The sequence below is a fragment of the Elephas maximus genome, chromosome 6 (genome assembly GCF_024166365.1).
Source record: "Elephas maximus indicus isolate mEleMax1 chromosome 6, mEleMax1 primary haplotype, whole genome shotgun sequence".
NCBI classification, from domain to species: Eukaryota; Metazoa; Chordata; class Mammalia; order Proboscidea; family Elephantidae; genus Elephas; species Elephas maximus.
This window is the reverse complement of record NC_064824.1, coordinates 119,517,257-119,589,345: the sequence shown is the minus strand read 5'-3', so window position 1 is coordinate 119,589,345 and position 72,089 is coordinate 119,517,257.

Below are 72,089 nucleotides of genomic sequence, written 5' to 3'. Positions count from 1 at the left end.
GCATGTTATTTATTTACTCATTCATTATTTTTACTCATTGATTTGACAAATATTTATTCAACACCTACAGTGACTGGGCATTTTTTAGAAACTGGGGATGTCAATGATACACAGACTTTGTCCCTGCCCTCTTGGATCTTATAAGAGCACTTGTTTGAGCAACTGAGTTCGTGTCAAAATTATTTCATGTAATAGAGATTTGAGCATGATTGAAAGCAGGGAGAAGACGCCTAAAGAGGAAATCCAAACATTGAAGATGAAAGAGGAAGAAGTAATAGTGGAGTACAAAGGTCGTTTTGAAAGTGGGAATGGGGTGGGGAGAGGAAATAGACAGAGGGTTTGGCCCAAAAGAGAGATGGCCTGCTCTTCCCCTGAGACAGGGAAGAAGGAAGAAATAACATGTTAGAAACAGAGTTGAGGTAAAGAAGAGATAAGATATAGCAGTCATCTCAAATATACATTTTTTTAATTTGTTGAACACAGGTTTAGAGACATTATAAAAGCCATTATAAAAGATGAACAGTGCTCAGATACATACATGATGCTACCAAAGTCCATTGTATCTAAATACATTAATACTTAATTATTATATAAATAACAAACAAATCAAGATCTGCCCAATTTTTTACTTCTGTTGCTTATTAAACAATACACATTTAACTCATCATTGCCAATCACTGCCATTCTTACTGGTGGCTTTTATATCAAAATGGGGTTTGATGAACCTCCCCTAGTGACAAATCATGATTTGATAACCCAGGCTAATTAAAAAAATCCACGGAAAACTCATGGTATAGGCTTCAGGCTTAGCATATCACTTGTTTTGTTTGGGACCTATATGTATCGCATCAATCATCCAGGCCTGAGAACTGCTGAGATGTTTAAACCGATACATGAGAATGACATTTTGTGGCAATTGGGGAGGCAGGCTCATTATTCAGGGAGACATCTGACTTAGATGGCCCCTAAGACCTAGCCTAATCCTGGGAGTCTAAAGTTCAGGGCATCTCTACCTGTTTTCATACCATCCAGTCATGCTTGGTCAAACCAAACTGGTTGTCAAGGTCTCTGAAATAACTGATTGATCCAAGAGACAATAAGTTCAACACTACCACAATCCATTTGTTGGTTTAACAGACATTATAACCTTTTAAACCCCAATCTATGCTCTCAAAAAAAAAAAAAAAAAAAAGGCAAATTAATTTCAGTAGCTATAGCTTGCCTCTGTCCTTGTAACTCTGGTATTTGAAAAGACGGCTGTATTGTAGCTGCAAGCTATTACAACACACTGACTTCCAGATTTACAACTGCATGCTTGTCATTTCCAGATGTAGTTTTACAAAGACAGTTGTACAAGAAACATTGTGAGAAGCAGCAGATTTCCAGTAAAACATGCCTATAAACACTATGGTTTCTGGCAAAGAGGGAGAAAAAAAAGGTTTACTTGCAGATGCTTTAGAAAAATATAGTCTATCCTTTGTTCATGTTTACTCTGAGGGTTTAAGCGTGATTTGCAGGTTTTGTGTTGGTTGAGTTTTTCCATTCCTGACACTGGAATACCCTATCTAGACCCCTGTGTGCTGTAAATGGTTTGAGCACTGAGATGTGTAGTTTCTGCCTCCTGTTCTGGTGATGCATGCATTTAGAAATTTCCCAATGGAAAGTCAAAATCTCAGCTATAAAAGCAATTGTGTGGGTATTTTGGCTTGATCATCATAGTCTATAAGTCTCTGAGCATTACCTGGACAGGTTAATTTGAAAACAGAAACCAAAACTTCCTGTGGGAAGTCATACAGCCATGAATTCATGAATATTTCTCTTCATCTCATTGAACATGCTGCCTGATTTTTCCCTTTGCACAAGCCTACTGACTCAAAAGGTATGTTTTGGCGGGAAACAAATGATCACGTATGCGTGTGGGTCCCAGTGTTCTCAGCAGTGGCTGTATCTATATAATACCAAGTCAAGAGAGAAATCGGTTGTGATGCACTCATCCCTCAGCTATGTTGAGAAGTAGGTGAAGTGTATTCCTGGCTCCATGTCTGTGAGTCTTTCCTACTTTTTTCTAAAGCCAAACTCTTTTATTTAGGGACCCAATATCATATATACATATGCATTGATCCATCCATCACACACCTACCCATCTCTATATAACCATATTAATTGCAAGGAATACCCTCTAATTGTAAGGAATTGTAGAAGGGGCAATTCTACATTCAATAATTCAATGTTGCAATTTTTTAAGTTTCAAGCTTCCCCCGTGGGAGAGCCTTAAGTTTCCATAGAATAATGTTGGGACCCATGTAGAATGTGAGAAGTTGGGGGATGGAAAGGTCTAGCAAAAAAAAAGTTCTGGTTTGCCCAACTGCAACAGTTTCATTTTTATGCAGAATGTATTTTTGGATTCATGTAAGATTTGTGGCTATAAAGGGGTTGCAAGAGAAAAAAAAAAGTCACTGTCACTACCTTAACCCAAAGAAATAAACCTGTTTAAGACTGTGTTACATCAGTGGTAAAGATACATTGGTGTGTCTTATACAAGGCTCTTAGTATCCCATGTACGTGACTCATGTTGTTCCCCAAAACACGTCATCCTTACTCTTTAAACCTAGGTTCCTTAAGTGCAACCCAACTGCCATGCCTCCTTGGTAGTCCTGCTCAGAGGCCATGTTCCATCAAGCCAAAAATTGCAGGAAGAGGATAGAAGGCTGGTGAGCAAGAGTATCCTTTCAAGGGGGCAGGACAGACTCTGGATAATGGTCTCAGACCTACGAGCAACTATCTATCTGTGCAGCTTCAGTGTGTAACTAACTGAGCACTGCACTCAGAGTGATGGACCATTCTGATTATCCTAGCCTGTGTTGCTTACCCACCGTATAAATAAGCAGAATTACCGTGGAGCGAGGGAGCAGTGTTTTCCCAAATCAAGGGATGCTGGGTAGGCCTGCATACACATCCAGTATAGTGATAGAGCAAGACACACATCCATGGTGGATGGCTCTGACTTCTAACGGAAGCATGATATTCACTTCCAAAATACGCTTTCATAAACTAGCTCAAAATGTGTCATGCATATGGTAACTTTTCTCTGGGTTTGTAAATAACATGGTAAATGAAAGATTTCTGTATAGAACACATTCTTTCAAGAAAGGGTTTCATTTCTCATACCATGACTGCTGTCTCTCAGTTCAACGACTTCAAATCAATGGGCCAGCAACACCAAAAGAGAATGGGCCGAATAGCCATTTTTGGCTTGGAGTTGGAATTCCTACTTTTTAAGGCTTTGTGGAAGAAAAAGACTGTCCATTAGGCAAAACAAATTAAAAAGAGTTATTAGTAGAGTTTTCATTTGCATTTCCTAAGCCTGTAAAGTAAAATGATGCAAATATATTGACTAGAGTTGGCAGTTTTTATGGAGAATTATTGCCCTGTGGATTGAAAAGTGATTGACAGTGACTGACAATATTCAACATAATAGGCTCAGAGCAGTGTCATTTGTTAACGGTGACATTCCTTTCCCTAAAACTGAGGGGAAGAAGACATTGATTTAGCAGCCTATGGTTAAGCAGCTTCTTTATTTCTCTTTTTCTCTCTTCCTAGAACCAGCTTTTCATTCTGGGTTCTATAGTTTCCATCGTTGGAATTATTTCCTCTTTACTTATTATTTATAAAACAATGAATTCCTCGAGAAAAAAAAAAGGGTCATAAGGTCAGCATAAATCAGTTGAGCTGAGTAATACTTAATTCAAGATGAGAAACAACAAGAAAATAAACCTTAACCCACTCGTGTAATCTCATAGGGGCTTTAACCAACAAGATTGCCTTCAGAATACAAAAGCGAATGGCTCGTTTGGGGAGTCATTGGTGGGCTGGGAGAGGAGGAGGAAGAGAAGGCAAAAACAGAAGAAGGGTAAGAGGAGGAAACCCAAAAGGGGGGTGGGGGAAGGGAGAAACAAAGGGTTTCTGTGTTTTAAACGCACGGAGAGAGAAAATAATACAATCTGCATGCTTTATTTCCATGTGTTCAAGTTATGACATCACACAGGAGAGGTATAATAAAGCGTACAAGTGAGCGGTTAGGTCACCCTAATGAATACAAATAAAATATCTCTTTCTCCTAAAGAGGTGGAACATTTTATTAACTAGCATTCGGAGAGTGTTATTATTTTTTATGTCTAAGATTTTTATGGATCCTGTTTTCCTGGGAGCCTGTGGAAGCAGTGACGAATGTTGCAGAGACTAGCTTCCTATTTTGTGTTTCTAAAACCAAGTGAGGAATTCACAGAAGAGGGGGAAAAAAAAAGGAAAGAAAGAAAGAAACAATCTGTTAACCTCTGGCTTTATCCGTGGAGTTCGGGTGTCGGCATACTCTGTGAAATCTGCCACCTCTATCATGGCTAAAATAGCACCAAGGAACACAGGGATGACGTGTTAGCATACGATGGCACAGACACACCACGGCTCATTGGAATCATAAGAATCTCTGGGATATTATATTTTGAGCATAAGTGAAGTGATATGCGTATACATTTGGAACTCTTTGGTGAGGTGATACATCAACAGAGGCAGTGCTAGAGAAAAAGTTAGAATTCATTAGAGTTGAAAACGCCTAAAGGACTGTCTTTTCAATGAAAACGGAAATTGATATTCCAAGAACAATGTTGGAAACATGAAAAATATTTGGCTTTGTATATATATAATAGTGGGAGATAAAACAAAGCATCTTATACTTTCTTTTATTAATCAGAATATACAACCATTCAAGGAAATCATTTAAAAGTGTATTATGATATTTCATTTAATGAATAATAATATATAATATTATGTAAGAGATGCAACCATATAACGTGTATATATGATTTATATTTTCTTTTCCAGTTGATTGTTTCCCATTTGTGTAAAAACACTACCCAGTCCTAGAAATGAGAGTACTGAGTTCTCATTTTTAGTAATAATGACGTTTGAAATATTCAATACAAACCTTCTAAAAAATAATGACGTTTGAAATATTCAATACAAACCTTCTAAAAGGTCTACATAACATAAAATCTCCATCTATTGCCATAACAGAAGAAACTTCAGTTACACCCCCGTAGATTTCTAACATACCTATCAAACCTTTAGACAAAGGGAAACCAAGCCTATTTTTCCAGTCATTCCTTTTTTAATTTCCTATTAGAAAATTAATGGAAAAGGACTTGTCAGCCTGGATCAGGGTACCGTCAGGCTGTGGAGAGTGCTTGCATTGAGTTGAACTGCCTGTGGCTCCACCTTGTAAATATAACACCATATTTCATTGTTGACTGAATTATTTCAATTCACCACGGCACTACTTTTCTGAAACTATCTGTGGACTCATGTAGGTCAAGGGGAAGGAAAATTAAGGGTCATCCTAAGTTTATAGCATAGAGTGTTTTCATTTTCTATTCAGCTAGGTACACCCAGGCTACCTATTGGGCAAGCCTGTTTTTTTTCCTTGTCTGTTATTTTCAGAGAAAAGACTGTCTATGACAGTCTCAGAATCTTACCAGCCTGAACACAGATGGTAAAGATTACAGCATGCTGAGTAACGACCTTTAGAAGCTGCCTTTCTTCTCAAGGTTCTTCTCTTTTGACAGTTCGACTGGCATTTTCTCAATTAATTTCATTTACCCAAACTTGTTTTGCCTTTAGTTATCCCTCTGATGAGTCTTACCAAGACTTCTCAACAAAGTTCAGTCACATTGTAAACATTCTCAGACCAAACACTCCAAATAGTTATTTTCCATTCCTTTGACATGTTGGTATCCAGAGCCTGGAGATAATGTAGACATTGTTTAAGCTCTGGCTTTTCTTTTTCAACAGGTACCTAAGCTAATGAATTTCAACTGGTTGCCTGAGATGAGCAATGAGGGGGGACCTGGGAGAAGGAGGTTATGGACGGCCAGTAGGGGGCCCACCATAAATCACAGGAAGAGGCACATTTATAAGCTGGTTGTAAATTGTCAGCATAAGGCTACAAAGTGAGCCTACACTTTGATCATAAATGAAGAAGAGAGCTAAAACAATATAAACTGGGGTGTCCCAATTAAATGCAAGATCTGACTGCTCTGTTCATGAAGCCAAAAATGCCATTTCAGGTCTTAAATGTAAGAGAGATTGTTGAAAATTTGGGAAGAGAGATTAGAGTACAAATATTTTCTTTATCCCTGAGCTAAAAAGTAATAACACTATTAATATGGCAAACTAGACACATGCCCTAGATTTTTACAATTCCCCAAATGTAACAGTGGTACCATTTTACCTCTTAAAACTCAGGGAAGATGGGAGAGTGGCTGCCTTTTTTATTATGGAAAAGTTATGAGGTAGATTCTTTCCTGATGGCAAGTTTAGACCTATTAAGTCTCCAAGTTCAGAATCTGCTTCCTACTAGACTTCAAACTGCGATAAAATCACTATTATAATATCTTAGTGCTATAAAACATGCTGAAATATAGCGCTAAACCATTATCTGCATTGTTTTATTTTGCTCAAATAAATGAAAGCTCAACCATGGATCAGAAATAAAAATTACCATTTTAATATGCCGTTAAAATTTGGAATAATTTTAGAAGGCAGGACAGTTAGACTTTTGATTTCAAATGAGCAGGTGATAAAAGTGTCATGTAAGATTTGCTTGTATTTTACATTTTCATTAAAAGGGGATTAACTTTTCAGAGAAAATATGAGAAAAAAACTAATTAAAATTGAGAGTCTCCATAAATTTACCTTTGCAATGTCACATAACGTTTTGCGAATGCAACAGCATCGTGGTAGAAATGTGACTCGTTCTACGAAGTCTTAAAACAAATATAAGAAAATCCATTCTTACACAAGTCAGAGCAATTGCTCTGATTTACCAGTCACCCAGGGAAGCAGGGGAAGAGAAACAAGGCACTGTTTCTATCAGCACAGGATATAAAGACCAGAGGTGCCTATGTTACCAAAGAAAAGTGGAAACATTCTTCTAATTCCCTCTGACAATTTTGCCTAAAGCCATAGATCAGATTTATTCCTTTAAATACTCCTGAAAAAATAGGATTGAAAGCCAGTAGCTCAGGTTCAAAATATTTTACAGATATAAACTTACAGGATTTTAGATTTAAACGGGATCTTAGAAATCATTTTGCCTTGTCAAAAGCAGTCGTTTTAGAATGGAAGTGATTTGTCCAACCAAGGTCACAAAACCAGTTGGCAGAATTGAAATTAATCCACGAATTGAAACTAGAACCCAGATTAATTGGTTCCCTGTTAGAAATTTCTGTTGTGCTTATGTTTGTTGCCTGTACAGCCTCCTTCTTTCCCCTTTTTCTTTTTTTGTTTATTTTACGTCTGGGGCTCATATGATCCTAAAAAGACTGACTGTACTCCGGATTCAGAAGTGGGTCCTGACTTGGTCAATCCATTCCGTCCATTTCATTCCACGAGTAATAGTGATTGGTTTCAGGATAAACATGTAGTCCAGTTTGAACCTATGAGCTGTTTGCTGGGGACAGAAGTCAAAGCACAGGAGGAACTTTTCCTATTACGAGAGAATGACCAGAATATAAGATTTCTTCCTGTTGCTAATGAAAAAGGGCAACCAAGTAGATTCCTCTAGCTTCTGGCTGCCATTTTGCTACCACAAAGGAAGCTAGCCTGAGGAAATGGCCAATACAAAAACGGAGAGAGAGAACTGAAGAGAAATTAAGTTGGAATCTCATTCTAAAGCTAAAACTTCCCTTACCTCTAGACATTTTCATTATCTATCTCATTATATCTATTATGCATATTATATTTCCAATAAATCTCCATTGTTTAGGCCAGTTTAAGATTTTTTTTTCTGCCACCCAGAACGATATTAACATGTGCAGAGTTCCTTCCTCCCATCATGTTTCCTAAGTGTATATTTATTTCTTGATCATAAGGGCCAGCTCCTATCTGGAAGGTCAGTAAAAAGTTTTATGAAAAAATTTGTTCTGATGAATCCTGACTTCCGTTAATTATTATGGACAGTCTTCCAAGAAACAGTTTTCCGTCTTTACAATTCTGTCAATCAAACCCCCATTTTGTTGAGGAAAATGATAATGATAAATTAAGTTAGGGGAAATTTATGTCTTGGAATAAAATAAAAAAGACTAGTAGGAAGGCCCTCAAGCATTTGGAAAAATCTGATTGTAGTGAAACCCTCCGTTCACCACTTGAAGTTGGAGTTCAAAAGTAGATGTTGTTGTTAGATGCCGTCGAGTCAGTTCCAACTCATAGCCACCCCATTGTACAGAGTAGAACTGCCCTATAAGGTTTCCAAGGAGCAGATGGTGGATTTGAACTGCCGACGTTTTGGTTAGCAGCCCAGCTCTTAACCACTACATCACCAGGGCTCCTTAAAAAAGTAGATGGCAGTCAAAATTAGTAAGAAGTGGAGTCTGTGGAGCAAAGAAATAAAAGGTTCTTTTACATGGTTTGCTATCATTTACCACATCAGTTGTCTTGTCTTTCTCTTGATTCTAAGTTGCACAAGCTCTCGTTGGTCACCGCATCATTTGCAGCTATCTAGGCTCATGGCCTAGCTTAGTTTTCTTCAATCTTGCCTGCCCATTAGAATCACCTGTTGTTCTTAGTGGTCCTCAAGTCAATTGCGACTCATGGCAACTCCACATGTGCAGAGTAGAACTGGTCCATAGGGTTTTCAAAGCTGTGACCTTTTGGGACCAGATCTTCATGCCTGTCTTTTGAGGCATCTCTGGGTGGGTTCAAACCATCCACCTTCAGCTAGAAGCCAAGTGCTTAACTCTTTGTGCCACCCAGGGACTCCAGAATCACCTGAGGAACCTTTAAATAGTCTCATGCCCAGGCCATAAACTCAGGTCAATTAAATCAGAATCTCTGGAGGTGGGGCCTAGGCATCAGCAGTTTTTGAATCTCTCCAGGTGATTCTAATTAACAGCTAAGTTTGAGAACAAGTGGTGTCTAAGAAGGCCAAGAGGGAATCATGGAAAGATTCATGGGAAAAGATCAATGGAGAGGCCACCTTTTCCATGTCTCCTTTCCCAGTCATGGTTCAAAGGTCCAGAGGGTCCATATTCAGGTGTCATCTAGGTAAAAGGAGCAATGAAGACAGGCCACTGACACCATTCTCTGGACAGGAAATTGCAGTAAATAGGCAGAGGGAGCCTTGGGGGCTAACTAGATTCATCACAGCTCCTCAGGGGTAGGCTGTCCTAGAGTGCCTTGAACATGAAATGCTATCTAATGATAGAGAATGTTCTATTTTTTCCTCAGAATCCTCTCGTATCTATCCTCCAGGATCTAGTCTGGGATCAGGAACAGGATTTGGGTATCTGGTCCTAATTCTCTCCATTCCCTATGACATGCCTTCCCTTGGGGGAACCCAGCCACATTCTTCCAGAAGACACATTACAAGCACTGCTCTTCTCTCCCAGTGCACGCCTCACCACCAACCATGTCTACACACCAGTTTAAGCTTTCAAATTTCTCTGTACCTATGTGCAAAGTGATTTTGATTGTTACTAATATAGTATGAGTATGCTTCCTTTTATGCCTTCCTATCAGGTTTTTTTTTGTTTTTTCAATAACAAGTATCGTAATGATATGCTATGGACCGAATTGTGTCCCCCCCAAAATATGTGTTGGAATCCTAACACTTAAACCTGTGGATGTAATCCTGCTTGAAAATAGGGTTTTCTTTGTTAGGTTAATGAGGTCATACTTGATCACTTTTGAGCTGTAAAAAAAGCAGCTTAGATGTTTAGACACAGACGCAGCACCTAGTGGGGAAGACACTATCAGCTGAGGAGGGAGGCAGATGAAATCGCAAGTTCAGGAACTCTCAGGATTGCCAGCTGCTTAAAGCTGAAATAAAGAAGGACCTCCTTCTAGAACTACACCCTGAATCTGGACTTCCAACTTCCTGAACTTTCAGAAAATAAATTCCTGTTCTTTAAAGCCACCCACTTGTGTCATTTCTGTTACAACAGCACTAGGTAACTAAGACAGGACCCCTGTTTATTTTTTTTTATTTTTACTTTTGCTCACTGCAAATGTTTACCCCTGACCCAGATTAGTTAGACCTTTGTTGGTCTACGTCTTAGTTATTTTCCATAATCACTGCTGTGTTCTGCATATTAAAATCCCAGACCATTCAACGCTGACGCCATAATGTTGAAATACATCTCTGTATGTCGATATAGCCAACTGAGTAAACATTAGAGCATAATTGAATTTTTCAGCAATGACATTTTAATTAAGAAATGTTCTTGGGTTTTTAAGAGTTCAATGTATTTCTTTATAAGAATTTGTCCCTCAGAATTTGTTTGAAAAATACAATAGGACCTGCTTCTGAAATAACTATTCAGACTTGCCATTGTTTTGCCCTAATTGTGTGGGCAAAACTTATCATTTGGGAGTCAATGTAATCTGTATAATTGTGTTGAGGCCTGGCAGTGCAGTGGTTAAGTGCTCAGCTGCTAACCAAAAGGTCAGCTGTTGGAACCCACCAGCCACTCTGCAGGAGAAAGATGTGGCTGTCTGCTTCCATAAAGATTTACAGCCTAAGAAACCCTATGGGGCAGTTCCATTCTGTCCTACGGTATCCGTATGAGTTGGAATTGCCTTGATGGCAGTGGGTTTGGTCTTGGTATACAAATTAGCACAAAATTACAAGCACAGATATAGAGGCCATGAAAGAAGCCAATACAAGATATTTTACAAGATTATTTTAGTTTCTTTTGATGTCTAAATTTAAAAGTTAAACTCATAAGTATCTAACAGCAGGTCAATCTAGTTTTAGCTTTGGGTAAAATAGCATCTCTTTTTTCCTTTAGTTATGCTCTTTGGGGGAAAATTGCATGTTATTAAGATAGTCAAATATGGTATTATCATGAGTAGATATAGTATTTGCATTGAGTATGCTTTTAAAAGAAATGGAACATCTTGGTTCAATTCTCAGTCTCTAATAGTTATGATTTTCATTTATGTTTTCCTTGGATTTCGAAGAACAAAATCCAGGAGTCTTTTTCATGTCTACTGGGTTCAATGCAACCCTCGCTGAATTTGCCCATAGCTGCTTAGCCATAGTTTTCTTCACAGCGGCAGGTTATTTCTGACATCTCATCTGTTCTTTTTGCTCATGAATCTATTGGTGCTCGAGGGAGATATTAACATAAAGGATCAATAAATCAATAGGTACTTATCAGGATATATTCTGAACAACTTCTGTTTGGAGTTGTAGAGGACGCTAGATTTATAAGACATATTCTCATTCCTCTTGGGATTTACAGTGTTGTCAGGACTAGATGAAGAGCATAAACAACTTAAGCCAGATAAATATAAGGTGAATATATCCCTTCTAGGGTCCCTCTCTGAAAGTTTGAATGATCTTCCTGTGTGCGTGTTTGTGTATCTTCTACTGTAAAACCTCCTAGCATAAAATCTTGTGTAGGTAGTCTAGTAGCAATGTGTCTTTTTTCCCCCTGACATGATCTGAAAGTTCTTCCTGGTGTTTGTGGGGTATTCCTATGTGCCTTCAACTTACCCAGATCCCTGACAATTGGAACACAAAATCTAAGATCTAAGCTTAGCCATTCTAAGGCTGCCACCTGAGCTTTGAGTATAAAGTGAATGAGGCACAGACGCAATGACAGCAAACCACGCATTCTGTACCCAGTGGTTTTGTGGAAGTGGTGCTAGTGGCAGTGACCAGCATCTAGCAATGGCAGTAGCACTGATAGTGGTGGTGTCACACGTAGTGTGGGCAGCTTCCTGGAGCAGTGGCAGGGCGTCTTAACCAGGCTGTTCTTGTTATGGGGTCTTATCAGCAGCTCTGGCTGCCTTTGTTTTCCATCCAATTCTAGAGCTATGTTCTCCTGGTTCCTGTTGAGTTTGTGAAGTACCAACCAATATCTGTCCAGTATATTGTTTTCCTGCTTATATTAGTCAGAGTGAGTTGTTTGCAACCAAAGCCCCTAATTGCTCGAGAATTTGGAACTAGGAGTGGACAGTAGGCAAAAAAGCAAAACCACAAAGAAATGGAGGAAAGCTGGGATTGGTTCTCTGACATAATGAAAGCTGATGTCACTGAAAATTGAGCTCTTCAAGGATTGGAATGCCCATGGCTTGAGGTGGTGAAACAGCTGGTTATTTACTTGGCCATCTGGAATGAAGTTCGTATTGAAGGCAAGTTTTTGGAAGAATGAGTTCCTACGCCCATGTGAAAACGCAAGGATAACTTCTTCCTAAGAACTTTGAATCAAAGTTTATGATCAGGATAATAGCCTTCTATTTTCTCTCTTTTATTTTCCTAGTTGCTTACTATATTCTTTCTTTTGTGGTGCTTCAATATATTAAACAGTTAATATGATGACATAACCTGTTACATTGCAACAATTCCCAGTCTTTGGAGTTTGTCATCTGACACCAGAACTCTCTAGTAAGAAGCTTATTGTTGTTGTTAAGTGCCGTCAAGTAGGTTCTGACTTGTAGTGACCCTATGTATGACAGAAGGAAACACTGCCTAGTCCTGTGCCATCCTTACAATCAGTGTTATGCTTGAGCCCATTGTTCTAGCCACAGTGTCAATCCATCTCGTTGACGGCCTTCCTCTTTCTCGCTGACCCTCTGCTTTACCAAGCATGATGTCTTTCTCCAGGAACTGGTTCTTCCTGATAATATGTCCAAAGTATGTGAGACCAAGTCTCGCCATCCTTGCTTCTAGTGAGCATTCTGGCTGTACTTCTTCCAAGACAGATTTGTTTGTTCTTCTGGCAGTCCGTGGCATACTGAATATTCTTTGCCAACACCATAATTCAAAGTCATCAATTCTTTTTTCACCTTCCTTATTCGATGTCCAGCTTTTACATGCGTCTGAGGCAATTGAAAACACCATGGCTTGGGTCAGGTGCACCTTAGTCCTTAAAGTGACACCTTTTTTGTTTTGTTTTAACACTTGAAAGAGGTCTTTTGCAGCAGATTTGCCCAGTGCTACGCCTTGTTTGATTTCTTGACTCCTGCTTCCATGGGTGTTGATTGTGGGTCCAAGTAAAATGAAACCCTTGACAACTTCAATCTTTTCTCCATTTATCATGAATCTTACAGCTACCTAGACTCATAAGCTCAAAGGTAGCCCCACACAAATAATCACGTCTCCTATTATAGCCAATGGAAGAATAAATAACATTAACTCCTATACTTCTACATATCTGAACTGGACTTGAGGCCCCAATAATTAACTACTATTACTGGTATCGCCAGATACTCAAAGGAAATAGGGGACATCAAGGTTAGAAAAAGCCTTGGGACTAAAGAGACAAACTATGGTTATTTTCTCCTAAAATTTTGTAGAAGCCTTACAGAATTTAACTTGATCCAAAGTGTTAGTCCTCTGCAATGAGACCAAGTTAAATCCAGAAAGTAATGTGTACCAACCAGTTACCATAAACAACATGTTTTTATGCCCTTATTTGCACCCATGAGGCTATTCTTCTTGTGAAATCAGATGCTTTCCCATGCTCATCACATCAAAATTAGACCTGTGCTATAAACATGGCCATCTGGGATTTTTACTTTTTTTTAAGAATTCAATACAAACTTCAAGTTACTTCTATTTTATTAAGATAAGTTTATGTCCATTTTTTAGAAAGGATCTGATGCACTGGATCTCACAGGTTTACACACAAATTTCTACTTTGGCTAGGTATTCCCAAAATAAACCAGGTGCTTTGCAATATATCCATGACTACGGGCCAGGTAAGTATTGTTGCAGGAGAGAATGGGGATGGATCAGTTTGGAATACTGAGTGTTACAAGCTTAATTGTTGTTGTTGTTAGTTGCCATCAAGTCGACTTATGGTGACCCCATGTGTATACCAATATAAATTAATCAGCTAAAACATTCCTAGCTAATAGAACTGCCCTGAATCGTTCATTGGCCAGCAAAAGCAGAGTCTATGTAATTACTGATATATCTCGTTGCATCTGGGAAAATAATTCAAGAAAATTTAAAAAATCAATTTTGGTGAAAGATCACCTGATTATCTAAATAATCAATTAATCCATTAAGGTAAAAGGTCACCTGGTTTTCTCAGGTGAGCCAAACTGATTTATGGGCTTGCTCTTTATAAGGTCACTTATAAAACTGGAAGCTAAGTGAGTTCCAAACGTTTTTTATGATATTTGTGATATTCCTTATATTTCTCTCTGTTCCCTGATATGCAGATGCTTCAAGATACTGCAGAGCCGTTATCCCAAACTGACATCTAGCTGATGATGCCTTGTCAAAAAGAAATGGAAGTCCTCATGGTCAACTTAGTTCCTCCAGAGGCTGAGATTGACTAGAAGTGAGGGGCAGAGAATCATAATGAGACAGACACTGCAGGCCTGGCCTAACTAGGCTGACCAGACTTATAGTCACCCTATAGGACAAAGTAAGAACTGCCCCACAGGGCTTCCAAGGAGCAGCTAGGGGATTCAAACTGCCAACGTTTTCGTTAGGAGTAGGGTGGGGAAAAAATTTTAAAAAACCATTGCTATCGAGTGGATTCTGACCCATAATGACCTTAAAGGACATAGTAGAGCTGCACCATACGGTTTCCAAGTAGTGCCTGGTGGATTTAAATTGCCGACCTTTTGATTACCAGCCATATCTCTTAATCACTACGCTGCCAGGGTTTCTGCAGTAGGGTGGAGGTGCCCACAAAAGGACTGTAGTGCCCTTGCTACCAGACAGCACAGAGTTCTTGAAAAATCCACAAGGAACTACACTTCCCTCCTCATTATCTCTGCTGGTCTTCTCAAGGAAAACTGCCCTTTTTTACAGCTCTAGGTCAATCAGCTTACCTTAAACCCAAAAAAACCAAACCCATTGCCATCGAGTCGATTCCGACTCATAGCGACCCTATAGGACAGAGTATAACTGCCCCATAGAGTTTCCAAGGAGCGTCTGGTGGATTCAAACTGCAGATTTTTTTTGTTAGCAGCCGTAGCACTTAACTACTACGCCCCCAGGGTTTCCCAACTTACCTTACTAAAAAACTCAGTGCCCTTGAGTCAACTCTGACTCATACTTACCTTAAAAAAAAAAAAACCCTAAAACAAGACCCTCTGCTTCACAGACCATCTGTAGATTTTGCTTTTTTTAAAGCCCACTTCAGAAAGACAGTTCATATACACGATTGGGCTTCCTCTTTTCTGAGTAATTTTTAGCTGCATTCTAGCTAAATGTATCTCTGAGCCATTCTTTGGCAACCTCTAAATGAGTGGTTACTTTGTGTTGGGCACTGTTTTGAGTGTTTTAAACGCATTAAGTCCTCTAATCCTCACAAAAATCTTTTGAAACTAAGTCTTATCATCCTTGCTTGTAAGGAGCAGTCTGGTTGTACTTCTTCTAAGAGAGATTTGTTCATTCTTCTGGAAGTCTGCGGTATATTCAATATTCCTTACCAACCCCATAACTCCAATGCAACAATTCTTCTTTGGCCTTCCTTATTCATTGTCCAGCTTTTGCATATATATGAAGCGATTGAAAATACCATGGCTTGGGGCAGGCACACCTTGGTCTTCAAAGTAACATCTTTGCTTTTAACACTTTAAGAGGTCCTTTGCGGCAGCTTTGCCCAATGCGATATGTCCTTCGATTCCTTGACTGCTGTTTCCATGGGTGTTGATTGTGGATCCAAGTAAAATGAAATCCTTGACGTCAGTCTTTTCTCTGTTTATCATGTTGTTGCTTATTGGTCCAGTTGTGAGGATTTTTGCTTTCTCTATGTTAAGGTGTAATTCATAATGAAGTCTTTACTATTCGATCATCATCAGTAAGTGCTTCAAGTCCTCTTCACTCTCAGCAACCAAGGCTGTGTCATTTGCATAACACAGGTTGTTAACGAGTCTTCCTCCAATCCTGATGCCACAGTCTTCTTCATATAGTCCAGCTCCTTGCATTATGTGTTCGACATACAAATTGAATCAGCATGGTGAAAGGATACAACCCTTATCCACACCTTTCCTGATTTTAAACCCTGAAGTGTCCCCTTGTTCTGTTTAAACCGCTGCCTCTTGGTCTATGTACAGGTTCCACACGAACAAAACTAAGTGTTCTGGAATTTCCATTCTTTAAAATGTTATCTGTAATTTGTTATGATCCACATAGTCTAATGTCTTTGCATAGTCAATAAAACACAGGTAAACATATTTCTGGCATTCACTGCTTTCATTCAAGAACCATCCAACACCGGCAATGATATCCCTCTTTCCACATCTTCTTCTGAATCTGGCTTGAATTTCTGGCAGTTCTCCATTAATGCACTGCTGCAACTGTTTTTGAATTATCTTCAACAAAATTTTACTCGTATGTGGTATTAACGATATTGTTCAATAATATCTGCATTCTGTTGGATCACCTTTCTTTAGAATGGGCACAAGTATGAATTTCTTTCAGTTGGCTGGCCAGGTAGCTGTCTTCCAAATATCTTGGCACAGATACGTGCTTCCAGCCTTGCATCCATTTGTTGAAACATCTCAGTTGGTATCCCATCAATTCTTGGAGTTTTTTTTTTTTTTTTTTTTTTTGGCCAATGCCTTCAATGTAGCTTGGACATTTTCTTCTCTACCCTTGGTTCTTGATCATATGCTGCCTCTTGAATTGGTCGAACTTTGACCAATTTTTTTTGGTACAGTGACTCCGTGTATTCCTTCCATCTCCTTTTGTTGCTCCCTGTGTCCTTCAATATTTGGCCCAGAGAATCCTTCAAAATTGCATCTCTAGGCTTGAATTTTTTTCTTTAGTTCCTTCAGCTTGAGAAATGCTCAGCTTGTTCTTCCCTTTTGGTTTTCCAATGCCAGGTTTTTGCACATGTCATTGCTTTGTCTTCTCGAGCCACCCTTTGAAATCTTCTGTTCAGCTCTTTTATTTCATCATTCTTCCATTCTATTTAGCTACTCTACATTCAAGAGTAAGTTTCAGAGTCTCTTCTGACATCCCTGTTTGTCTTTTCTTTCTTTTCTGTCCTTTTAATGATCCTTTGCTTTCTTCATATATAATGTCATTGATGTCATTTCATAACTCATCTGCTCCACAGTCATTAGTGTCCAATGCAACAAGTTTATTCTTGGGATGGTCTCTAAATTCAGGTGGGATGTACTCAAGGTCAAGCCTTGAGAGCTAATTGAGTTGTTCTGATTGGGTTTGGACTTGCTTTGTGTCAGTTTTCCCTTCCTTCCCTCCAATTTCTCCCATTTGTAATGGAAATGTCTATCTTGTGCCTGTTCCACTAGTGTACTTTGGAAACAGATAACTTATATTTACATTTCACAGGTTCACATATAAAGAAGAAGTTTGCCCCTGGATGGAATACACCTAAAAGTCTCACCCATGTTTGATTTAGATGATTCAGGAGATGAGATTTTGGACTTGAAGTTGACTTAAGACTTTTGGGATGATGTCATGGAATGGATATGTTTTGCATGTGGCAAGGACATGAATTTTTTGGGGGGTGCAAAGTGTGAATTGTTATGGATTGAATTATGTCCCCAAAATATATATTATAAAACCTAACCTCTATGCCTGTGGTTATAATACCATTTGGAAATGGGTTGTCTTTATTATGCTAATGGGCCAGGATTAGTGTAGGGTGTATCTTGATTCAATCTCTTTTGAGGTATAAAAGAGGTTAAACAAATGAGCAGAGCAGAGACGGGGGAAGAGAGGTTCCAAGCCACACGAAAATTGTGCAGGAGCAGAAGCTTAGAAGAGACAAGGACCTTCCTCCAGAGTCGATGTAGAGGAAGGCTTCCCTCAGAGCCGGCACCCTGAATTTGGACTTCTATCTTCCTAAACTGAGAGAAAATAAATATCTACTTGTTAAAGCCACCCTCTTCTGGTATTTCTGTTACAGCAGCACTAGATAACTAAGAAAAGTACCAACATAGATTTGAATCAGCTTTGTTTCCCTTGTGATTAGTTAGGTAAATTTTTGACATAGTGACATGTTACAAAATTTGAAAATAGGTACATTTTATTAAATTTACCTTAAAGAAATCAATCATATTCTAGGTACCCAGAACACTATAAACGTTATCATAAAAATCAATTTAAGTTTCATCAAAAAATGTATTAATTTTACTTGGTTTTCACTCAGTAGATATTAGTCACTTTCTTCAATTCTTATTTGTTGAAAATCCTCAGGAAATTGAATTAGCAGTTAACCACTTTCTGTTTTATGTTAACAAGGGCTACTGAATTGCAAGAATGTCCTCCAAACCAGTTTTCTTTTTCTTTAAAACTCTGATCAAAACTTACCTCTGATCATTTCTAACTAATGACCCCCTCCCTTCAACACACAAGCACACACACCTAACTTAGATCACTCTGTGTCCTCTGATCGTTGAAGTGTGTTTTTGTGTTTCTTTTCAAGTGCATTTATGTCTGTTTTCACATGTGTTCATTCTCTTAATGCTCAGTTGTAAATTAGGTACTTTTGAATGTTCCGTTAGCTTTTTAAATACCCCAAGGCAGTGTCTAATACACCAAAGTGGTTACATACTGAATAGCTCCCTAGTGGTTTTAAACAGTTAATGCAGCGTCATAAGAAACCTAATTTATTATTAGGGAGTAGTTTAGGCACAGGGGAAATGTACTATGTCAAGTTTTTCATAACCATAAATCAAAATCTCAAAATGTCTTTCATTGTAGTTGTTGGTGTGCTTCCTTAAATTGCATGATAATTTATCTTTATACTTGGACACCAGGGTTTCTCAGTTATGGCACTATAGACGTTTTGGACAGACACTTCTTTGTTGTATGTGGCAGGAAGGGGTTCTGTCCTATCTATTGTAAGATGTTTAGCCAGATCCCTAGTGGCCATGGATTGAGTAGTATCACCAAAACTTATGTGTCAACTTGGGTAGGCCATGATTCCCAGTATTACGTGGTTTTCCTCCATTTTGTGATCTGATGTGCATTTTGTATGTGTTGTAAATCCTAATCTCTGCCTGTGGTTAATGAGGTAAGGTTAGGTTATGTTAAGAGGATTAGGGTGGCATACAACATCCTTAACCAGGTCACAGCCCTGATCCCATTTAAGAGGAGTTTCCCTGGGGTGTGGCCTGCATCACCTATTATTTTATAAGAGATAAAAGGAGAGAGATGCAAGCCAAGAGGGGAACCTGATATCACCAAGAAAGTAGCGCCAGGAGCAGAGCATTCCCTTTGGACCCAGAGTCCCTGTGCTGAGAAGCTCCTAGACCAGGGTAAGATTGATGACAAGGACCTTTCCCAGAACTGTCAGAGAGCACAAACCTTCCTCTGGAAATGACTCCCTGAATTTGGACTTCAAGCCTCATAGACTGTGAGAGAATGAATTCCTCTTTGTTAAAGCCACCCACTTATGGTACATCTCTTACAGCACCATTAGATAACTAAGACACTAGCCTTAATCCACTAGATACCAGTAGCAACTTCCTCCCCATTATGTCAACCAAAAAGATCTCCAGATATTGCCACACGTCCCCTGAGGGAAGGGGACAGATTGACTTTGAGTGAGAATCACTGGTGTACACCTTACAGCACTATCCTTAGGAAATTAACCATTAATGTTTTACAGGAAAAATTTCATTAAATATTAATGCCATTAGGATCAATTAAGTCAAATTTCTTAGCACTTAGAAGTTATCTGCTAAAAGGTCTTGAAATCATTCAAGGACACTAATTTGAATAATCCATGTACTTATTGGTTTAATATCATTAATACAGTCAAAGCTACAACTTCAGGCCAAACCAAAATCTCTCAGGCACTGCTCTGACGCGGCTTCAATAGAGGCAGCTGGGGAAGGCTTGGCAGTGTGAATGAGAGACTTGAAATAAAAGAGCTAATTTTCCTTCCTATCTTCTAGAAAATGCTATCTGACCTCCATAATAAAGCCCTCTCAGTTTATTTCCAAATAATCTTTCAGAGGAGGATTTAAATTTAAACCTACTGAAAATAATATTTAAAAATTCTAGTTCCATCAAGAAATACCAGAACTACTACTATAATTAATGACTTAGTCCTTGACTATGCTTGAATTTCCTTGTTATATACAAGGGGAAGGGGATGATTTTTGCCTTTAGAACATTTTTACTTTTTTCATTTATTTAGAAGTTATTTTTGATATTTAACACTTGTTGCAACTCCTTTTATTTTGTTACTTAGTTCATCTGACAAATCTTTATGGAACATTCCTTATGTAATATGGTAGTGCTCATTGTCACATTAATACAAGTAGTTAATAAAATAAAGTCATATTATTTGTGGCATGGATGGCTGTATGTACTCTAGATACCAAAGAAGCTCAAAGAGTAAATATGAAAACAATTTTTTTTATATTTTTTAAGAGCTGTAATATATATTAAAAAAAAAAAAAAAACCCATTGCCGTCAAATTGATTCTGACTCATAAAAAAAAAAATAGCTATCATATAAAATAGAATAACTATAAGGGGTTTTTTAAGGGGTAGAAATAGGTTAAAGCTATAATTCCAACAAATACTTTTGCCATGATTATTTGATTTTAACATATTTTACTGGGTTATTTGACCAATGCTATGTTAAAATGTCTATTTTATCCATTCAACTTTCTTGATGGTTATTAATTTATATTTTCACCTTTTTCTAGAAAGCGATTTAGGTAAGGTTGTCAAGATATACAGAATACATTAGTGAAGGTAGTGGTGAGTCCCCCTCATTCTGAGAGATTTTGGTAGTGTGACCAGGAAGAGAGTGAATGGTATTTTGAGAATGTTATTTTCGTAGGCCTTTAGGAAAACAATGAGAATTAATTTTCCATTTCCTTTGAGACTATCGATGAGTTTTGTCACTTCCCTTCCCCTTGCCCTGCTTGGACAAGTTTGCATGTGTCACCACCTGAAATGGCTGAGAAAAAAGCTTCACTGTGTTATTCCAACCTACTGTGCCTCTCTTCCATCATCAGCATTGTGTACATCAGCTCTGCCAAAAGCTCTATCCACCTGTGATCCAGCTCCACCTTCCATCTCTCACTCTTTCTTCTACAGCTTCCAGCATTATATCACCAGTTACTCTGCCCTTATCGTCCCTTTTCTTAGCAACTATCTTCTCATTGTTTCAACCATCTTCTTCATTCTAAGGTGTCTTACACATCAGGCTTACGTGGACATGGGTCACTGATTGATGGACCTTCTCCAACTCAACGCTATTTCTCACAGCTTTTATACAGCTCTAAACCAGTATCTGTTGCTATCAATTCGATTCCAACTCATGGCATCCCCGTATGTGTCAGAGTAGAACTGTGCACCATAGTGTTTTCCACAACTTATTTTTCAGAAGTAGATCATCAGGCCTTTCTTCTAAGGCACAACTGGATAGGCTCAAACCACCAACCTTTCAGTTAGCAGCCAAGCATGTAAACTGTTTGCACCGCCGGAGGAAGATAGGCAACTCTCCCTGACTGAAACCAAAAGGCAGGGTGAAAGATAGAGATAACTGGAGATTGTTTACATGGAATCATTGATCCCTACCCCAGATGACTCCAAACTAGAATCTGAGCCACAAATTACCTTCTGGACTCAGCAGACAAAGATTCGAAGAGAATGAGTATTCATGGCCTCCAGTCTCTCTAAGAGATACGGAGATTCAAGAAGAGGAATGAGAGTTAATTCATTACACCCTATGATTACAAATCTGTTAAAGATTTTTTTTTTTTTTAATTTTTGTACTCAGAATCCACCCTAGTGTCATCTTATTGTACATATTTCAACCTTATGGACTAAAAGAGGTAAGTCAAGCAAGCAAATTATTCTTCAGCCTAGGATGTCCCCTTAAGACTCCTGTTTTCTGTGAAAGGCTGAGGAATCCTCTTTTAAACATTCCTGGGGAGTATTATATGGTTTCCCCTTCCTGTTAGATCCATTTCTTCACCCAGTAGAGTAGGTAAACAGATGTGCCTGTCACTTATGGATGGGGACAATTTGTATCCAAGAGAGAAAATAGGGAAATAAAGCACAGAAAACAGTTCCCCCTATTAATTTGCACGCATGCAGGTCTTGTCCGGATACCTTGAAAGCAATAGTTTCCCTTCCTGAAATCTCCAAGGCTATTGTGGTTGACCATGAGGTCAGGGGACGGGCTAATTGCAAGAGCAGCTGTCATCGACCCAAAGAGTTAGCTAAAGAGTCAAGTACAAAGGCTCCCTGATTCTCAAAACATTCCTAGGGGCACTCAGAGGAGTTCCATGACTTAGTGTTAGGGAAATTAGTAATGGGTGAACCACAAACATATTTAAGTGCCTTTTCCCTTCTTATATTTAACCATCTTGATGGTTAATTACGATGAATTTTCATATCATCTTCAATATATCTAATATTATTACTATCTACCAGAAAGTTATGCCTAAATTCATATTTAGCACCACAAAAATAAAATCAATTTTAAAAACTACTCATGCTGTCAAAGGAAGAACTGAACCTTGGTTATAGTGACATAGCTAAGAATCTCTATTATTTCAACATGACCTTTACAATGGATATCTACAGCTACACTATAGCTATATTTATTCTCTCTGTATAAGTAAATACTACAATCTCTTTGCCTTAAATCAGGTAGGGAGAAATTGTCAGCTTTAAAATATTAACTGCTAGTTATTGAAATTATAAATCCGAAAACTATGTGAAAACACAGGAAAATATTATGACGTAATATGGGAAAGAAGAGGAAAACATGACGGTAGTTGTTGTTGTTGGGTGCCATTGAGTCAGTTCCAACTTACAGTGATCCTATGTACAACAGAATGAAGCACTGCCCAGTCCTGCGCCATCCTTACGATCATTGTTATGCATGAGCTCCTTGTTGCAGCCACTGTGTCAATCCATCTCATTGAGGGTCTTCCTCTTTTTCGATGACTCTTCCTTTTACCAAGCATGATGTCCTTCTCCAGGGACTGGTTCCTCCTGATAACTATAAAAATGTAATCACATGGATAATGTTGAAGATATATTATAAAAAAAAAAAAAAAAAACTTGGTTTTTTAGGTATCAGGAACTCTGAGCTTGTATGTCCAGAAATTCCCTTAATATGTTTGGCACATTGTGATTTGATTTTAAAAATAAATAAATAAATGGTGACTGCTAGAAATGTTGGCATTCAGGATCTGCTCCTTCATTTAAAGGGGATGTGGAGAAATTAACAGGGGTAGTGGATTAAAACCAATCTTTCCTTATTCAGTCAGTTTCTCAGATGAACAACACAATTATTATGGTAAAACAGCATTCATAAAGGCTGATTCTAGTTGTAAGTAGAGCTGTACTTACGCCATTCACACTGGTATGTGTGTGCAGGGTAAATGAATGGTAATGCCTGCGTGGAGTCCTCTTGGTTTCTAACTGAACATTGGAGGTTTGAATCTACCCAGAAGTGCCTCAGAAGAAAGGCCTGGCAATCTACTTCAGAAAAATCAGCCACTGAAAACCCTATGGAGCGAAATTCTCTTTTAACACCCATGGAGTCACCATGAGTTGGAGTCAACTTGAAGGCAATGGGTTTAAACAGTGTGTATGTGGCATCTCGGCTGCTTTTGTGGGTTTTCTACTGGGAATGAGGCAGTGTATCTTTTAAGGCCAGGAAAATCCCTCCCCAGCAATAGGCCTTTGTGAAGAGAGAGACTCACAGCAGACTGTCATCCTGTTAGAGTGCCCAGGGCGAAGGGGCAGTAATCAAGAAGTGCCTATACTTTCATTCTGACCACCCAGATCTCTATGAGACAAGTGTTTCCAGAGTGTGGAGAGAGGTTTGTTCCACAACAGTTTCCTTCTCCTCGCTCTCCCTGCCCCATATATAGTATGTTTCCTAATGGTGTTAGCAAAATGTTAGCCCTCAGTGAATCGATAAATTGAAGTCAGGCATTTGGAACACCCAGAGCATCTGGCTTAAAGAGAACGCTATAATTACAGCAAGGTGGCAAAAGAAATCACAGATGGACAATTAGTTTATTATTATTATGAATATTAATACTAATATCTGCTCTTAGCACCCAGGTAATGCACACTTGCTCTGATATCCCGAATTTGATGTTTGCTCTGTTCCTCTCTGACTCTTTACTGGTATTCAACACTTATTCATTCCTCCATCTACCACCCCTTTCTCTCCTCGAATAAAGTCTCTTCACATCAGCCTTTGACCTCATGACTGTAGCTAGCTTCTCTTCAAAGTGAGGAGAGAGTCCTTCCACAGTAGTACCACCAAGGTGGGTCATATTGGCAAGTCAAATAGCTTATAAGTGGCAGCACCAGAATATGAACCCAGAACTGCAGAAGTCCAGTGCCTTGTCTCCAGCCTCTGCATCACCCATTCTCACCCTTGCTTCACATCTTCTTTGGCTATTCTTTCCTCCACTTCCCAACCTTGAAATATTTCTCCTCTGTGTGATCATCTTCTAATCACTTTCTATGAATCTTCCCTTATGGTTTAATAAAGGGATCTTTTCACATCCTACCTGCCCAAGTAAGCTATGGACAGACGTCACCAGAAGGATAAGTCAGAGGTGCTCAGAGTGACAGACAACATCTGTCAACTCTGAGTTCAGCTGTCCACTCTCACTAGCCAGACAGACAGAGTTGGACGTCTGTCCGTGATAAAACAAAAACAAAATGCAATTCTCAGAGGTAGCAAACCTGTGGCGGTCTTCTTAGCCACAGTTGCTTTCTGTCTAATAATACCAATAATCTTCAGGGAAAACGAAAAACGATCTTATCTATTTTACCCTTTTCTGCCACCTCCTCGCCACAAAATTCACACTTTCTAGAAGAGAAAATTGCATTTTTCATTGCTTCTCAATAAAATTATTTTTTTGAGGTAGAAATAAACTTTATCTTTAAATATACCTTTGTTGACTGGAAACCCTGGTGGCATAGTGTTTAAGAGTCTGTCAGCAGCTCTAATCCACCAGCCACTCCTTGGAAACCCTATGGGGCAGTTCCACTCTGTCCTATAGGGTTGCTATGAATTGGAATCAGCTTGATGGCAGTGGGTTTGGGTTTGGCTTTGATGACTACTGAATTCCTTTATGCTCTTCTTTTTCAGTTGGGCAATATTAGAATTTTTAATATTTATTACCAACAAAACAACAACAAAAACAGTCACTCAAGGTATATCAAATGGCCATTGCTCTTAAACTTACAGTATAGCTCATGTTTAGTGTAACTTTAGGCTTAATTATTTACATAATAGGATATTTGGTTAACATTAAAAATTTGTTTCATATGTCATGGCCTCAAAATGCCCAGCATGGAACGAACTCTTTGTAACTTCTTCATATGATATTATATTTACAAAAGAATATCATTCATATTTAAATATTTATAGAAGACTTTAAATTAGTGTTTATAACTTCGGAACACTGAAATAGAGAAGTTTTCAATAAACATACTCATGTATGCCATCGGAAAAATCCTTCAAGTCTAAAATAGAACATATATATCCCCATTTTTTAAAACATTCTCAGCGTGATTGTTAGTATTACTTTCACTGAGGTTGTGGCTTCCCCTGACAGAAGGGTTTTTCATTTTCCTTTCTAGAAAAAAAAAAAAAAAAAATTTCCCACAGCCTCAAAGTTAAGGGACCTAGTTTGAGCCACAACCATGACAAAAGTCATGATGTGACAAGTCACAGTGAGTTGGGGGCCTTAATTGCCTTCCCTGTATATTGTAGAGAATGGTCTAGATGACTTCTACGTGCTTCTTCAATTGTCTTTCCCCCGGATTCTGTCTGCCACAACTTTGACACTAGTGGGCCATTCTTTTCTTCACTTGCAGCATGTTTTAAAAGCAAGATGCTTACTGTAGATGTTACAACAGGTAGCACTTGCGTCAAATGCTTTCATAAGAGAAATGATAAAAGTACATTTTTCTGTATGATCCAGCAATCCCACTCCTGAGTATTTACCATAAAGAGATGAAAACTTACGTTCATGTACAAACCTATCTGAGAATATTTATAGCAGTTCTATTCATAATCACCTCAAACTGGAAAATACTCAAATGTTCACCCACTGGTGAATGGATAAACAAACTGAGCTACGTTCACACAATGGAAAACTACTCAACAAACCAGCAATAAAGGCAACAACTTGGATGAAACTCAAAGGCATTACAGTGAGTGAAAGAGACCAGTCTCTAAAGGTTACATACTATATGATTCCATCTGGATTATACTCTCAAGAAAAAAAAAACAAAAAACTATAGTGATGAAGAACAGATCAGTGGTTGCCAGGTGTTAGGGACAGAGGAAGGGTGAGAATACAAAGGGATAGCTCCAGGGAGTTTTAGGGTTAGGGAATTGTTCTGCACCCTGATCATTGTGAGAGTCACATGTGTCTAACCATGTGTTAAAATTCACAGAACTGTACACCAAAAAGGAGCCCTGATGGTACAGTAGCTAAACACTCAGCTGTTAACCGAAAGGCCTGCGGTTTGAACCCACCAACCCACTCTGTGGGACAAAGAAGTGGCCACCTGTTTCCACGAAGGTTCACAGCCTTGGGAACTCCACGAGGCAACTCTACTCTGTTCTATAGGGTCATTATGAGTCAGCAGTGGGTTTGGTTTGGTTTTGGTCCACAAAAAAAAATCAATTTTACTGTATGTTCATTTTTAATAATAAAATTATTTATGCCTTATTGAGGCCTAAAAGAATAAATAAATAATGATATTAAGGTAGCCTTGACTAACCATTGATTCATAGATTGCCTTAAGGCAGGAAGATGGTTAAGATCTCAGTTTTGGAGTTAGCTATTAGAATCTTCATCTGCTACTTAAAAGTTTCATGATATTGGGAGACACACTTAACTATGCTGAGATCCACTCATCTATAAAGACTAGGTGAGAGTAGTTCTCGCCTCACAGAGCTGTGATGAAGGTAAGTGCCCATGCGTATTACTTAGCTTTTAATACTTCCAATAATACTGTCACTATTGTGGTGGGAATGGTTGCATATATTTCTTTATTTGCTGTTTTTTGATAAGGAAAATCTGGCTATTACCACACACACATACACACAAACATACAGTATAATCACCAATGTCAATAGCTTCACCCCCATCATATATAACACACTCTTAGGCTGCCCTAAAGGAACTCTGATGGCACAATGGTTAGGCACTCAGCTGCGAACCAAAACGTTGATGGTTCAAACCGACCCACGGGTGAAAAACCTTGAGATCTGCTCCCGTAAAGATTACAGCCTAGGAAACCCCATGGAGCAGTTCTACTCTGTCACACGGGATTGCCATAAGTTGAAATCAACTTGACAACAGCTAACGACAGCAACAAGGCTGCCCTAGAAGCTCAAGTCTCTAGAGGAATAAATAAATAAATAAATAACTATAGGTAACCCAAATATTGAAGACTTCTGTTTTAATAAGGCTGCAAATAGTTGTAATATATTTTGGAAGTAAAAATAAAAAAATGCAGTGGGTGAAGCCATGGCTATTTAGAAGTCCAACATCTTCGTTCTCAAAAGAAAGACATTAAGGTTTTTGTCCTTGACTTTTCTCTCTCTCTTTGCAGTCACTCCCTCAACACTCTCATCTAGCCTGTCAGCTTCAGGGATTGCATCTCTGCAGTGGATGACTCTCGAATCTATATTTACCATCTTGGTATCTCTCCTGGGTTTTAAGATTGGATTTCTAACTCCTATTGGAGTTAGATTATCTGAATGGTGATCTCTAAGGTGTTATCTGGAGCTGAGCTCATTCGCTTTCCCTTGCAAAGCTTCCCCTCCTTCTAATTTTCCAGTTCTATTCATGGTGCCACCAGTTTCTCTGGGAACTTGACCCAAGTGCTTAGTGTCATTTTTTCTTTCCTTTGCCTAGGACCTTGATGCAATTTCTGGCCCTGTTATTTCTAATTTAAACTAAAACCATGGTGTCTCTATAAGTCTCTTCTAGACACACAACTGCTAAATTAATCCTAAGGACAGACTCTTTTTAACTTCCCTGTTTGTTCTGCAGACCCATAAAACCTTTATTAACTAAAGAAAGAATTTTAAACAACTTGGTCTAACATGGCCTTTCAGCTTGATTTCTTACTAGATCCTGTTAGTCAAGCAGGTGGTTTCATATGCCCAAATTATACTTTCTCAGCTGTATGCCTTTGTTAATATCATTTGTTTCCAAATATAATATAAACCATTGCATCGAGTCGATTCCGACTCATAGCAACTGTACAGGACAGGGTAGAACTGCCCCATAGGGTTTCCAAGGAGCGCCTGGTGGACTTGAACTGCCGATCTTGTGGCTAGCAGCCATAGCTCTTAACCACTACACCCCCAGAGTTTCAAAATATATTTGTTAGTATAATGGAGCTCTGATGGCGCAGCGGTTAAGCACTCATCTGCTAACCGAAAGGTTGGTGGTTTGAACCCACTAGCCACTCTACAGGAGAAAGATGTGGCAAATCTGCTTCTGTAAAGATTTACTGCCTTGGAAACCGTAAGGGGTAGTTCTCCTCTGTCTCATAGGGTCACTGTGAGTTGGGATCCTCTTGACGGCAACAGGTTTTGGTTTGGTCAGCATAATATTCCCTCTGTCTGGAATGGCCCCCACCTCCACTTGTTCCATAGTTCTCTAATTGTAGCTTAAAAGTGTTAGCCTGCTCCTCCTATCAGACGTGGCTTCAGAGTCTGCTGAGCCATCATAATGAACCCTGGTGGCACAGCGGGTAAGTGCTCAGCTGCTAACCAAAAGTTCTGCGATTTGAATCCACCAGCTGCTCCACAGGAGAAAGATGTGACCGTCTGCTTCTGCAGATTACAGCCTTGGAAACCCTATGGGGCACTTCTACTCAGTCCTATAGGGTCATTACAAGTCAGAATCGACTTACAGCTGTGGCTTTGCTTTTCTGGTTTTTGAGCTGTTGTAGCCCTTTGGTTATTACTCTTTCATGAAATGCATTTCTTTCTATCATTCATTAAGAGTATTTATGGGTCTATTTTATAACCAGTGAGAGTAAAATACACATCTAATCCAAAGTACTAAAATGACTAGACTTACACCTTGTATTAGTAGGTGCTCAATATATATTTTCCACTGAAGAAGAATGAATCAGTATTATTTTACCCAGGTTTAAGAAAAAAAAAAAAGTTGCCATGGAGTTGATTCCAACTCATGGCCACTCCATGTATTTCAGAGTAGAACTGTGTTCCATAGGATTTTCAATGGCTTGATCTTTCAGAAGTAGATTTCCAGGGCTTTTGTCCAAGGATCCTCTGCATGGATTTGAACTACTAACTTTTCTGTTATAGTAGAGTGCTCCCAGGCTAGCCAGGTCATTTTCCCAGCTTCCCTCTGCCCTCTAGCCCTGCAACTCTGTTGCAATTTCCTTCCTTGTTATCACGGGCAACAGTGAGCCATGGTAAGTAATATTATTGGCAAATAAACAGCATTCCCTGACACTTATTTTTTTGAAAAGTTATTCAGAGCTGACCCAATATAGGGCTTTTGTTTAAGCCCATGTCATTGACCTTAACTATATTTTGGTATTCTATGCTGTTCTACTTGCTTACTCAGAGACCATTTGTGGGGCTGCTGCTTACAATGTTTCTAGTCTGTACCTATTTTGGTTATAAAAATATGTTTTGTTCTTAAAAAGAGTATTTGTTTTTATTACATGGCAGAGAACCAAAAATTTAATGACTAAAGTTCTCCTAGATTCAACTGAGTTTTCAAAGCTCATGACCTTTTATGGGGTCTGAAAATATGGGGCATCACATGTTATCAGAAGGGACTAGTCCCTGGAGAATGACATCATGCTTGGTAAAGGAGAGGGTTATCAAAAAAGAGGAAGACCCTCAGTGAGATGGATTTACACAGCGGCTGCAAGAATTGGCTCAAACATAGCAATGATTGTGAGGATGCTGCCGGACCAGGCAGTGTTTCATATTGTTGCACCTAGGGTCGCTATGAGTTGGAACCAACTCAACAGTACCTAACAACAACAAAATATGGACCTCATTTCCTGGAATTTGGACTTATCCCAATGGCAGTAGGGAAATTTGTCTAAGATTCTCTCCTATCAGTAGAGGCTTACAATGGGAGCATCTAATAATTAACATGTATGTTTTTTATCTGCAGTGTTATGGATTAAATTGTGTCTCACAAAAAGAAATGTGGAAGTCCTCACCTCTGGATCTAAAGATATGACCCTGTTTAAAACTAAGGTTTTCTTTGTTGTACTAATGAGATCATATCAGAGTAGGGTGGGTCCTAAGCCTCATCACTTCTGCGTGGTGTCTTATAGGAAGAGCAAAACGGTTACAAAGACACACCCATGTGGGAAGACTCCACATGAATGAATACAGACATACATGACAGATGCATTTATAAGCCCAAAACCAAAAAAAAAAAAAACAAACAAAAAACCAGTAGCTATCGAGTTGACTCCAACTCATGACAACCCCATGTGTGTCAGAGTAGAACTGTGCTCCATAGGGTCTTCAATGGCTGATCTTTGGGAAGTAAATTAACAGGCATTTCTTCTGATGTCTGGTGTCTCTGGGTGGACTCAAGCCTTCAGCTTTTCAGTTAGCAGCCAGGTGCATTAATCCTTGGTGACAGCTACAGACTCTTCTACAAGCCCAGCAATACCAAAGATTGCTGGTAGCTACTAGAAGCTGAAATTAACAAAGAAGGACTTTGCCCTAGAGCTACACCTGATTTTAGACTTCTGAATATGAGAAAATAAATTTCTGTTCTTTAAGGCCTTGTGGTACTTTTTGTTACAGTAGCCCTAGGAAACTAAGGCGCCAAGGTTTCCAGGATTCTAAGAATCCATACATTATTTTTTATGTATTTATTTGAAAATCTAAAACAGGTTTGATCTTTCCAAAAGACACGTAACTTCATTTTCATTGTGTCTTATTTTCTGTTGCAGCAAAATTTCTAGTTTACCTCACCCCCTACTACCTCACCCCCTACACTCATAAATGGAGACCCAAGAAATCTGGAAAAGAAAGAATTTGGGCTGATGCATATTTTGGATGGGAGGCTGGGATGGCTCCATTGCTCGGCCATGAATAACTTAGGCATTTATGCACATACCACAGAGCCCCTGTGCATATTACTACAACGCTAAATTCAATGTTCCTGATTCCAAATAGCCACCACACAGCAATAACAGTATCAGCTGTAAGTTATCAAAGTTATATTTAATTTGCATTGTAAAAATTCATGCTAGATGAGCCTTTAGAGGCATTCCTCCCCCCCAAAGCTTATGAACATCAGCCGTACAAGGAGTCAACTCGCCCAAGGGAAATATCAAGGAAGGAGAAGTCATTGCTATACACTGGTGAGTCATAAAGTTGATGGAACAAGGAGAGGAACTGCAATAAATATCAACCCCACCTACTGTGACTCTGGTCTCACAACCTCCTCCGACTTCCTTCTCACTCATTTCCATCATCTGCACCCTAAGGCTCCACTGCCTGTGGGAGTCATTTCACCCTTCCTAGGGAAACAAATACAGCTCTGAGTTATTTTATTTTTCTCTTCTAACGAATACCACACATATGACTCTTGAATGTGCGTGGTGTTAGCAGTGAGTAATTGAGTCTTCTGGGAAGGAAAGCTCAGGTGGAGGTAGAGTAAATAGAACTGTCACTGAAACAACACTGTCTGGTTGCAGTAGAGTTGCTTTTGAGTGGCAGGGCGGTGGTGTCACCTGGAGTCAAATCTCTGCTCTTGCTTTTACCAGGCTTAAACTGACTAATCTTGCAGAAGTCACTCTTACAGAACCCTGGGGTCTCAATTGTCTCATATGCAAAGTGGAGACAATATTTTCTGCCCACCTCCCAGGATGATAGAAACCTGACAATTGCCATAAAAATGTAAGAAGTCGCTGTGCTTGATTTTGTTTTAAATTTCTTCCACCCTTTTTCTTTTTTAACATTTAGATTCGAGGTTCCCTTTACTCAACACCTGGTCTAAATATGTCACACAGAGAGCACCTGTCTTTTAACTTGCATCATCTGAACAGATTTTTTTCTTGGACTCAAGCCATTGATAAAACTTAATTCCTTTCAACAAGCCTTTATTGAGCAACTACAATGTGCTGAGTGCCTATTCCATCATTAAAATGCAGGCTGTCTAAAACCAGCACTTCATTTTCCTCAGTGGGAGATTCCATAAAATCTGCGAAATGTTTCTACCATTAAAAGCGAACATAAAGGAAGCAATACTAAGAGGCTTCTTTTCACAGCAAAAATGTTAAAAGACCATTGGAGTCCATGTGCCAGGTTACACTGAACTCAATCACTTGTGGAAGCCAAAGGAATTTCACATAGACCATACAGGAGCACCGAGACGTCTTCTAAAATATAGCTCTTCAGGCCCACTAATGCTTTACTGCCCTGGGGTAAATGCTTGAATCTTTAATATGTAAATGAATCCATTTCTAAAAATGGACCCAAACTTCAGAAATATAGCTGATAGGGGCAGGGAAGAGAGGGAGTGACAAAAGGGATGCTTTTCTTCTTCAGCACAAAACTATTGGCCTTATTATAACTTAACCACTATTTGTGGTTTATTAAGATGGTGAATTAAAAGATTTCAGAGAAAATGGTTGGAAAGTAAGACTTTGTTTATTTGAGAACATGGCTATGTGGTATGGATTGAATGTGTCCCCCCAAAATGTGTATCAACTTGGCTAGGCCATGATTCTCAGTATTTTGTGGCTGTCTACCATTAGGTGATCTGATGTGATTATTCTTCGTGTTGTAAATCCTACTTCCATGATGTTAACAAGACAGGATTAGAGGCAGTTATGTTAATGATGCAGGACTCAATCTGTACAATTAGGCTGTCAATCTCTTTTGAGATATAAAAGAGAGAATTGAGAGAGAAAAGAGGGACCTCATTACCACCAAGCAAGAAGAGCCAGGAGCAGAGCTCATCCTTGGGTCCCAGGGTCCCTATGCGGAGAAGCTCTCAGACTAGGGGAAGACGGATGAAAACGACCTTCCCCCAGAGCCAACACAGAGAGAAAATCTTCCCCTGGAGCTGGCGCCCTGTATTTGTACTTCTAGTCTCCTAAACTGTGAGAGAATAAATTTCTGTTTGTTAAAGCAAGTATAGAAATACTTGTGGTATTTCTGTTATAGCAGCACTAGATAACTAAGACACTATGTCTATTCCAGTTATTGTTGTTGTTAGTTGCCAAAGAGTCATTTTAAACTTGTGGGGAGCCCATGTATGCAGAGTAGAACTGTTCCATAGGGTTTTCAAGGCTGTGGCTTTTTAGAAGCTGATTGCCAGGCCTGTCTTCCAAGGTACCTTGGGGCGGGTTCGAACTGTCAACCTTTTGTCTTGTAGTCAAGAGCTTAACTATTCATGCCACCTAGAGACTTCTTGTCTATCCCAGGCATCCTTTGAGAGGAAGAGAGGGCCATACTGCATGAGAGGACCATAACCATAAACATGGTCTTGCAAGACTAAAAGGAAGTTAGCACATCTATTTCTGAATAGAATATGCTCTTCCATATTTACAAAGACAATGATTAAGGATGTGGGTTCTGAAACCAGATCACCTGGGTTAAACCCTAAGGGATACCAATCTATAGCCCTAAGAGCTGTACAAATGTATAAAAGTTACCTAATTCCCCTGTGCCTCGTTTTTCTCATCTGTGAAATATGGGTAATAATAATAGCCACTTTATAGGATTATTTAAAGAAGATAATGCACATAAAGAACTTAAAACAATGCTTTTCATATAAAAAATGCTTAATAAATATTATCATTGGTATTTTGTGCAAATAATTTAAGAAAATAGTATTAATGCCTGACACCTAGCCATTTAAGAATCAGGTACCATTTATCAGACTTTATATCACTTAGTTCAAACACTCTATAATTTATAGGTCAAACCACAGATCTATATTCATGAGCTATTGCAAAAATTTTAGAAAAGCCTTCTCATTATTTCTGGATTCATTAATAGCATGCATGCCTGCCAGCCTTCTTTCTTTCCTTCCTCCTTTCCCCTCCTCTTTCTCCCTTTCTTTGTTTTGAATTAGTCCTTTGGTTTTCGGTTATCTAGACATTTTCATAAAATCATTAAATTTGGTTAAAGATAATTCCAATCTTTTTTTTTATGTTTAATAGACTTAGTAATTTTTCAAATGGTAAATGTTAAAATAATTGTGCAATTCCCAAAATTTAATCTGATTTTTCCTTAATATCAAATTTTTATTTTCAATAATTTTTTCTTAAAAAAAATTCATTCTATTATATTTGAAAATATTAATGGTCTTGTTCCAAGGTTAAAAGTTCCCCCCCCCGAGAAATACTTATATATACATGTGTTTATTACTGATTCTGTATCATAGCTTTCTTCCTCTAGGGATTATAAATTTATAATTATTTCTCAATTATTAATTAAAAATAGACCCTTTCCTTTCATTTATATCATATATATAAGGATTGGAGCACTGGTGGCTCAGTGGTTTAGAGCTCGGCTGCTAACCAAAAGGTCAGAAATTCGAATCCACCAGCTGGTCCTTGGAAACCCTATGGGGCAGTTCTACTCTGTCCTATAAGTTCTCTGAGTCAGAATTTCTCCATGCAATGGGTTTGGTTTTTATGTAAGGTTAGTAATTGACACCTTTAAATTGTGGTGTTGGCAAAAATTTTGAATATACCATGGACTGCCAAAAGAACAAACAAATCTGCCTTGGAAGAAGTACAACCAGAATGTTCCTTAGAAGCAAGGATGGCGAGATTGCATCTTATATACTTTGGACATGTTGTCAGGAGGGATTAGTCCCTGGAGAAGGACATCATGCTTAGCAAAGTAGAGCGTCAGCGGAAAAGAGGAAGACCCTCAACAAGGTGGATTGACACAGTGGCTGCAACAATGGGCTCAAGCATAACAATGATTGTAAGGGTGGCGCAGGACCAAGCAGTATTTTGTTCTGTTGTGCATAGGGTCTCTGTCAGTCGGAACTGACTCAATGGGACCTAACAAAAATGACAACTATGTAAAAATTTTAGTTAAACCAATTATTAGAATCACACAGAATGAAAAAATCGGTTGTTTAAGACATTTTATCTGCCCCTTTAAACACTTGAATTTGAAAAGGAAAGGCTATCATTATTTTTTAAAGCATTTTCTCATTTCCCCCTTATCAAGTTATGAGATTACACATTGTTGTGGTACATGGAATTAAGTATTTGACAGGTTCAGAAACAGAACAAACTTTTGAACATAGATACATTTTTTACATTTCTGTACAGGGTGCTTTTTAAACAAATTCAATTTTAGAGACTTTCTACGTATGCAAATGTGCATAAATAATCCAGCCAAGAGTTACAATGCTCACCAAATATCCATGTGTTCTCCTGTCTTTTCCCCATCTCTTGTAGTTAGTCTGGGGCTATGTGACACGGTCTGGCCAAGGGATTATGTCTTTTCTAGGCTGATACAATTAAGAACTGCTATGACTCCTCTAAATTTCTGGTCCCCTGCAACCATAACTTTGGAAGCCATGTGTTCATTTTGCATGGAAAAGGTGAGTTTGAGGTGCAATATGATCCTAAAAGAAATCCTAAAAAACATCTTGGCCCAGTGGAGCGCAGACATGATTTACAGGCTGTGAAATACAAATTGCCACTGAACCTTCTTCCTCTTCGGGCTCTGTTGAGTTAGAACAAGGATTCTAAGCTCTCTGTTTGGCCCCCGCCTCCTCTCACACCCTCACTCTCTGACTTTACTAGCATTGCTCCCTCCCACTCCCTCACTTCCTCTCTTCACCCTCCTTAAACAGATTTAGTAGACTTAAGGCAAGACTGTAGCCATCCATGTTTTAAAAGCCCTAGCTAACTTCATCGAAGACTGGGGATTTGGACTGGTTTCCTTCCCTGGAGAGCCCAAGTTGGTTGACTATTGCCACAGAGGCTTAATGAGCCTGTATGTACCCAGGGAAATACTTCCCAGAGTGCCTTGGAAGTTCCCAGGCTGTTAAGAACTTATTTCAGGAATTCTTTCAGTCAGTATTTTCTCATAGATCAGGGTAGAAAATAACTTCAAAGAAGAGGGTTGGGAAGTCCTTGAAAAAGAAAACCTAGTTCTCACTTCTGATATTCAGAGAGAGCTCGATTACAGTAGGTGAGCTAGCCTTTCAAGGAAAGTAAGTACATTTGACTTGACACTTTATTTCTAGTGATAGATCCTATGGAAAGAGCTGTAAATGCTGGCCTGATTTGATCATTGAGTGTTTGATAAGCATCTACTCCATATGAAGAATGAGCTAGGCTACAGGAAGGACAGGCAAAAAGACTCAGAAGTGCCTCCTGGAGCTTAGTGTGAGAAAGCCAGATGTACACAGGCTGCTCTTCTTTGTGTCACTGGACTATTGCACAGTGCCTGACAGAGTAGACACATTCTGAAATGGATTTGCTGAATGGATGAATAAATGAATGGATAAAAGAGGGCATGATATAAGGATAGTAGAGAAGTAAAAGCCAATGGCCATAGACATGAGAATGAGGATACAATTGATTCTTTATGGGATAGAAGGTCACCAGAATATCTCCAATGAAGTTTAAAGAAGAGTTTGAATAGGTAGAAAAGAAGGAAGAAGGATTTTAGACAAAGGGACAAATACGAATAAAGTCACAGAAGATTAAAAAGAAGCTACATACTGTTTGAAATAATTAGAACATAGGGACAGTTGTGAGGAATCAGTCTGGAGAAAGAGACTGGATCCTGATTGTAGAAATCCTTGACTAATATGCTAATGGTTTGGAAACTATCCCCATGACAATGGGAGCCAATATATGTTATTGTCACAGGGGGCAAGGAGACTAATGAGGAATATTTTCATGATCCAATTTAGAAAAGATTAGGTACTCAAAGGAAAGGAATGAAATAAGGAGGCATTTTAATAGAAGAGGAGCCCTGGCAATACAGCGGTTAAGAGTTCAGCTGCTAACCAAAAGGTCGGCAGTTCGAATCTACCAGCTGCTCCCCGGAAATCCTATGGGGCAATTCTAATCTGTCCTGTAGGGTCACTGTGTGTTGAAATCAACTTGACTTGATAGCAATGGGTTTGTTGTTGTTTTGTTTTAGCAGAAGAATTGACAGACCCTGATAATCTTTTAAAAACATGTTGGGGGGAGTTTAATTAGGAGCAGAGAAAGAAAGAAATCCTTACACCTTCAGTGTCTAGTAAGAGTGTTAAAGACCCTTTACTCTGTGCTGAGTACTTTAAATATATAAACAATTCTTCACGTCAACCATTAGAGAAAATAATATTATTAATGCTTCCCTTTTAGATGAAAAAGCTATGATTCTGAGAGTTTAAACAACTTTTCCCAAGACATAGCTGGAACATTTGGGGAATTGCATTTCAACCCAGTTGGACTGCTTATCGTATGCCCACCCTTTGGAAGATGATATAACTCAGGTATGAAACTCAGGAGGGGAGTCAGTTGTGGGAAGGGCAGTTATGTGATCAATATTTTATATATAAGGCTTAAGGCACCCATTGAACAGTGTTGCGGAGGTCTCAGGCTTGTAACCAGAAATCAGTGCAGAAAATCATGACAGAGACTAGAAGCAACGATGCACATTTGTAAGTATGAAAGTTGAATCCCTAAATATTGTTCAAATTGCTCCACAAAAGAATATGGCATAAGAAAACAAGAGAAAATTTGTGTTGGTCCCTTCGATTACAGGGTCAGCAAGGAAGAGGATAAAATTATAGAGAATGAAGAGTAATCAGAGAAATAGGAGGTGAAACAAGAGACTGCAATGTCATACAGGCAAGAGTTTCAAAAAGGGACCTTATGCTTAACAGTGTCAAATGCTACAGGAGGTCAAGTACAATCGAGACTCAAGTGAGGCTGCTGAATTTAACAATTAGTAGGTCATTGATGAGATTTGTGAGCACTGTTTCAATGGAGTGGTGGAGACAGAAGCTGGATTTCGGAAAGTTAGTAAGTAAATGTGAGACAGAGAATTGGAAAAGGTATATGAGGACTACTCTTTACAAATTAAAAAATACATGAAATTTGCTTTTGTAAAAATTACGGTACAGACGTACATAAAATAAATCTTGAAATTCCCTATTCACCACCCACTCAATCACATTTACTTCAGCATGGTTACCAGTTAATAGAAGGTTGTGAAACTTTCAGAATACTTTTAATCCATTAATGCCCACACAAAAAAGCACACCCATACATGTGTGCATACATATTTAAGTGTGTACATACATACTTTGGCAAAGAGTGAATGCTCACCAAATATTCATGTGCTTCCCTATATTTTCCCTTTACCTTTTAGTTAGTTTGGAGCCATGTGACATGTTTTGACCAAAGGATTATTATGCCTTTCCTAGGCTGATAAAATTAAGGACCACGATGAATTCTTTCTTCTCATTTTGAGTTGTGCCACCTCAGCAAAGGGAGGTCCTGAAAGCTTTATTCCATTCACTTCATTAAGGTCAACTCTACTTTGAGGAGGCAGCTCTTCCCCAGTCATAATGTGAGTGCCTTCCAACCTGAGGGGCCCATCATCTTCCAGCACTGTATCAGACAATATTCCGCTGTACTTTAAAAGGTTTTCACTGGATAATTTTTTCAAAAGTAGATCACCAGGTTCTTTTTACAAGTCTTTCTTATTCTGGAAGCTCCCCTGAAAACTATCCACTGTGGATGGCCCTGCAGGCATGTGAAATACTGGTGGCATAGCTTTCAGCATCACAGCAACACTCAAGCCATCACAGTATGACAAAGTGGCAGATGATTCAATACTTATTCAATCTGTATGCTGAGCAAATAATCAGAGAAACTGGACTAAATGAAGAAAGGGGCATCAGGATTGGAGGAAGACTCATTAACAACCTAAGATATGCAGATGACACAACCTTGCTCACTCAAAGTGAAGAGGACTTGAGGCACTTACTGATGAAGATCAGAGGCTACAGTCTTCATTATGGATCACACCTTAATATAAAGAAAACAAAAATCCTCACAACTTGACCGATGAGAAACATCATGATAAATAGAGAAAACATTGAAGTTGTCAGGGATTTCATCTCACTTGGATCCACAGTCAATGTCCATGGAAGCACTAGAGAAGAAATCAAACAACATATTGCATTGGACAACTCTGCTGCAAAAGATCTCTTTAAAGTGTTCAGAAGCAAAGATATCACCTTGAAAACCTAGGTGCACCTGACCCAAGCCATTGTATTTTTAATCACTTCATATGCTTGTGAAAGTTGGACAGTGAATAAGGAAAACCAAAGAATTGATGACCTTGAATTATGGTGTTAGCGAAGAAAACTGAATATACCATGGACTGCCTTTTTTTTTTTTTTGGTTTGGCAGAAGAATGAACAGATCTGTCTCGGAAGAAGTACAGCCAGAAAGCTCCCTAGAAGCAAGGATGGGGAGATTTTTTCTTACATACACTGGACATGCTATCAGAAGGCACGAGTCCCTGGAGAAGAACATCATGCATGGTAAAGTAGAGAGTCAGCATAAAAGAGGATTGACACAGTGGCTGCAACAATGAGCTCAAACTTAACAACAATTATGAGGAAGGTGCAGGACCAGGCAGTGTTTCATTCTGATGTAGATACGGTCCCTATGAATCTGAATGAACTCGATAGCACCTAACAACAACAACATGACTCCTTTACCTTTCTCATTCCCTGCAACCATAAGTTAGGAGGCCATGTGCTATGAGTCTGAGTCGGGCACTGGGTTTTGGGTTGGGTGCTCCAGATGATGCTACTACAGTATGGAAATAGTTTCATTTCCTGGGCCACTGCTGGGGCGGGGGAGGGGGGGGGAAGTTGCCTAGTAGAACTGCTCAACCCAAAACAGACGTTGTATTTCTCATAATTCAATAAACTTGAGTTGTGTTGTCATTCAGATATTTTTGTTATTGCGGCATAGCCCTATCTATCTCAACCCACACGTATATTTATAAAATATTTTTAAGTGGAATATATTCTTCACATTCCACATTTACTTTTTCTCAATTAAAATATGACTTTTAACTCAACTCAACTGTCAGGCCAAAGGATACACAAGTACAGTATTCATAGGCATAGTTTCTTCATCCAGAATACTTTAGGATACATTGGACAAGGCTCAATAGCGGGATGACTTCCTGGGGCCATGGTAGGGTGGTGGATATGGGTGATATTGGCAGAGGTGCTTTAGAGATTGTTGAATGTGGACAAATTCTCAAATATTTGTTATGGACACTATCATGGATTGAATTATGTCCCCCCAAAAATGTATCAGCTTGATTAGGCCATGAATCTCAGTATTGTGTGGTTCTCTTCCATTTTGTGATTGTAATTTTATGTTAAAGAGGATTAGGGTGGGATTATAACACCCTTACCAGGTCACATCCCTGATGCAATGTAAAGGGAGTTTCCCTAGGGTGTGGCCTGCACCACCTTTTATCTCTCAAGAGATAAAAGGGAAGGGAAGTTAGCAAAGAGTTGGGGACCTCATACCACCAAGAAAGCAGCACTGGGAGTAGACGGGGTCCTTTGGACCCGGGGTCCCTGAATGGAGAAGCTCCTAGTCCAGGGGAAGATTGATGAGAAGGCCGAAAGAGAGAGAAAGACTTCCTTGGAGCTGACACCCTGAATTTGGACTTCTAGCCTACCTTACCGTGAAGAAATAAATTTCTCTTTGTTAAAGCCATCCACTCGTGGTATTTCTGTTATAGCAGCACTAGATGACTAAGGCAGACACCAAGCACTTAAGTCACTTCAGTCTGATGTTTACTTCTCTTCTTCTTTTTTTTTTTTTTGTGTGTGTATATTCTTTTTGTCAGATTATATATGGAGAAAACATTTCATTTAGGCATTAATTTTGAGTAACACCATAGAAAACATGAGGTGAACTCTCTTTTAAGAGAAAGCATATCCTCCTATTACAGCCAGGAGTACAAACAGCCAAGCACAAGTGGAACTCATATGGGTAACATGGCACCAGTGAGCCTTGGGTGTGTTGGGTTCTTTGAGCACATACGGGCATTTTTAAACCAAAAATTCAAAGTAAAAGAAATCTAAGAGAGTTTTAATTCTGTGCTTTTCTTGTGAATTGTGGTGGTTATTTTTTTTCTTACAAAACTATTTTGATACATGGTGGCTGGCTTTTTTGCACAAAGAGAGGTAGTATCAAATTATTAAGATCCAGGGAGGAGGTATATTTGCAAGTTCTGGACCTGAGCCAATGAAATTGGGTCATTCTTGAAAGGTAACTGCAGCTATTCTTGGCCTGAGAGATGCATAAGCTGTCCGTGTGTGTGCAAACAGGTAGCTGGACTGTTTTCTGAACGCTTGAGAAGGATAATAATAACAATAGTAATTGCTACCATTTATTGAGTTCTAACTACGAAACATGCAGTTAAAGTTATTTACCTTGTTTCATATCCACAATAGTTTTATAAGTTAGGAGTTTTTAATCTACATTTTATACTTAAGGAAATGGCAGCTTAGAGAATTTAAGTAAATCACCCCAATGCCATAGTGACTAAGTACAATCAAGCTTATTTGAACCACAGTTCACGTCTGTCTGGCTCCAAGCCCCTGTTCTTTATACTGTACCATGAGAGCAGACCTATAAAGCTTGTCCTTCCAGAAAGGAGGGGCGGGAATCCACACGAACAAAGGTAGACTCTTCCTCCTTTTTTTCCCACATAGCTGATGCCCATGGGACCAGTGAATATTTGCTTTTCCTTTCAGTGTCACTTCCTTACCTCTTATTTAACACCACACACCCTCCATGCAAGCATCTTAATGGGCTACCATGCCACCATTGAGAAATGAAATCTTGTAAAGATTGTGGGAGGTATTGAAGCTATTCTGTCTTCTCAGTAGGAAGGAGGGTGCTGAGCCCTGTGAAGATTAAAAGGATAAACGAAAGATGGATAAAAGAGCCGGGGAGATGGGGAGAGAAGACTTGTAAATAAGCAGGAACACACATGTGGTCCCAGAATGCAATTAAACATGAACAGCTCCTTTGGAACTGACGCGTGGACCAAGATCCTGCATAATAGAGTGCCAAGTTCATATTAGATTTTTGGGTACACATTATAGCACCGACTCATTATCTTAATAAAATGTGGCTCCAAATTTGTCTTTTGATTATTTAAACTATTAAGATGTTAATTCTAGATAATCATTAATATGTTCTCTTTTCAAATTCTTGAAGTGAAAAAAAAAAAAAGCCTGAAAATTTAAGTCAGTGATTTGTTATATTATAGAACTTATTATGTCTCTCTAACATGTTATGTTCCAAGTGGTCTAATAAGATTATATTACACCAGGAGGTTTAACATTTGCTCGTACACAGATGACTAACACAGTTAACACAGGACGCTAGGTAAAGAATATTACTCTTTATAACTCCTTTACAAGGAACTAAAACTTCAGAACCAGTGAGGTGTAGTTGACATTTGTATTTCAAGGATTCTTCAAAGGTTAAAGACATCAAGCCTCACAAGTACCTAAGAATGACAGCCTTACCCTAACTTAAACCATCTTTCCCATCGGCAATAAAATCTCCACCATCTTGGGTCTAGAAAATGCGTTGAGCTCATAGACTAAACATTCAACAGTTGTGCACTCAGCAGTTTTATGACTTTTTTGGTGCCTTTGTGGAAGCATCCCGAAAGCAATTTATCTTCATGCTTCAAAGAATCCTAATTCAGAAATACTCCAAATGTTTGGGCTTATTTTAAGATTATTTTTCTTCTGGAATTTTAAATGTAAACTAAAATGAATGCTTTCTCGATAATGTTATACTGTTTTAACTGTTAAAGATCATCTTATGTTCTTACTATAGCTTTTATGCTTAAATGCAATTTTACTTCTACGACTATTCTAATTTTGAAAACTTACCCTTTTAATAATACTTATTTTCCAGCCCTTCCTCCTACACAGTACGATAGGTATGGTCAAGCAAAATTAGATGTAGAACAAATGGAATTTTCCGTTGGTCCCTATTAGAAAAATACATGATCTTTTTTTGTGTTATTTCAAAGAGAAATGAAAACAAAACAAAAAAACCAGTAAACTAAGCTTAAAGCTTAGGTTTGGTAAAAATACGTTCAGCTGTGATGGTGATTTTCTAACACTAAGAACTATTATTCTGGCTTAGGCGTTCAGACATATTCAGAAAACCATTCTGTCTTTTGCAGTATTTTCCTTCTCCAGGATCTTTCTACTGATACTGACAAGCTCTCCACCGTCTCTGGAATGTCTCCTGTGACTTTTGCATAAATAGCTAGGAGTATTTTGTTCCTTCTTTCTCATTTTTTTGGGGGGACATTCTCTGTTATAGTGTCTAACAGAGTTTAGCTACCCTGCAATCAGTAGGGTCATTCATTTAATTGATCCTTTTAGAAAAATCTCATTTACAATTTTGAATTTTGCAGGACAAATTAATTTTTCTCTCCCACATCAGTATGTATAGATTGAATTGTGTTCCCCCAAAATGCGTGCTGAAATTCTAACCCCTGTCTGTACCTGTGGACTCAGAAGAAAGGCCCAACCATTTGCTTCTGAAAGGTCACAGTGATGAAAAACTCCATGAATCACAATTCTTCTCTGAAACACATGGGATCGCCTTGAGTGGGAATCAACTTGACGGCAACTAGCTTTGGTCCCTGTGGATGTGATTCTGTTTGGAAATAGGGATTTTCTTTTTCTATGTTAACAAGGTTATACCCAAGTAGGGTGGATCCTACATCTAATCCTGTCTGAATTATAAAGAGAAGACTAGACACCAAGGCACACCAAGGATTAACAGCAGCCGCCAGAAACTAGGAGAGAGACTCACAAAAGGAATCAACATGGCCAAGATTTGGACTTTAAGTGTCCAGAACTGTGAGAAAATAAATTTCTATTCTTTAAAGCCACCTACTTGTGGTATTTTTGTTACAGCAGCACTAGGCAACTTAGACACTCCTCCTTTCAATGAAACATTGTCTGTTTTCAGGGAGTGAGTACCCACTATGAAGCATCTTGTCTTCCAGGATGAGCAAAAGTTATTTTTCTCTGATTAAGATATTTTCTAAAAGCTGTGTTATAAGAATTATACTGTAAAACTTCTTTTTTTTCTCGAACATAGCTATGTAGGCATGTGGGGGTATGTCAAAGTAGAGAAAGTGCCAGCAAAATAGCAATAGAGGCACTAGACGAGATTGTGGGCTATTTGTTTCTTAGGGACCCAAGGGAACTGACAACCAGTCTCTGGGACCAAAGGTGAGCTAAATCTTAGCCTTACTTAATTTTTGTCCCAATACCACCATAGCCTCCTTTTGGTATCTGGAGCACTGAACCCAGTCAGAGTATTCAGTATAGATAGGTGAGAGGGATGGGGAAAGTGTGAAGGAGAAAGTTAAATATTTTTTTTTAAATCATGAAAGCAATCAACATTTTTTTTTTTTTAATATACTTAGGGCACCCAGAATTAACTGATTAGCAGTTAGAGGTACATATATATATGGCTATGTATATATATATATCACAAAGAGTTTAAAAGTAATTAAACCTAACACATTGCCATTGAGTCGATTCTGACTCATAGCGACCCTATAGGACAGAGTAGAACTGCCCCATAGGATTTTCAAGGAGTGGATTTAAACTGCCGACCTTTTCATTAGCAGCTGAGCTCTTAACCACTGTGCCACCAGGGCTCCTAAAAGTAATTAAGTAATGCATACTTCAGTTTTTAACAAAATCCTATAAATTGTATACATGAAGTTCCTTTTAACTTATGCTTAAAAATACATTAATATGCATGAAAACATGATTTTGAATATATTCCCTCATATGGACAATGTTGAAAGTTTTTAGTACGTTTCTGTTCCTTTTTTCAATATTACACAAATCTGCAATGAGCATTTTTTACAAAAATTTCATGAACATGATCCCTATTTCCATACTATAATTTTCTGGAAGCAGAATTACTCTATGATGTGAGTTTTTTAAATTGCTAAATCACCTTCCAAAAATTTTGCAAAACACTTTACTTTGCAGAAGCATTTTAGAGTTTCTCTTACCTTTTTTTTTTCTTACCCTTCACTGTAACAATATTGTAAAATGTAGATATGTAGATATCCTACTAACAGGGGGTCCCATGAGCTAGGATGGACTCAACAGCACTAGGCAACAATAAAAACTCTTGCTTGATATTTAAAGAAGTCTATATATATTTCAACTTGGCAATCATTTGATTTCTAGTAATACTAAGCATTAAAATTTTTTGCCTATTCTATATACTTTTAATTATAAATTTATACCAATATTCTTATGACATATAACCAAAAACCAAAAAAAAACAAACCTGTTGCCATCGAGTCGATTCCGACTCATACAAGAACTTTTTATATGGTAAAAGTATTAACCTTTTTTGATCATATATGTTGCTAATACTTTCTCAGTTATTGATTTGCTTTTTATGTTTTATTAATGGTACATCTCTGCAAACTGTTTTATGCATTACTAAATATATCAATATTTTCTTTTAAGCTTTCCATCTTTACTGTTTCAAAAGGTTTCCTGGGGTGGGTTATTTAGAACTTAATTTTAATCATATTTTAAACATATATATACATATATATCAGAGTGAGATAATTTATTGCCAAGAGATCACCAGTTTATATTCCCCTTCCAAAAAAGTTCATTCTATCTTCTGTATTCATTTTAGTTACCAATGATAACACCTGTGAAAACCTAGGAATAAACTGTCCCTTTGTTTGTAAGAAGGGCCACATTCTAATTGAGGAAAACATCTTTATTCATTGACCTATGCATGAAAACAGTTTCAAGAATATAATCTATTGCACCAACTCAGTACAATATCTTGGGAAATATCTGTTTCAAGAAACCTGGCTACTTAGAGCAGAAAGGTTGGTGGCATGCTGGATTGCCTTCATATAGACAGTATATTATCTCTCCAGAGCTACCCTAGACCCCTCTAGATGCTGAAGGAGAGACATGTTGCTTTCACATGAGGTCCATATAAGTCTTAAAACAATAGCCATTGCCCTTTCAATGCTTTTTTTTTTTAAAGCAAGTGCTATATACCATTTACCCTGTTTCTGAATCTGACCCTATTCCTGGTAGCGTCTTCTCCAAATACGGGATGAAACTCAGGAAATAATGAGCACATTTCAGGGGAAGGAAGGATAAAGGAGAAGGTGAAGATAAAGGAGTGTGAGGGGGTGAGGTCAAGGTGTGAGATAAGGTTCCAGGCTGTGGTGGAGGTCAGGGGTGAGTGGGGACATAAATGAAGCATCCCAGAACACCTGCAGGACCAGATGAGCCAGGTCAAAACCTTCCGCTCTGTCATGAGGGGCTCACCTTGACTTTCATGACTTCAATTTTTTGGTACTGGTGCTGGCATTACTAATTTCAAGTTTTAGTTTGCAGGCATTTACAGGTCCATTTAGTCTTTGGTAGTAAACGAAATATCTTTACATGTCCTCAGAAATCTTATAAAGGACAAAACCAAAAATCAAATCTGTTGTCATTGTGTCAATTCCGACTCATAGCAACCCTATAGGACAGGGAAGAACTGCCTCATAGGGTTTCCAAGGAGTGCCTGGTGGATTTGAACTGCCAAACTTTTGATTGGCAGGTATAGCTCTTAACCACTGTGTCATCAAGGTTTCCTTAAAAAGGACAGAGAATATAAAAACAAGCACCATGTCTGTTTTCTTTGGAGTTTTATCTTTTGCTTGAGAGCTGAGCCTGAATTCAACGCTGAGTCCCGTAGTCCCAGCATGCCTGGGAACTGACCACCTTCCCCAAACTTCAGTGAAATCCTCCCCAAATGGGATTCTTACAAAAACAATCTAATTTACGTGATCATTTGCACTGTGTGACACCTTCTTTCTAAGGACCTTCCTTCCCTTTGTAAACCCCCTCCCCCATTAGGAAGTAATGAACTGTTATTTCAATTTACTCGGATTTATCACAGAATGTGGCTGCCAGGGCATATCACCTTCAACTTCTATAGGGCTGAAGGATAAGAAATCATTCTAAAATTACCAACCGCACTTGACTAAAAAAGAAAACTCATATTGCCTGACAGGCTATTTCAACTATTATCTCAAAAATTCTTACAGGCTGGTAACCTGAACGTCAAGTTCAGAGCGTAGTTATAATTTTTCTTTTTTTAACACAAAATAGAAACGTGAGAAAGTAGAGGTGTGACAAATTGGAATAAAACATTTAAAATATGTTCTTCCTTTAGTGGTTTTGACATTCTATCCCCATTAACAACTTGTAACAAGCTCTTTAAAGTTCTCTTGTTGATTCAATGTGAAGTTGTTGAACATGAAGAAATGAACAAAAACACCATATTAAGGAATAAGGGTAGACTGTTCACCAATCAAAATAAGTAAAAAATATGAGAAATGACAAAACAATGGGTTTTAACTTTGTGTTCTATATTGTCTTCAATGTAATATTAAGCATAATATTTAGGTAAAAGTATATATTTTACATAAATTCTTAGTTGACCTTACATGTTGTTGTTGTTAGGTGTCTTTGAGTTGGTCCCAACCCATAGCAATGCCATTTATAACAGAACAAAACATTTCCTGGTCCTATGCCATTCTGGCAAGGGTAGGTATGTTTGAGCTCACAACACTTAGTTCTTGGTGTATTACTAGAGACATAGATTTTGCTCAGTTTTTCAGTTTTGTTTTTAAAAGTGCTAGGTGTCCAAAGGACTTTACCCTATCTTTACTTTTATTCAATCCACATAAGATATTTTCAGTTCCACTAGTTATTTTTTGTTTAAGTTTCCACTAGCATGAGTATAAAGTGCTATAAGGCCATCTTGACAGACCAACTCCGTAACGTAAATCTTTTGATTTGTCATTTTCCAATATTCATCAATTGAAAGTCACTAAAGTGGTCTCAAATTTAAATCTGAATCATTCTGAATATTTGCTAGTATGAGTCAACCCACCAAGAATGCTGACTTAATAATTTAAAAATTATTAGAGCTTGTATTTAATCAACAATAATGGCTACAGGTTTACATGTATCTTTATAAGGATATGTTCTAACAACTCCAGATTTCATTCTGTAATATTTCACCTTGTGGCCCAATTTGTAGCCCATAGAAGTGATGAAATACAAATGATATGCAATGATATCGTGGTATCAATTCTTCTTCAGTAAGAAGGAGGATAATTTAAATATTGACTTTCTTTTAGTTCTTCTAGTAACAGGGCAATCAACCAAGAATTATTCTCATAGTGGTAAGTAAAGAAGCATGTCCTGTCTTAGGAAATAGCTACTGGAGACATGATAATAAAGCTGGTACTTCTTTTTATTTATTTATTTTTTGGTTTGTTTTTAATTGTGAAACAGAAGCCATGTGGTACATCTGCATTTCCTTCAGTACTGGCAATGAAAAGTGTTTATTAAAGATATCCCTTTTATAGTTACAAAGGCCAAAAGAACAGGTACACTTCAGCCAAGTTTAAAAAAAAACAAATAGAAGAAGAAGAAACTGCAGTTCACAGAAGGACTATAACATTATCTAGGAGGATTGGAAATATGGCTGCTATTAAGAGAAAAAATGAAACAACAGTTCCAAGTTTCAAACTTTGTTCATATATTTTAAGAAGTGTGTATATATATATAATATATATACACAAAGTAGCCGAGATGTTAGAGTAACTTCACAGTTAAAAAGTAGAATTAAAAGTGATTCCTGTCTTCCTAGCATAATGCACCTGTTTTTTTTTCTTTTTTCTCTACTTCTATTTTTAAACATTATAACTACGATTTGTCCAATTTAAACCATGAGCTTGATTACTTCTTATCATCTCTGTCAGACAGAACTGAGCTAGAAACATATACTTAGAACAGTGTGCCAGTTCTTGCATGTAGAACATCCTAATTTCCCATCATCTAGAGCAATGATTCTCTTTAGTGCTTTCAGTTTGAGAAAGGCCAAGCATGTTCTTCCCTTTTGGTTTTCTAACTCTGGGTCTTTGCACATTTCATTGTAACACTTTACTTTGTCTTCTTGAGCCGCCCTTTGGAATCTTCTGTTCAACTTTTTTACTTCATCATTTCTTCCTTTTGCTTTAGCTAGTCTATTCTCAAGGGCAAGTTTCAAAGTCTCTCATTGTCATCCATTTTGGTCTCTTCTTTCTTTCCTGTCTTTTTAATGACCTGTTGTTTTCTTCACGTATGGTGTCCTTGATGTCATTACACAACTTGTCTGGTCTTCAGTCATTAGTGTTTAATGCATCAAATCTATTCCTGAGATGGTCTCTAAATTCAGGGCGGGATGTACTCAAGGTCATACTTTGGATCTCATCAACCTGCTCTAGTTTTCTTCAGCTTCAACTTGAACTTGCTTATGAGCAGTTGATGGCCTGTTCCACAGTCAATCCCTGGCCTTGTTATGACTGATGATACTGAGCTTTTCCATCATCTCTTTCCACAGATGTAGCCAATTTGATCACTGTGTATTCCTCCTGCTGAGGCCCAAGTATATATTCGCCATTTATGTTGTTGAAAAAAGGTATTTGCTATGAAGGGGTCGTTGGTCATGCAAAATTCTATGTAATCTTCAGCGTCGTTTCTATCACCAAGGCCATATTTTCCAACAATTGTTCCTTCTTCTTTGTTTCCAACTTTCAGTATTTCTCAAGCTGAAAAAAACTGAATAGAAAATTCAAGCCTCAAGTTACAATATTGAATGATTCTATGGGGGGAAAATATTAAATGATGCAGGAAGCATCAAAAGAAGATGGAATACACAGAGTCACTGTACCAAAAAGAAATGGTTGACATTCAACCATTTCAAGAAGCAGCATATGATTGAGAACCAATGGTACTGAAGGAAGAGGTCCAAGCAGCACTGAAGATACTAGCAAAAAACAAGGCTCCAGGATTTGACAGAGTACCAATTGAGAGGTTTCAACAAAGGGCTCCAGCGCTGGAAGTGTTCACTCATCTATTCCAAGAAATTTGGAAGACAGCTACCTGTCCAGTTGACTGGAAGAGATCCATATTTGCACCCATTCCAAAGAAAAATGCTCCAACAGAATGTGGAAATCATTGAACAATATCATTAATATCACACACAAGTAAATATATGCTGAAGATCATTCAAAAGCAGTTGGAGCAGTGCATTGACAGGGAACTGCCAGAAATTCAAGCCACGTTTAGAAAAAGGACATTACTGATGTCAGATGGATCGTTGCTGAAAGAAGAGAATACCAGAAAGGTGTTTACCTGTGTTTTATTGACTGTACAAAGGCAATCGACTGTGTGGATCATAACAAATTATGGTTAACATTGCAGAGATTGGGAATTCCAGAACATTTAATTGTGCTCATTTGAAACCTGTACAGAGATCAAGAGGCAGCCCATAGAACAAGGAGATACTGTGTGGTTTAAAATCAGGAAGGGTGTGCGTCAGGGTTGTATACTCTCACCATACTTATTCAATCTGTATGCTGAGCAAATAATCAGAGAAGTCAACCTACATGAAGAAGAATGGGGCATCAGGATTGGAAGAACACACAGTAACAATCCGCGATATGCAGATGACACCACCTTGCTTGGCTGACAGTGAAGAGGACTTGAAGCACTTACTGATGAAGGTCGAAGACCACAGCATTCAGTATGGATTACACCTCAACGTAAAGAAAACAAAATCCTCGCAACTAGACCAATATACAACAATGCGATAAATGGACAGAAGATTGAAGAGTCAAGGATTTCATTTTACTTGGATCCACAATCAGCACCCATGGAAGCAGCAATCAGGAAATCAAACGATGCATTGCATTGGGCAAATCTGCTGCAAAAGAAGTCATTAAAATGTTAAAAAGCAAAGATGTCACTTCAAGGTTTAAAATGTGCCTGACCCAAGCCGTGGTAATTTCAATTGCCTCAATAAGCATACAAAAGCTGGACAATGAATAAAGAAGACCAAAGAAGAACTGATGCCTTTGGATTATGGTGTTGGCAAAGAATATTGAATATACCATGGACTGCCAGAAGAATGAACAAATCTGTCTTGGAAAAAGTGCAACCAAAATACTCCTTAGAAGCAAGGATGCCAAGACTTTGTCTCACTTACTTTGGACACGTTATCAGGAGAGACCAGTCCCTGGATAAGGGCATCATGCTTGTTAAAGTAAGGGGTCAGAGGAAAACAGGAAGGCCCTCAATGGGATGAACTGATACAATGGCTGCAACAATGGGCTCCAGCATAAAAACAATTGTGAGGGTGGTACAGAAACAGGCAGGGTTTCATTCTGTTGTACATGCGGTAGCTATGAGTCAGAACAGACTGCACGGCACCTAACAACAACAACAACATAGCAATGATTTCATGCCTACCTGGATTTCTCCTACCACATATTTTATTCTGGATTACCTCAACAGATCCTCAGCTGCAATCGTATTCAAGGCATATAAATTTATCTTAATACCGATCTAAATCAAAGATAATTGGAAAATAAACCTGAAATAAAAGTACTATATTTAATGCATTCTAAACACCAAAGTGGAGCATGTTAGACTAACTTGATGATTAGATGGCAAAGAGTGGTAACAACACAGTGATTAGTTTCAAAGAGAAGCACTTTTAACACCTAGATACATGAATTATCAGCTATGTAACCCTATATACAGTAATTGTGTCTAAGCCATGGTGTAAAATAGGAATTATAATATGTACTCCGCTTTCAAAGCAAATCACGGAGATGGCACAAGGACTGGGCAGCATAGTGTCCCATTGTGCATGAGGTCACCACGAGTAGGGAACAACTTGACAGCAGCTAACAACAACAAGAACTCATAGCACAGTTATGATAACCAGATGAAAGGAAGAATACAAAGTAGTTAGTTCTTGACAAATAATGAGTAATAAATGAAAACTCTACCAAAAAATCATGATTTTAACTGTTTATTATTTTATTAATACAGGTTTCATTTTTCTATTTCGTTTTGGTTGGTGAATGGTCAAGTCTTTTCCACTATTATTATGGTTTTGGCTACTTTAGCATAAAGCTACAAACAGATTGTGAATCGACATGTACTTCAAGTACTGTCAACACATCGAATAAATAAGATCATATATTTCAAAAATATGCACACTTTTTATCGAGTGTAAATAGATTCAATTGTAACCAATAAAATACAAGTTAATTTAAACATATCAACTGATAACTATATTATCCTTAATTTTTACAAAAAAGTTGTACTTTTAATACCCATGAAAGAAAAAAAATTGAGAAAATAGATACAGTGCTACTGTGAAGTCCCTAATACATCCCATATTAAAAAAAAAAAAAGTTCTCCGAAGTGAAAATCTGGAAACCACTGGTATAAAAACTGAATGTGGGCTCTGTTTTAATATTACATAAGAGCTTTGCTTCATCTACATAAGCATTTGACTCACACATATCAAATATATGACATCAACACCATCGCTTCCTCATCCTGCATCCATAGCAGACATTAATAATCAATCACACTGTCTTTTTTTCATTGAGTCCAGTCTTTGACTTAGTGTCCTTCTCAAGAGAGTGCTTCAAGCAATCTTTAACAGTTACATGCATCTGACACAAGAGATAAAACCTATTTTTCTCACCATCAGGCATCTTTTTAATATCCTACTAATTTATACAACAGCAATAATTTATATAAAAGTTTAAATCTATTCTTAACCCTTTTGTTAAATACACCAAAAGTCATGTTTAGTTATTTTCCAAGTCATGATTACTGCTTCTTGATCTTTAAGCAAGTTTTAAATATAAATCAAGCCATAAAGAACATACAAATAGGCATTTTAAAAGGGAGAATTAATTAAATGGAATTAATGAAAGTGATACCTAACTTTGTTCCTCACAGAAGGTTTTCATAATTACAACATTATACACAATTTCCTATCAGTTTGCATTTTTTTCATAATAAAGAAAAATCAAGTGTAAAAATTTTCTGATTAAATTAAAAATACAGAAATCAGGTTGTCTACGTGATAAATAGAAAAGTAATTTTCTTTATGTCAGAAATAATCAATTAAAATAAAATGGAGAAAAATTTTCACATCCCCCAAATAAACCAGGCATATATGAAGAACACTATGAAACTTAAAATATATACTGAAGAAGAAGATAGGGAGAATTGAAGAGACACGTCACGGTCCTTGGTGCTCTGGTGGTGCACTGGTTAAAACACTTCGCTGCTAACTGAAAGGTCGGCAGTTCAAACCCACCAGTGGTTCTGTGGGAGAGAAACATGTCAGGCTGCTTCCATAAAGATTACAGCCTTGGAAACCCAATGGGGAAATTCTACTCTGTCCTATTGGGTCGCTATGAGTAGGAATTGACTCAATGGCGGTGGGGTTATTACAAAATAGGTTAGAGAATGGATGCAATTTCAAGTGAATTTAAAGGAAATTGCTGGTGTATAGCAAGGGAGGAGCAGAGATGACATAATGAAATGATCCTCAGTTTTCATTTTTTATGAAGAGATAGGTGATTGCCAGAAAGTTGAAAAAGAAGAACAAAATTGGGGCTTTTTCTGTCAGATATTTTAAAGCTACAGTAACTCAGGCAGTCTGTTATTATTGCAAAAATAAATCAGAAGATCAATGAAGAATAAATATGCCAGAAACCACACATACACACATAAATATATAAATGTGCAGTAAGCACATATTAATATGTATTAATACATAATAGCTATATATTATATATATTTCATATAAGTATAAATAAGCTTTATATATGTTTATTATATGTAAACATATAATACCCAAAACCAAACCAAGCCCATTGCCATCAAGTCAATTCCAACTCATAGCGACCCAACAGGACGGGCGGAGTAGAACTGCCCCACGTGGTTTCCAAGGAGCGTCTGGTGAATTCGAACTGCCGACCTTTTGGTTAGCAGCTGAATTCTTAACCACTAGGCCACCAGGGTTTCTAAATATATAACAGGTATAATATACTGATAAGTGTGTGAGGCATCTTATATAAACAAGCATTTAAAGTTGGTGAATATATAATAGAAGAATAACAAACATGGTGAAGAATGAACTACTTAATAAATGATATTGGGAAATAGGTTAAGTCAAAAAGTCTATTTAGAATTGTTAACACCATGCTTTAAGAAAATTCTAGTTAAATAAAAATAATTAAACCATAAAAATCTTATAGAAAATTATGTATTTATTTCATGTAGATAAAGAAGTATTAGAGTAACATAAAAAAGTAAAGAGAATTATTGTAAACCAAAAGAATAGATTTGATCTTTTTTCAAATTATGTAAAAAATGCTACGTTGGTGTTGGTGTTAGCTGCTGTGGCGTTGCCCCCAACTCATGGTGACCCCATGCACAACTGAACAAAACACTGCCTAAACCTACTCTATTGCCAGGCCTTTCTTCCTAGTCTGCCTTAATCTGAAGTTCTGGTGATACCTGTTTGGCATCATAGCAACACGCAAGCCTCCACTGTCAGATGACTGGTGACCCTGTATGAGGTGCTTTGGGTGAGAATCCAGCCCAATCTCCCAAATGGAAGGCAACTCTACCACTGGACCATGAAAATCTCCACGAAAATGTCATAAACTTTTTAAAAATATAAGCAATAAATGTCTGTATCTTTAATATAAAAAGAGGTCATTACCCAGACCTCAAAAAAAAAAAAAAAGGTTAAAAAATAATGTTAGACAATTCACAAAGGCAGACATATGCAAATGACAACAATCTTCCAGGTTATTATCAAGGATATGCCAACTATCGATTCTGATATTAAATTTTTCCAATCAAATTAGTAAAGGTTTAAAAATAGTCATCGATACTAGTGACTGGATGCTGACACTGGGTTATTCATAAATGATACAGATAAAAATATGAATTACTGCTTATTTCTAGAAAACAATTTGGAAATATACAGTTAGGAGCCTTAAATATATTTAATAATATATTCTGAGGTATGTATCTTTTATCCAGTAATGCTGCTTCAAAGAATATAGCCGAAGAGATGTGGAAAACATCTATAGATTAGAAAATTCGCCATCACTTTATATGTATGTAAAAAAACCCAAAAACCCAACATTGGTGGAGGGATTAAATAAGTTATAGAAATAAATATATATTTGAAGGCTTTTTAATGACGTAGGTGATATAATGCTTTTCATATAATGCTGAGCCAAAATAGGAGGATATAAAATGATATATATAGTGATACTAATATTATAAAAATGAAATGTTATTTCTATACATTTGATAAAAGAAACTGGCCAGGAGGAAATTCATAAAACCATGAAGAATGGTCATTTTTCTGAAGTGGGGTATAGGTGGTTATTTGCATGTTCTTCTTTTTGCTTGTCTGTTTTCTAATTGTTGCACAATTAATATTTACTGCTCTTTTAATAAAGAGTATCAATATAAATATGAAAATTTTGGAGAGACATTCATCCGTCAAAAAAAGGTACGCTTCCTCCCTTGAGGATCTGATAGTCGAGGAGGAAACAATTTCCCATGATGGGATAATGAACTAGCAGGTCCACTGGCCTTCACTTCCCTGGGGGCTGAGGGCATGGCCATGCCGAAGAAAGGGAAGCATGCTTTATAGAAGAGGCAAGAGTTGAGCTGACACCTGCCTAAAAGCAAAGAGGAGAAGGCACGAAGGGGTGGAAAAACTGGATGAATGGACACAGGGAACCTGGGGTATAAAGGGCAAGGGGAAGAAGGCTGACATATTGCAGGGATTGCACCCAATGTCACAAAGCAATTTGTGTACAAAATTTTTAATGAGAAATGAAGTTGTGCTGTAAACTTTCACCTAAAACACAATAAAATTTAAAAAAAAGCACACTAAAAATTTAAAAAGAAAGTTGAGCTGAGTTCATTACATGGACAAGAGAAGGGAGTTCTGAGGAGAGAGAGCACTCAGCAGGGCAGAGGGGCACAGGCAGAGATGTTAGCTTTGGATTAGTGGGCAGATATGTTTTCACCTGAGAAACTGCACAAAGAAAATGGTGAGTAAGAAAGACTGAGGGAGTTGTGATAGGCAGCTAGCTCTATTTTCTCTCTTCTGTAGAGAGATGGCTGGTGAGTGGGACAAAAAGGAACCATGGGGCTTGGAGAAGTGGTTTAAGACTTGGCATACTCACTTTGAATAATGAGACCATCATCAAGTCAAAAGTGCACAGAACAGCCCCAGATATTGGGTATCCGAAGATATTGAGTATTCTTCGCAACAGGATGCAACAAGCTTTGATCAGCCCTGACTACTTATTTACTTCTATGATTCTAAAAGAACCACATGGTCTTTCATTGCACCCAGAAGGTATGAAAGTCAATGTATATTAACTGAGCTGCTGCCAAATGGCCACATTGCGTCAAGTACCATACCTTTCTCCATCATTTGCCACTTTTATCACAGATATCCAAGAATATCAGCAGGTTTGAAGCCCTTGTTTAGAAAACATGTCCAGACGTACCCCGTACAGTATACAATGCATATCTACTACGACCATGGGGGTCCCGTGGTTAAGTGCTCAGCTGCTAACCAAAAGGTCAGTGGTTCAAACTCACCAGCTGCTCCAAGGGAGAAAGATGTAGCAGTCTGCTTCCATAAAGATTTACAGCCTTGAAAACCCTATGGGGGCTGTTCTGCTCTGTCCTATAGGGTCACTATGAGTCAGAATTGACTCAATGGCGGTGGTTTGGGGTTTTTTTTTGATGACCATGCTAGACATCCCTGGGTGGTGTAAATGGCTAAGTGCTCTACTACTAACCAAAATGTTGGCAGTTTGAACCCACATAGAAGTGCCTCGGAAGAAATTTCTGATAATCTGCTTCCAAAAGGTCACAGCCTTGAAAATTCTATGCGGTGCAGTTCTAGACACACATGAGGTCTCTGTGAGTCAGAGTCAACCGGGTTTGAAAAAAAAATGACCAGGCTAAAGGAGAAATATACGGAATGATTCAGAACCCACTTATTCTCAAGCAGAGGAAGTAATTTGCATTAGTTTCTACTTGTTACAGCTTTCTTACTATGAGTCAAAAAAATATTCAAAAAGATATCCAGAATCAAATAGGTATGAGTTAGGCAGGGAGGTAGTGCCACATAATTTAGCAATTAATTATATAAAGTTATATTGTAAACTAATTTTTCAAGTGTATTAATCTTGTCCTTCCAATGGCAGGCTTTAATTTCATACCTCACATGTATTTTATATTCCTTTGCTCTCTCCCAACGCACTTGACACAGAGCTAAGCCTTTGGAAATCATTGCATTTCCCTATCTCTACTTCCTTAAATTCAGGCTAATTGGAGAGAGAAATGGAATTAGTTACTCTCTTAAATAATCCCTGTTGCTCCTTTTCTCCATTCGGGTGGAAAATTATGCATTTCAATCTACTTGGAGAAGAGTACAGACTCTTTTCACAATGAAAGTTACCAAGGATCATGGACATGACTTTCTCTGCTTAAGTTATTGATGCTGATCTAATAGAATGGAATAAAGTCCCCCTGGGAGTTGTGAAGGTAATTAATCTCAGAGCCTGTACCTTAAAATAAAATAAAATAAAAAGCTACCCTTCACTGAAAAGAGCATTTGACCTTTATGTAAACAAATACCTGCTGTTGCTTGAACACACAAGGCAGGCAATCTCATGCTTTTGTTCCTAGGGATGTTCTTATTCACACAAAAAAGCTAAAACCTTGTTCTACCTTCAGGATGCAACTCATTTTCACCTCCTCTAAGAACTCCCATTACACTTTGTACATAATGTCCTTTGCTGCATTGAATCTCATGGAAATCTTATCTTATGAATATCTTATTCACACACACCATGCACAAAGAAAGAGTAGGCTGAAAAGATTGAGAGGGTGGGCTTGGTGGTCAAGAACCCTGAGTTACTCCTGACTCCAACACTTACTATATGTGTAAGCTGTTTCCTCATTATGTAGCTAGTCTCTTCATCCTTGGCACCATCATGAAATTTTAGAATTTGGGACATCACCTAGCCCATATTTCCAGATGAAGGAATTCAAGTCTATAAAGAAGAGTATTTTCTAGGTGGTCTAGTTGGTATGAAGAAATTGCTGTCTGAGGATGACCAATGTGCAGAGACTTGCTTGGAGGGATAGAGGAAGGCAATCAGGGAGATGAAGACTGTGATTGATAAAAGATTGGCAAGGGGACTAAACGGTATCACGAAGTGATGATGCAACCAGACACAGAAAAAGAAATAAAAAACAACTCAAAGTCTCTGAGACTGACATTGGTGGTATTTCCGCAAAAGAAAAAAGTGAAGAAGTACATGCATTTAGTTTAATTCTCCTAATTGAGCAGACAATTGTCTATAATATGTTCCCACTCTATTGTTGTCAGAATTTGAAATAGAAATTAAAATCAAAACTAATATTTTTAAAATCTGCATTTGTAGAAATCTAATCAACATTCATGGCACTGTTGGAAACATTCGATGAGTAATCTCATGTTGGCTTTGCAATGAAACTCCCAACTCCAAACTATAAATTTTACGCATACATATATTTTTCCACCATCTTTATGAACTTGACATTTTGTCCTAACTATTTTTTTCAATTACATTTCAGAAAAAGTAAAAAAAAAAAGTGACTTCAAAACAACAACAGAACAGTACAGTATGCTGAGAGTATACAGGAGTCAATTGAAAGAGCTCTCAGTGGCCAAAACTAGAACAATCTCAGCTATAAAATTAGTAAAGTAGCATTAGGTTATAACCAGAAGTATGAGTACATACCCATGAGGCCACCGTAATATACATAAACAATTGACTAAATAAATGAGGAGAATTGACACATCTCCCATGCAGAAGAATTCCAAATAACATAGGTAGATAATCCACCCTTCAGGGGTGAAGAATAACTCCCCACTCCATAAGTGTGAGCTATACATCGTGATTCCCTTCTAGTGAATAAAGTGTAGAAAAGTGGTGAAATCACTTTCAAGTGGAGAGTTCTTACAACACTACCTCAGCCTGGCAATCAAGGTTAACAACAACAGTGATAAATCATGTTGATAGCACATACCTTGATATGAAGTGATGAAAAGGCACTTTAGCTCTGTAGTCATCCTCCCAAATCCTATAATCTCAGTTTAATCATGAGAAAAATACTTAAAAAAAAAAATTCAGGAATAGTCTACTATACACCTGACCAGTACTCCTCAAAAGTGTCAAGGTCATCTAAGACAAGGGAAATCTAAGAAAGCGTCACAGCCAAGAGGAGCCTGAGCAGCCATGACGACTAAATGTTCAATACAGAATCCTGTGAAATTCTGGAACAGAAAATGGACTTTAAGTAAAAACTAAGGCAATTTGAAGAAACGTTTATATACCTATAAAAATTCAGTTAATAATAATGTGTTAATATTGGTTCATTAATTGTTATATTTAATAACATTTAACATGTTAATAACAGGAAAAACTGGGTGTGGAGTATATGGGAATTCTCTAGAACAACTTTGAAACTTTTCTCTGAATCTAAATTTATCCTAAAATGCAAAGTTCATTTAAAAATTTAAAATAGACTGTACTGAAAATTATATTAAAATCCTTTAAATAACTAAATTTGCTTCTTGTCAAATTTCTCCCCTTGGAGTTTTATTAAGACTTCTCATGAACGCCATCAGGGCTTCATGTAAGGAAAAAATTAAACCTATTTTTCATCTTTTAACTTGAGAACAGGTCTGTTGACATGTCAACCAATGAGTAGATGTTGGAAAACCAACTAAAATGACCAAATATTTTTGTACATTCTGAACCTCAGACAACATGGGCTGGAGTATGATCCGAGTGTCTAAGTTTAATGCCTGAAGTAGGAGTTATCCTCCAGAGCACTATAAATACATATGACTGCACAGTGAACAGAATTTTTTTTGAAAAGCTGGTCTAACTACAAATCTAAAATAGACCATAAGATTGCAAGTAGAAATGTAGCTTGACTACAGTCTCTAAGGCACAGAAGAGGGGAAAGACACTAAAACTACGGAATAACGAGACACACTGAGATTACATTCTTGCCTAATAACTTTTCCTTTTGCCTAATACTTTCCCTCCCGGTATCTGAAGGGCAAAGGGAATGGAATTTAATTGAAAACAAGAATTCCTAATGTGATTTAAATTCTCAATAGATGAATGAGTACAAGACGAAAATTGTACCAATCGTTTATGTTGCTAAACGTTAAGAAAATTAAACCTCAGTTGTATTATGTACAAGTCCTCACTCTATTTATTTATATTTAGTTGTGCCGTTGTTGTTTGGTGCTGTTGAGTTGATTTCAACTCATAGGTTTGTCTTAGCTGTAATCTTTATGGAAGCAGATTGCCAGGTCTTTCTCCCATGGAGTTGTGTGTGTTCAAACCGCCAACAGTTCAGTTAACAGCCAAACAACTGTTGTGCCATCAGGGCTCTTACTCTATGTGTGTGTGTGTGTGTGTGTGTACACACATGAAGCCCTGGTGGCACAGTGGTTAAGTATTTGGCTGCTGCTAACCAAAACTTCGTCAGTTTGAATCCACCAACCACTCCTTGGAACTCCCATGGGGCAGTTCTACTCTGCCCTATAGGGTTGCTATGTGTCAGGATCAACTTGACAGCAATGGGTTTGATAAACACACACACTAATGTATACATACATACATACATGTATATGTGTGCGGGTAAATATATATATATATGTATATATTAGCCACAACAATGTAAAACCAAAGCCATCATGATGGAGAAGGACTGTCCTCTGCTCCTTTCTGGCCAGCTTCCAACGGACAGTCCAAGACAGAAGCTATAACCCAATTTATCTGTCATTTAAATAATAGGATGCCATATTTTCTTTTGGGGACTAGGTGATGAGAGCAGTTTAACTTATGAATACGTTTTACGATTTTCTTTTTATGAATAAAAGTGAAAATTAACATGAGATTTCTGGGTCCCTCAAACATATCATACACAGACAGGAAAATTCTTCAGTAAATTTAGAATCTAGAAAGGCCACTCAGATAATCTTAATATAAACTACACTTTTTTTATTGTTATCTGAAAAAAAATAGTCCTATAAAAAGACATCCTGAACTATCTAGGCTATTTGGCATACAATATTTTGGAGACAGAAAGTACCCAGTTGAACACTTCTAGTAAATTTCAGTGACTGGGAGTCCTGGCACTCCAAGGTGAGTTCTTCGTCTAGAAGCAAGTGACAATATGAGAGGCATCTAGGGAGAAGGATATTAAAGGAATATAGTGGTATTTACACATATGATTGAGTCTTACTCACTGGGACCCTGGCAATAGCCTTTGATCATAGCCTTCATGCCTCATAATAAAAAAGAGAGCACTTTAACTCTATCCCACTCTCTTAAACTTCCTGACTCTGTTTCAACTTTCAGATCTATACTTAAAGTCAGTTACTCCAGTAGGGCCTTTAGTGACCTTCTCAACTATGGCTGCTTACTCCTTAACACATTCATTCACACCCCCTCGCCCCACAGGATATAATATTTCCTTTTGAAATTCAGAAATTACATGTATGACATTTTTCCGACTCTTTAAAACTATAAGTCCTGATAATTCTTCTATTGGCCATGATAATCTAACTGATTCTAGATCAGCCTTCTCACCATAAACAATGATAAAACTAGTCAAAATATGAGGCAACGGTTTCCCTGCATTAGACAACATAGGGTTATAATCCTTCGGACAATGGAAAAATACAAAGGGAGTGTCACATTCGCTTGCCCTAGCTTTCTTCCTGGGAGTACTTTCCAAGCTGGTGCACACAGAGGTGAGTCCCAAGCAAAGGAGAGTGGTCATGCTGAGCTGAGAAAGCAGAGAATGATGTATGATGTTGATTAATGGGCTGGAAATGATGAGGCATTGTATCAAAAAGGAAGGAACTATGGGAAAGGTGTGTCCCAGAAGTCTGTGTGGATGTTGCCAGTGGGTCCTTGGCCAAGGCTTGGGCAGTGCTTACGTAAGGAGAGATTTCACAGCCAAGGAGAGGGCAACTACCGCAGGTTGAGAGTTTAACGGAGATGTGAAAGGTTATGCATAGCTGGAAGATGATAAGAGTCCTAGCTCAACCAGAGTGTTCATGGATTTGAAGACTCAATATTGTTAAGATGTCAGTTCTCATCAAACAGCTATAGATTCAAACGAGTCTCAAGCAAAAACTCTAGTTGGCATTTTTATTGAAATTGACAAGTCAATTCTAAAACTCATATGGAAATACAAAGTACCTAGGAAAGTCAGAAGAATGGGAAGAAAATGGTGGAGTTACGCTACCTGATTTCAAGCTTACCATACAGTTACAATGAAAGTTGGTTTTGGCATGGGGATAGAAAAATAGGTCAATGGAAGAGAATCTGTTCAAAAATAGGTTCACAAATACAAAACCAATTGATTTTCAATAAGACTTCAAGGCAATTTAATGAGGAAGAGTATGTCTTTTTGATAAGCAGTACTGAAATGAAGAGGTATGAACCTTGTTCCTTACCTAACATCACACTGAAAAAATTTATTCTACAAAGATTTATATTTTATATAGACCTAAGTATAAAAGCTAATATTAAAAAACTTCTGGAGGAAACATAAGTGGGTGTCTTCATAAACTTGTGGTAGGAAAAAATTTTTTAGAAGACACAAAAAGCACTAACCATAAAAATTTTTTAAAAAAGGACACAATAACACAATAATTCACTTTTAAAATTTGGGAAAAAAAGACCTAACAGAGCTTCAACCAAGCACCCAAAAGATAGAGAAACGACCAAGCAGCACATGAAAAGGAAAAAGGGAGATGTACGTTACAACCACAACACAATAAGATATTGCTTCACTAAAAACATCAAAAGTTAGTAAGGATATGAAGCAACTGGAACAATCAAACATTACTGGCTGGAGTGCAAAACGTTACAACCACTAAGAAAACTATTTGGCAGTTCTTATAAAGTTAAATATACTCCTACTATGCAACCCAGCCATTCCCTCCTAGGTATTTACTTAAGAGAAATAAAAATATATATCTACAAGAAATCAGCTACGAGAATGTTTACAGCAGTTTTATTAGTAATAGCCAAAACAGGAAATAAGTCCAATGTCCAAAAACAAATATTACAAATACTGCCATATTCACACAACAGAAAATCTCAGTGACAAAAAAGAATAAACTGCATAAGAAACATGAATGCATCTTGAGAACATGGCACTAAAAGAAAGTTCAACAGATGCTAGAGCCAAAAGAACACAGATTGTAGAAGTCCATCTCTATGAAGTTCTCACACAGGTCAAACTAATCTCTGCTGATAGGAATCAGAATAGTGATTGCCCATAAAGGATAGGGATTGATTGAAAGGAAGCATGTGAAAACTTTGTGAGGTGATGGAAAAGATTGGTATCTTGATTGGGTTGTTAGTGAAATATTTGTCAGATCCCTTACAATTGTATAAAGTCTAGGCCTTTCACTATATGTAAATTCCACTGTATGTGATTCAGTTAAAAGCAAATAGCTGTAAGTCGCTTGATGGGTAGAGATACTGTCTATCTTACTTTCCTTCTGTAATTCTAAAAAGGATCACAATGCTTAGTATATATTTACCAAAAATCCAAAGCAAACCCATTGCCACCCAGTTGATTCTGACTTATAGTGACCCTCAACAAAGGAGGAAGGCAAGGCCTAATCTTGATCAGTGCTTTGGACTCTACAGAGAGATCTGATGAGTCCACCTCTCCAGGGTTTGTCTAGATGTCTCCATACTTCTTGGTATTTTTGATTCCCAAGATTCTCCTCACCTAGACATGCCATTGAACAACCTGAAGATCAAACTCAAAGAGGACCTGTAGAAAAGTCTAACAAATTAACATAAAAAAAAAAAAAAAACGTTGCCATGGAGTCAATTCCAACTCATAGCACCACTATAGGACAGAAGAGAACTGCCCCATAGAGCTTCCAAGGAGTGCCTGGTGGATTCAAACTGCTGACCTTTTGGTTAGCAGCCGTAGCTCTTACCTACTATGATTAACAGAGCCTTCATTAAATGGCACATAAAAGTTCATGATTCATTATGTTTATTTTGATTATTGACAAAGTAATTGGGATTTCTGAGGAGTAATTAAATTGACAGGAAATTTTCTGATCGGTCAAGAGGTCAACATTTATAATTAATGGGAAATTACAATGGTTTACCAAAATGACAGACTCCAGAATTAAAAGTATTATACTAATTACTGTGATGAGATAAATTAAAGCCTAGGCAATCAGCAATGATGAGATACTGTTGTATAAATCACATATGCATATGTATGTTTAAAAGGAATGTGAAACTTTGATCTAGTTTACATGAGTTTAATTTTTTGAGAGGCTTGCTCTTCAAATTACATTCTTCTTTATTCAGGAAGTAATTCTAGTCTTGATGGGGTTTATTGTAAAAAAAAAAAAAAAAAACTAATATAATATTTCATCAGTTCTGAAGGCCCAAGCTAAATGTCAGATTTTTATTACTCTGAATATTGATGACAGGTCCTATGAATTGTTTATCATGGAGATCAGGAATACCTTGATTATTTATGGTAATTTTAATTTTATTTTTCCAAGGACCTTTTCACACTCATTATGTCATAACCTTATGCATTAAATAAGAAAATATAAAAAATATCAATCTTATTTATGAAGACACTGAGACCCAAAGGTTCTCTGAGCTTTGTAAAGTTATAGAACAACTCGATGACAAAAATCAGGACTAAGGAATGAAATTTCCATGTTTCCAGTTGAGAGTTCTTCACTACATATTATAGTGCTCCTGGGATAATGTAACCTCATGCCAATAATAATCTCTGTGATATCAATAACCCCACAGCTGAGATTAAAGTTATCTTCATTAAGCATGTTCTTTGTTTTCTTTCTGTTTAAACTTATTTTAATGATAACATCAATCTCGAAACTTTTTCGTTGAAAGTTATTTTTACTTAATTTTCTTCTTTTTCATCACCATAATCATTTTAGGAATAAGAAAGTCATAAAAGATACAACATGCCCCAGCTTCTGTCTATCTCTACAGCCCAATTTCTTATCATTCCTTGTCTAATATTATCACCCAACAAACAAGGAGCTGTTGCTGTTGCTATTTGCCATCAAGTCAATTCCGATTCAAGGTGACACCATATGTTACAGAGAACTGTTCCGTAGGATTTTCTTGGCTGTAATCTTAATGGGAGCAGCTCACCAGGCCTCTTCTTTCACAGTACTGCTGGGTGGGCTCAAACTGTCAACCTTCAGGTTTATACTCAAGTATAAACCATTTGCACCGACTAATTCTTAGTACAGTCCCCATGTTGTTTCTAGACAATGTGCTTGAATGCCTGTTTTTTCCTCTGTCTAGAATGCATCTCTCTACTCACTTGTCTTCACAGAACTACCATATTTTTATGCAAATAAAGTATGACTTCTGCGTTTGTTTGCTGGCCCCACCCTCCCCACACCCAGGTATTTTTGTAAATGCGCTATGCTATTTTTTTGTTTTTTTAACAGCAATATGTGGAAAACAATTGGCATAGAGGGGTGCTTGTGAGAGTGCCTCATAGGGAGAGGTCATGCTGGCAAACAAAAACAGAAAGCATGCATTAATTCCATAAAAATATGGTATTCCTGCTCTATTCAAAAGGAGAGGCACAATCCACAAACAAAGCTGTAATAATCACAAATCATGATATGACAAACAACTCAGCATTGAGAGATAGATGATAGATAGATGATAGACAGACAGATAGATTAGATAGACAGATGGTAGATAGATTAGATAGACAGATAGATGATAGGTAGATGACAGATAGATGATAGATAGATAGATGACAGATAGATAGATGACAGATAGATGATAGATAGATAGATAGATAGATAGATAGATAGATAGATAGATAGATAGATAGATAGATAGATAGATAGATAGATAGATAGATAGATAGATGATAGGTAGATAGATAGATAGATAGGCAGATAGGCAGGTAGATAGGCAGGTAGCCAGGTAGGTAGACAGACAGACAGATAGATAGACAGATACACAGATAGATAGAAAGGTAAGTAGGTAGGTAGACAGAACAAACACAAGAGAAATTCAATGAATATTTTACAGAACCACAAGGTTAGCAGGATATATTTGAGATACATCTTCTTAAATATGATTAACCAAATAAGATAAGAACAATAAGATGTCTGAGTATATAATTAATCAGCTTGAAGAAATGTCTATCAATTTTTCACTAAGTTAAATTAGAAATAGGAAAAAGGCAAATTAAAAGTGCCTCAAGAAAGAACTACAATTTCTTGGTAAAGATGAATATTAGGTTGAGTCTGTGGTAGTCATTAACGCAGAGTACCCAATATCTCTCACTGTCTTCCTTCTGGGAACAGGAATGTAATGTCCTGCCTCCTCCTTGCAATTAGATGTGGCAACATGACTTACTTTGGCCAATGCATTATATTTCACTCTTGTGGGGGACATTGGAAGACACAGTGCACAATTCCCCCGCTCCCTTTTTCATGCTGTAATAATCATGGAAACATGGAAATAGAGTCCTGCTACACCTGCATTCCTGTGTAGATTTTGATATAAGAAAAATTAACCCCTATTAAAAAGTCCCTACAATTTGGGGATGTGTTTGTTTCCATAGGTTAGCCTTTTGTTTTGTTTTGTTTTAAAATCCTGATTAAGGCAGCAACGAACACTTTAGTAGTCATTGAAATGAAGCTAAGAGGAAGAATGACAGAAAATTCAACATAAATTATTTGTGAAACAAGTAAACATTTTTTTCTTTTAGTTTGCTTCTAGTACCTTTATATTCTTTGTGTACATGTATTAATTGTTCAGTGAAATGAAACTAGGTGGTGCTTTGACAAACCAGGAGTATTCCTTCCATTTTCAGGGGAAAATATCGTCCATATTCTTTTTTGAATATCCCTCTTCTTGTAAGGGAGACCTAATGGGTAGAAGAGGTAGTCAGAAATCACCTTAGCAACAAGGATGGCAAGACCATCTCACATACTTTGGACATGTTATCAGGAGGGACCAGTCCCTGGTGAAGGACATCATGCTTGGTGAAGTAGAGGATCAGCAAAAAAGAGGAAGACTCTCAATGAGATGGATTGACACAGTGGCTGCAATAATGGGCTCAAGCACAATGATTATGAGAATGGTACAAAACCGGGCAGTGTTCTGTTCTGTTATACACTGGGTCACTATGAGCCTGAACCGACTCGACAGCACCAACAACAACAATAATGGGAGGCTTGTGTGTTGCTATGCTGCTGGCAGCTATGCCACCAGCAATTCAAATACCAGCAGAGTCACCCACAGTGGACAGGTTTCAGCTGAGCTTTCGGACTAAGATAGACTAGAAAGAAAGGCTTGGTGATCTACTTCTGAAAAGTAGCCAGTGAAAACCCTATGGATCATAAAAGAATATTGTCCAATATAGTGCTAGAAGATAAATTCCTAGGTTGGAAGAAACTCAAAATACACAGTGGCTGTAGCAGTAGACTAGAGGGTATTATCAGTTGTGAAGATGGCACAGGACCGAGCAAAGTTTCATTCTGTTGTACATGGGATTGCCATGAGTACAAGTTGATGCGATGGCAGCTAACAATAACAATGGGTGGGAGGCTCAATGGCCACAGCCTCCTCAGTTTTCCTTCTACTGCTTCCCAAAATGCAATACGATGTTTGAGGTGTGGAAAAGAGACCTGGAGAAATATGGTCAGCTTCAATGTTATATTTATATACGGACTATGTGCAAACTGCTCTATAGTACCAGTTGTTTTTTTTTTCTTTTCCTATCCTTTCTTTTCCTGCTTTTCTCTACCTCCTCTCCCTTCTAGATTTCTAAAGAAACTGAGAATGAGAGATAATCTCTCTGCTGGGCCCTCCTAGGCCCAAACTCAGCCCTACTGCAAAGTTACACAAAGGGGGAGGAAAAAAAAAAGGCAAAACATCTCCCTTCTTCTTGCCCCAGCCTGGCAGAAATGTACTGACCCATAACTCAAAGCTGTGTGTATTATTATTCTCTTCAGGTCATGACTTGTAGACAAGGAGAGAATTAATATTGCAATGTCTAGAGGGAAATATATTAGAGGTTGTTTGCAGTTTCTAGGCACTTGGCAGGTCACAGAGGTGTGGAGAGCTTCCCTGTTCCTTTCTGTTGGGTTCTGTATACAAACCTCGGCGATTGATCCTCTACCATTTATTGTTCGCTGGCTTCTGCTATTAGAGAGCTTGCTTTCAAAGTTAGTATGTCTAAAAATCGCCTGAGTCGTTTTTTTAAAAAATACTCTGGCCTCGTTTTGGGAGATTGTATTTGTTGGTTTGATGTGAATCCTGTTATTGTTGTTGTTATTGTTAGGTGCCATCAAGTCAGTTCTGACTCATAGTGACACTATGTATCACAGAACGAAATGCTGCCCCATCCTACACCATGCTCATAATCATTGTTATGCTCCAGCCCATTGTTGCAGCCACTGTGTCAATCCATCTCGTTGAGGGTCTTCCTCTTTTCTGCTGACCATGTACTTCACCAAGTATGATGTCCTTCTCCAGGGACTGATCCCTCCTGACAACCTGTCCAAAGTATGTAAGATGCAGTCTCGCCATCCTTGCTTCTAAGGAGCATTCTGGTTGTACTTCTTCCAAGACAGATTTGCTCATTCTTTTGGCAGTCCATGGTATATTCAATATTTTTTGCCAACACCACAATTCAAAGGTGTCAATCCCTGTCCGGTCTACCTTATTCATCACCTGGCTTTTGCATGCATATGATGTAAATCCTAAATCCTAGTAACCAACAATTAACCAACACCACCACTACCTTCTTTCCCAGGGAGATTCCAAGACAGATAATTTGAGCAATCCTATTTTGAAAAATCCTTGGTTAGAGGACTGGGTTTATTGTTTGCATATAAATTACTTTCTTTATGCTTTATCATAGAGCTTGACATGTTCCCAGAGGAAATATATAGGCATGAAGAGAGCAACATGTGTTCTCCACTGCTTTAATTAAAAGAGTGGCATGCATATTCCAGTGCTATTAACAAAAACAAAATTGATTTGCTTTTCTGGATAATTGAATATGGTAAAACATCAGTGCTTAACTCTATAAACTCTGTGTCATTTTCATTTTACAGGTGCTGGAATGTATTCTGAATTCCTTTACCACAAAAAAACTGACTTCATGATTTTTTAGTTTTTCTTTTTCTAATTTTAGCACCGAGCATAAAAAATGACATAAAACAGGCACAAAATAAAAAATATGACATATTAAACTAAGTTGACATCAATCTTTTCCATATAGGGAAATATGTATTTATGAGGGTAGATACAGCTGTATGATGGAAACATTTCCAAGCATGCCTCATTTCGTGGATCGAGCACCTCCCTCCACATACACATATATTTTGATTGATAGATGTGAATCATATTAAGAAGAAATCAAATACAGAATGTGGGTCATTTCGTTTTTGCTTTTACAGTAGTTTTCAGTCAGTCACTTCTGCTTCTGCTCCCATTCCAGGAATGATGACTAAGATATGTCTGACTGGACAATACCATTAAATGGAACTTCTTTGTAGTCTCTATGATGCCCATCTGGCTTATCTATCATCTGTTCTCTAACTGTTCTCTCATGAAGCATGTGTTGAATACCTACTGTATACTGATCAAGTAGGAGATAAAAAGATGAAAAACCAAAACTGTTGCCATCAAGTCGATTCCAACTTATAGAGAACCTATATGACAGAGTAGAACTGTCCCATAGAATTTCTAAGGAGCGCCTGGTAGATTTGAACTGCCGACCTTTTAGTTAGTAGCCATAGTACTTAACCACTAAGCCGCCAGTGTTTCCAGATGAAAAACAGGACGCTAAAGTTAATCCCCCTAGGGGTGATATGATAGAAACAAAAATAATCATAATGCAAAGTAACAATTGTGGCAGCCATCCTCCAAGATAGCGTCCAATGATCACTTTTCCTGGTCTTCACACCTTTGTGTAGTCTCTTCCCATTCAAAGTCCTGGCTGGTTTTTATTATCAAAAGATGCTGAGGAAGTGATGATGTGTGATTTCTGAGATTTGGTCATAAAAGCTTCTACCTTCCTATTTCTTAGACCCTCACCCTGGAGGAAGCCAATTATCATGTTGTGAAGATCCTCAAGGAGCACTATGGAAGGGTCAGGTGGGGAGAAAATGAGTCCTCCCGCCAACAGTCACCCACATGAGAGAGCAAGTGTGAGAGAAGGGATCCTCCAGATCCAGTTCCATGAAGGAGCCAGTATGGGAGCCAGTGCTCCAGATCCAGTCATGTGAGGAAGCCAGTGTGGAAGGTGATCCTTCAGATCCAGCCAGGTGAGCAGCCAGTGTGGAAGAAATGATCCTCCAGATCCAGTCACGTGTGAGAGCCAGTGTGGAGGCTGATCTCCCAGATTCAGTCACATGAGGGAACCAAGGAAGGATCTTCCCCTCAAGCAGACAGAGAGAACACCTGGCTGTGCTGACGCCCTGAATTTGGACTCCTAGCCTCCAGAACTGTGAGGCAATAGATTTCTGTTCTTAGAAGACACCCATTTTGTGACATTTTGTTACAGCAACCCTGGGCCATTGATAGAGCCACAAAGGAGAAACACAGGCAGGGAGAAAATCCAGGTCCCCAGAAGAACTGAGGAGCATTGTCACAGAGTTAATGTCTACTTAACAGCATTGTCTACCATTCTAAATTATCAGAAAGTTTTCTCCCTGCACCTTGCCACTGACAGTTACCCATCCAACCCTTTACTAAAAATTAGCCATGTATACAAATCTTGAGAGACAGCGTTCTTCCTAAAGTGTGAAGAAGAATGGGTGGTATGGGCAATAGGGTAAAAAGGTGTTGAAGAAAAACAACGTCTAGAGCTAAAAGTGAAAACCCCGAATCTGGTGACAGCATAAAAGCAGGTTGCTCTGTCGATCATTCTGGAGCAAACACAGGTCCCCCTCCTTTTCCTATCAAACTAAGGGAAGGTGATTCCTTATATCAAAGTGAAAGTAGAGCCCGATCCTGTGATTTTTCTGAAAGGAGACTTCTAGAAGGCACGTATACAAGCCCATCTTCACAGTAGTGCCTGACCAGGCGCTGCCACGTGGGGCACACACCATAAATACTGCAGAATGACAGGTCTTGGTATTCTGCAACCTTGAGGGAGGTTGAGTAAAACATTTTGCCAAGATAAGCCCCCCAGGAGTTAGGAACCCAATTCCACACTCTCTCTAAATGGCTGTTTCCCGCATGTAGGCATACAGTAAAAGCTTTTTCTTTTCCCTTTTCCCCTCATCTTCTAGAACAGCCCATAATTGGTATAGCCTAGTGAGGCTTAGGGGAGCATAACCATGAATATCAATAAGACCCTTGATCCTTCTCAGCACAGTTGAGTGAGCTGGAGCCCTCTCCCAGCTCTTTGAGAGACAAGGGGCTATTACGTGCATGCACTTTTTAACCTCCTGTTCTGTAGAGACAGTACACTGTCATAATTCCATTAGTTAATGAATACTTTAAGAATTTGTCCATCGTAAAAATACATTGAAAAATTAGTTAATCAATTATCTTTCCTGTTAATATTTCCTCCAGTTTTTTAAGTCTTCTCGTTTAACTGAGGCCGTACGGGAAAGATATGATTAATTCTTGAATTTAAACTCTTCATGGGTTTAAATGGATAGGTTAAGAAAGGAAAGAAGAATTCCTCCGCTTTTTCCCCTGCTTCCACTCATATTCCTATTTTGAGATCTTGGATGGGATGGTCTAATGTAGGAATAGCAAATATTGGGCAAGCACGTCACTTTTACCCACCTTTGCCTATGGAAGATTCGGCTTGAGAATCCTGCTTGATATAGGAAACCAGACAAACACTAGCAATCAACCAGCTTCTAGAGGTAGAAGAAATCTGCCAACTCCCATCTAATACAAAGAAAACCTGGGTTAATTGGGA